Source organism: Artemia franciscana, chromosome 15 (genome assembly GCF_032884065.1).
Source record: "Artemia franciscana chromosome 15, ASM3288406v1, whole genome shotgun sequence".
NCBI classification, from domain to species: Eukaryota; Metazoa; Arthropoda; class Branchiopoda; order Anostraca; family Artemiidae; genus Artemia; species Artemia franciscana.
Window position 1 is genome coordinate 28,319,160 of NC_088877.1, and position 62,004 is coordinate 28,381,163.

Consider the following 62,004-nt stretch of genomic DNA (forward strand, 5'->3'; position numbering starts at 1 on the left):
AAAAATACTTAAGCGTAAAGAGCAAGATATTGAGGAGGAGACGAAACTCTCATATACGTAATGATTTCTGTTCATTTTAATTTTGTTTAGGTTTTGATTTTGGCTCACCGTGCACCAATAACTAAAACGAAATTTGCATATTAATTTTCCTTTTTTTGACTAAATGGCTTTCTAAAAAGTTTTGATCGGAGGATCTTGAGAAAAAAGGGGCGGAGGAGGGGGCCTGGTTGTCCTCCAATTTTTTGGTTACCTAGAAAGGCCACTAGAACTTCTAATTTTATTTACGAACGTTATTATTAGTAATAAATATACATAACTTACAAATTAACTTATATAACGAACTTCTATATTCGTATATTTTTATTACGCATCAGGGGGGAATTGGCCCCTCGTCAATACCACGCTCTTTACACTAAAGTTCGAATTTTGTTCCAATTCCTTAAGAATGATCCTGAATAGCAAAGGCCTTTTAATTAGCATAAATAGCTATTTTGAAATTACTAGAAATACTTTAGCGTAAAGAGCTAGGCATTGAGGAGGGGACGAAAACCCTCATATGCATAATGATTTCTGTTCGTTTTTAGTTTTAATGTTGCTCCTTATTTTCAGTTGAAAAAACTTGTTTTTTTAATTTAATTTTTCATTGCTTTTTTTTAATGATGGAAAATCAAGCGCCTCCTTCATACAAATTTTGTTCCCCCGCAATAAATTGCTCCATGGAAGGATCCTCTCTCGTAATCCCCTCCCCTCAATCCTTCCTCCCACCACCAGAAAAAGTCCCCCTGAAAACGTCAGTATACTTTGCAATAGCCAATAATGTATACATACAATGGGTAAAGTCCATAACTTACGGCCCTTCATCCGGGGACTGTGGGGGATTAAGTCGTCCTCAAAGACATAGTTATTAGATTTTTCGAGTATGCTGAATAAAATGGCTATCTCAAAATTTTGATCCAGTAACTTTGGAAAAAAATGGGCGTGGGAGGGGCCTAGCTGCCCTCCATTTTTTTTGGTCACTTAAAAATGGCACTCGAACTTTTAATTTCCGTTAGAATGAGCCCTATTGTGACATTTTAAGACCACTGGGTCGATACAATCACCCCTGGGAAAAAACAAATAAACATCATATCTGTGATCTTTCTTCTGGCAAAAGATACAAATTTCCACATTTTTGCAGATAGGAGCTTGAAACCTCTACAGTAAGATTCTCTATAGAGATAGAGGGTGTTTTCCCCTGTTTTCAAAAATAAGGCAAATTTTCTCAGGCTCGTAACTTCTTATGAGTTGGTCTAAACTTGATGAAACTTAAATACTTACAATAAACGTACAAATCCGATTCTTTTGATGCATATATTGGTATCAAAAATCCGTTTTTTAGAGTTTCCTTTACTATTAAGCGGGGTCGGTCCTTACTCCAGTTCGTTACTACAAACTGTTTGATAGTACGAGGGCATTAAAATAAAAATAAGCCGAATTTTGTAATTTTTTATGGATTTTCTATTACAATAGATCTTTTAACGTACAATGGATCTGCAACAACTATGATTGCAATGTAGTTTTCCGTATGAAACAGTTCGTGGTGACAAACTGTATGTAAGCAGCGACCTGACTCAATAGCAAACGAAACTCTAAAAAACGGAATTTTGATACCAGTAAATACATCAAAAGATGTATTCATCATCAAAAGATGACATTATCACACATTAAAAGAAGATTCGCCTGCTGATTTCAAATATATAAGTTTAATAAATTTTAGTCTTACCCATCAAAAGTTACGTGCCCGAGAAAATTTGCCTTGTTATTAAAAAAAGGAGCCGAAATCCCCTAAAAGTCATAGTACCTTAATAAAAATCACACCATTAAATTCAGCGTATTAAAAAACCCTACTATGGAGGTTTCAACCTTTTATCTACAAAAATGTGGAAGTTTGTATTTTTTGCTACAAGAAAGATCACGGATGTGTGTTTATTTGTTGTTTTTTTCCAGGAACGATCGTGTCAACCCAGTGGTCTTAGAATATTGCAGGAGGGCTCATTTGAACGGAAATTAAAGTTTTAGGGCCCTTTTTAAGTGACTAAAACATTGAGGGCAACTAGGCCCCCTCCCAAACTCATTTTTTCCCAAAGTCACCCGATCTAAACTTTTAGATAGTCATTTTGTTCAGCATGGGTCGAAAAATATAATAAATATGTCTTTATGGATGACTTAATCCCCCACAGTCCCCGAAAGAAGGGCTGCAAGTTGTCAACTTTGCCCAATGTTCACATATAGCATTGACTGTTGATAAAGAAGGTACATTGCTGTGAAGGGGGTGGAGAATTTCCCAGCATTATTTAAAAACCGACCAGAAATGAAATAAAAACATTTTTTTTTAACTGAAAGCAAGGAGCGACACCAAAACTTAAAACGAATAGAAATTATTAACTATATGAGGTCTCCCCCTATTCAGCACCTTTTTCTTTACACTAAAGTTTTTTTTAGTGCCATAAGAGCTATTTATTCTAATTAAACGGTCTTTGTGATTAAGGCGCCATTCTTAAGGAATTAGAACAAAATGGAACTTTACCCTAAAGAGCGAGATATTGACTAGGGGGCGACCCCCCTAATATACGTAGTAAAAATATACGAATATAGATGTGCGTTACGTAAGTTAATTTGTAATTTACGTATATTTATTACTAATAAAAACGTTCGTAAATCAAAGTGAAATTTCTAGTGCCCTTTTCAAGTAACCAAAAAATTGGAGGGCAACTAGGTCCCCTCCTCCGCACCTTTTTTCTCAGAATCGTCCGATCAAAATTTCTAGAAAGCCATTTAAAAAAAGAAAAAAATTGTTTATTTTTAGTGTTTGTTTTATCAAAGTTTAGCAATAATCAACGTTATAATAAAACAAATTCTCAACGTTCTAAAAAGTCCACAAATTCAACTCCTTCACAGTCATGGAAAACGGTTGTCAATACCTTATCATGATTGTTACATTAGCTGCTACCTAGTAAAAAGCCAACCACAGCCCATAGTAACCAAAAATTAAAAACGTGTTTACAAAAAAAACTGCAGAGTGAAAAAAAGGTGCCACCTGAGACTGATTCAGGCATAGTAACTATTATTTTGGTTCGTCTTAAAAGTAAAGGTTAGAGCGAAAAAAATTTATGGTGATTTCGAAAAAACCCTGAAACCCCTCGAAAATGCCGTCAGAGAAAATGCACAGCGTACCACTGGAATCAGCATAGTCAAAAACATTGTGCTGGGAAATTACAGTCTCCCACCTTGAACAACAAGGAAAATCATTTTTTTTGCATGGGTAGCACTGATCAGTCTCCCGTTTTTTTTTTTTTTCTTCCAGGGCTAGAGGGGTACTAGAACATCATAGATAGATACTTAATGGCGCATTAAAAAGCTATTTCTCATATCTAAGCAGTTTCTATAAATTTAACTATCTGCAAGTGCCATATGGCACTAAAATGGCATTTTTGGTACCATTTCTCAATGGGTGGGACTAGCGGGCTACCAGAACGTCGTAGACAGATTTTTAATGCCTCATATAAAAGTTATTGCTTATATATGCGTTCTTCCGGTAAATTCTACCATCTACAAGTTCTAAATGGCACTAAAAATTGCACTTTTAATGCAATGTCTCAAGTGGAAAAGCTGGGGCTAGTGGCTAAACTTTTGAGAATTATGTTTAGTGGCTCATTTGAAAGCTATTGCTCATATCAATGTTCTTTTTATCAATTCTACCATCTGCAAGGGCGATATAGCCCTAAAAAACACTTTTGGTGCCATTTCTTAAATTTCAATTAAGGCACAGAATAAACCATGAGTTTATCCGACCATTAAAACAGCAATGGCAGAATAAGACATACTCATGCTAAGCTATGAGACAAAGCCACACAGTATGGCCACCAGCTTTTTGCTAAGTTATCAGCCAGCGACCGAAGGAAGTTGCACACAACTGTACAGAAACTAATGAGACAGCAAAAGTCTAATTACGCCACTGGTCCTAATATTAGATTTTTTGTATGACGCTTTCAATCCAATAATCTTGAACAGATGATAAGAAAAATAGAAAGAATATCGTTTATAACGTTAAAAAATAGCTAACAACATTCAATCCAACAAACATTCTTAATAAATAGGTAGACACTCATAAACTTCACCACTACCAGCCCCAAATAACTTAACGCTTAAATAAGAAATCAACACTTCTGTCTCGTTCAAACATCGTGTCACATTATGACGTCACTTTATGGCTAAATATTTAATGGTTTCACTGGTCTTACTTCAGGTTTGATGGATATAAATAGTAGTCTAAATATTATTAACGCTAATAATTTGATTTATCCAGCTAATAAAGTTGGACACCTTGACATACACTCCTGGAACATCTTGTCGACCACAACCAAATCCCCAGCTAACTAAACCACTTAATTCATAATAGCCTTCATTTTCACAAACCAGAGGTCCACCTCCATCACCCTGAAAGGAGAAAAAATTAGCGTTACATTAAATTCATAGATCAAAAGAGGTAAATAGGCTCTGGATCCACATTGGTTAGACATCATAAGGAAATTCAGTTAATTCTTCTGCTTTTCGGTTAAATCGAGCTTTTGGCATATATCTGTTGATCTTTTTATTTTTGAACTTTTTTTGCTTAGTTTTTTATTGACTCTTACTTTGTTACCTTTTTTGTCCAGGTTGGTTTGTCCTTATAATGGGCATTTTCTGTTTCTCATTGTTTTTTTAGCGGAGGAGGGGGGTTCTATTTTTTACTGAAGACAGATTGGAGGAGGACTTCATCGAATTATGTAATACTGTTTGTATTTGGAAGATTTCATTCGTTTTTCTGTTGCTTTTTTTATTTTGATTACCAAAAATATTAGTAAAAAACTGAATATTCATTACAAAAATATAATCTAATTCACGTTTGACATTTGAAATCCGCAATATTCCAAAAAATTTTGACAGCAGCCCACTTTTCGTACGGTTAAATTTTAGCACCTTATTTCACAGCATATATTCCTATGTATAAAAATTGTTTCAAAACAGCCAAAAAGGCAGATCAGGCTCTGTTTATGTACAAAGACAAATTCTGTTTTTTAACAGAAAATACAAGTTGGTTTAAAAAATGCAATGTGATGAGCTTTTTATTTAATTCATGATGTGCAGTCAAATTTTATTTCACTTTCCCAATTCTTTAGTCATTATTTCATAAAAATGGGGCTTCCTCTACTAGGAAAGAGGATTTTTTTAAATAGCAGGTGACTTAATTAAACGACCTATGAGAGACCTTAAAGTCAAAAATGGATTTTCAATATTTCAAATCTAAATCACTTTTGGAATTCAATGAGTTTAAAAAAAAAATCTAACAGAAAATATTCTATTTTAGGAAAAATAGACTAAAACTTTTTTTTGAAAAATAAAAAATGGCCTCAGTACCTTAAACTAGTTTCAAAAATATGAGTCCATAAATTCAAACGATAAACTTTAACCGTAAATTTTTCTTGAAAATCATCATTTAAAGATTTTTTTTAAATAACGGTCGAAAAAATAGGACAAGACTCTATTTTGTAAATCCTCCTAATATTATCGACTTATGGTTAGAACTAGTTCAGATACAATTTCAGAAAAATACGAAATCTTTAATAAGCGAGAGGATTCTTTAAGGCGTTTCTGAAAGAACGAAGGAATTTTTAATCCGAACCTTAAGGTTAAAGAAACGATTTCATTTCTATGAAGGATAAATGATATTCATAGAAGAAGTGGTTTTATTTTAATCAAGATCATCTAAAGCATTGGTTTCCATCTGATTTTAGTCCTGCCTAGGCATTTCTAAAATCCTGACAACTTGGTATCTTTTTTTGGGTCGTCCTCTAGCTATATTTTATTCTAATGAAGATTATTGTCTGAATACAACACCATCCAAACAATGTATAACGTCACTGCAATACTATCATGTATATTTTTTGTTCTTTAAATGCATTTGAGTGTGACATCATTCACATGTTTTTTTTTTCAAAATTAAGGCTCTAAAGCATAGTCTGCTGTGGGTGTACAACAAGCCCATGACCCACTAAAATATTGTCATGCCCCACTGGTGGGGCCTGCACCCCAAGTTTGGAATTACTGATTTGAAGTGTCAAGATTTTCAGACATCTCATGTTGGCTTGTAATGATTCCAACATAAAAAAAGGAAAAAAAGAAAAGAAACATGGCTGATACACAGTGGATAGATTAAACTTCTCAATTGGTTCCTGTCTTAATACAAGAATGTGGCAAGAGATTCTAATGTGTGAAATTTAGTGAAGTCGGGTTAGGAATTGCCCTACAGTTTCCATACTCAAAAGAGTTTTTAAAAAGCAGTTTCTAAAAGCTTTTTTGTTGTTGCAGCTATGTTTTCAATACTTTTTTTCTGTATCACATAAATCATTTTAATTTCCTGAACACTTGAATAGTTTTGAGAACTGCTAGGTTTTTACAAACCTAATTTTGCTATTCCTTCTCTTCTTATATATAAATGAAATCAAATGCATAGCTGTGTGGGCGTGTCTTTGTCCTGTATGCATTACCACACTATTTTCCCGATTGCCAAGAAACTTTAAGAAGTTGTTTTAGGTATAATTTTTCTTCTTTCCCTCCAAGACTCTCTTGGTAGTTTTTGTGCTGACTGAAATTAGAGATCCCTGCACACAAATGCTTCACAGTTGCTTCTATTAATTATTCACATTTTCTGGATATTAGTTATCAAACATCACCCGACGGGTAAGTTCATAATTCCAGCCTAATATTTCAAATATATTTAAATTTAAAAATATGATCATTACTTTGCAAGTGGTGAAAATATTCCAAGGCGGAATTTTCCATGGGGAGAGATTGCGCTGTTGAATTTTCAACGATGGAAATCTTTTGAAGATAAATTTTTGCGGGTTAAGGAGGGGGGTATGTTTTTTGGGATGGTGGGAGAATTTCTACGGTGGAAATGTTTTCTGCAGGTGAGAACTTTTCAGGGGGTACATTGTCAGCTGGGAAAATTTTCCAGGGGAATTTTTAAATACTTGTGAATTTAAAAATACGATCGTTATTAACACAAGGGGTTAGTAACCCGTTAGGGGAGGGCTCCATGGGGGAAATTTACCAGGTGTAATTTTCTACAGGGTTCTACGGGTTCTCTTTTGAGGTCGCAATGACGCGCGACGGGTAGGCTAGTTCTTTGTGTATTTCTAAGCATATATACCATGTAAATGTAATAATGAATGCCCATTATAAATGATATAGAGAATTGAGACATAGAACAGAAGAAAAGTGAAAACATGGAAGTGGAAAAAGATAACTTAAAATTAAAACGAAAGATTAAGGAAATAAGTACCTGACAAGCGTCGTTGCCAGCTTCACCTCCCGCACAGAAGCTAGATGCTGGCAGAATGAATATTTTTTCAGTTACTGCATTTATTTTCCTTACACACTCAGTGTCACTAACCACAGGAAGTTCTGCTTCCCTTACTCTTAGGGGAATGGGTCCACTTTCTCCCATATAGCCGTAGCCAGTGACAGAGCACCTTTTCCCTGCTTCTTGCGATGTACCTCGAGAAGGAAGGCATACCAGACATACGCCTGGCTTTAGTTCAGCCTGTGTATGAAGTTTGAGCAAAGCAATATCGTTGTCAAGGGTTTGGCTGAAAAAATATAACAAAAATTCAAACTTGAAAACTTTAAGAAGAACAAAAAATCTAGAATACGTTGAAATTTAGAGATAGAGTTCGGTCCCTCCCAACTGATTAAAAGTTGAGATTTGTATAACTACTACACCAGCCTAATGGATTTTTAGAAAATGTTAAAATTGAACATAGTAGACTCAAAAATGTGTGAGTTAAGCCACTCTTAGATGGTAAACCAACACAGGGATGGGTTTTGCGTCTGTTAACTTAGACCTGCTCAGCTAAACAGGGACAGAAGACATATTATATTTATTTCAGAAAATCACTATTACAAGCACTTAGGGGCCAAATTCGAGTAATAAATTTTCTCCAACAAAATCTTGAGATCTGTAAATGATCTCTATAAACTTCCTCTGTTTTTCAAATAATCCACCTATTTTCCGTTTTTTACTAACATTCACCCCCTCTCCCCCCTTCCTCCCTAAGAACCAAGTCATTTTTAGTCCAAGCTTTCGTCCCTGTTCTCATCAACCAAATAGCAAAATTTTACCATTTGTCCAATGCTTTATGTTTTTGATATAATTCATCTATTTTGTATCTCTGCCTTTTGGGTAGAAAAAGGGATACCTAGACATTTAGGAATTCAGGGCAATAAACTAGGGAAATTGCAACTAGATTAAGGACAAAATTATACAAATCTGGTTGTATGTCTTCCTTTTTTAGTAAAAAAGGATACCCATACGTGTAGGAGTTCAGAGCCAAAAAAAGAAGGAAAATCAAAACTAACTTAAAGGTAAAAGTATACAAATCTGTTTATTTCAAGAAAGGGTAGGAAACAAGAGGAAATCTTCCCCTTGTTTGCTTAACGATTTGGCATCATATATTAAACAAATAGGGGGTAAGTAGTCTTTGAGAAAGAGGCAATGAAATATGTTTTGTATCTGCTCCAAGGAGAGAAATGCTGCCAGTGGATCAAATGAAATAGAGGAATATTTTACAAAAAAAAAAAACCTTGTTTTCCGCCCTTTAGTCTTGGATGTAACAGTAAACCCCTCTAATTTGTTATGTAAAAGAGGTTGTAAATACATATTTATTGTTGGTTTATGCATATCAAGCCCTATTTCTACATGCGAATAATACTTAATTGACTAATGGCACTATAGCTTCCTTATTTGGGTCAGCATTGCAGACAAAGAAAGTAACCAAACAAAATTTTATTTGTACAACTTCATATTACTATTAAATTAACGATGACTGCAGCACAAAATGACAGAGATATTATTTTCATTGATTCTTTGGTGAAATGTACGCTTTAATTTCGTTTAATTTTCGCCAGTGACTTATTTTTATGCTCTAATTAAATTGCATTACAGCTAATGCGTGTGACAGAAACTGATGACAATGAATTGGTCTTTTAAAAACCTGACTGGTTCTTTTGCGAAGCTTTAATCCAATAAAAAGAACTAAACATTCAATCAGACAGATTTAAGGAAGAAAAAGTTATGAATCATCATGTTTTTTACAGGTAAACTCTCTATTTCACTTCTTTTTCCATTAGTGTTGTGTTTACTTTTATCTTTTTCACTTCTTTCTCTATTTCACAGGCAAACTTTCTCTGTTAATTGACCTGATCAGGAGAAACAGGAGCAGGAGAAACTTCGGTGTTCCTTTGCCCTAAAAAAAAATGTTGTGATAACAAAAATACCTGTTATGATTATGATGAATGTAAGTGGTAGCAACACGCAGAGTTTGGGCTCCTGGACTACCATATTTGGACGTTAAATCATGGTCACCAACTCTTACATAGATGGCATCACCAGATCTCACAATGCTGAAATAAAAAAACGATTAGCTTCAATTTTTTAAAGATTGCGTGTTTTTTTTAAATGGCTATCATGAGACGTTAGCAATGTAAAACTAAAAATAATAGCACAATGAAACAGTTAGAATTTAAAATTTGAGCTTAAAAATCTCTTTTATAAAAACCTTAAGAATTTTTGCTCAAAAATAAAATTGGAATTCTGAACTATGATGATCATCACAATCTAAAAGTGTATAGCTTCGTATCTCAAAGGAATAAGGATAAAATGTAGATACGTTGAAATTAAAGAACAGTTTCTTTTTTCAAATGAAAATTAAGAGCGATTTTAAAAATTGAAGCATATATAAATTATCTTTTTTTTATGAGGAAGCTGCCTCCCTAAGCTTTCCCACATTTTACACTATATCTGATTAGCGATTTCCTTCCAGTATTTTAGACAAAAATAAATAAAGCCAGTTGATAAAAGAAAATGCTTGATTCACCAAGTGCCTTCAAAAACTTTTGAACAATAAACTACACTGTTTAAAGCAAATATAACTAAATCAGCCCTATAATTCTTTAAAGATTGTGATATAACACTTTAATTTGTATGTTGCTCAAGTCATAAACAATGTCATTCACGATGCATCTCTGCAAGCTCAGCCAGAGTCGATCCAGCTCTAACTGGGTGCCTAGAGAAATCTGGGGGTGGTAAATAATAAGGATGTGCAAAATCAAAGGATGGTTGACTCTAGGACCGGGTCGACTAGGTGCGGGCTCGATTGGAATTTTTTTTAGCGGCCCCCCCTCTGTATAGCCTATTAAATTTGTATGTAGAATTCAAATCCAGCAAATAAATAAATAAACATATATATATATATATATATATATATATATATATATATATATATATATATATATATATATATATATATATATATATATATATATATATATATATATATATTCATGCAGGAATGCAATTCGGCCAAGCAGGCAGCAGCCCCCAAGTAAAGCATCTTTATTGGCTATATTTTCTGTTGGATAATGGAGGACTCCACAATGAATACATACAGAGTTGAAGATTCCCAATGACTCGTAAATAACACTTCCATAGCCTACGGCATCTTTGAAGGTTTTATGCCACAATTTGTTGGCATCGAAGACTGTGATGGTACTGTTCATCTAACGTAATATTTTTTCAGTACTTATATACATAATGGTTGACATTCAAGAAGTGAAGTTAGGTTAATACTAATAAAATATACCAAAATATGATCAAAATAAAATACTCTAGAAACAAATTTGGGCTACTGATTTGCAAATTAGGGGGGGGGGGGTCAAAGTATAGTGGGCGTGCATTCAAAATGTATGAGCTACAAATATTCTACCTATTAAAAATTAAGAATTGTTTTCTAACTGCACGCTGTCCAAATACTTCACCTCCACCACCCTTGATGTGTAAATATAGAGCCCAAATTATGTAAGTCCAATGTATAATAGCACCCGTCACTTGTTTTCCGCTTAGCGTAGGCAAATTGTTTCTTGGTACTGATAGATAAAACCGGTTTGTTCTCGAGTGTGTACCATTATGTACACAAGTACCTTTTTTCTTCTGCACTTTCATTTTTGACTCGTTCCTATTCTCGCTATTCTTTAACAGCAGTGTTCTTTGTTCCTCACAGTCATCTTTGACAAGTTATTTTACCTGCTGTCGCTTGTCATTCTCGCTGCTGATTATCTTCTAACTGCATATTTCTTTGTTATTGGCTGTATGTCTTCTGACCACACATTCCTCTGTTAGTCATTCTCATTTTGATTTGTACCAATCCTCATTGTCGCATGTCTTGTCACCGCATTTTTTTTTGTTCTTCACTTTCGTTTTTTAGTCACTGTGGTTCTCGCTGCCACTTATCTTTTAACTGAATATTTCTATGTTCATCAATTTTGTTTTTGACTTTTTCTTATTATCTCTCTTTAATCTTTATTTTCGTTCATCATTGCTTCAGACATTTTTTCAGCGCCTTTAGCCTTAGTTGTTTGGATTCATCATGTCAGTTTTGATGGTCTATATTTTCCATTATCACCCATCGTACATTTACATTTCTCAGGTCGTTTTCTTAATCTTGTCTCATTTGATGGTCTAGTTTGTTTCATTTTCAGCCACCGGTTTTGTCCTCTTTTGTTCTTTTTTTTTGTCGTCTACTCATTTTGTGCTAACGTTAATTTATGTTTGTGTCCCGTAGATATTATAAAACTGCTGAAAATACTTATCGAAATTTACATCACCAAATGTGGCACATGAAGTTACACAGTTATAAATTTTTGTTGCAAATGCTTCTGAAACAGTTTTAAAATCTATTTTACTTGTGTCTTCACTTTCAGTCAACGTGATTGCTAAACTATTTAGTTTATCCTGATTTATTTTTGATATTACACAGTTTTTTTTATCGTTAGTTTTAGCCTTGCAAATGATCTCTCTCAGGAAGCAACGCTTACTGGAATTGTTAAGAACATTTCACAATTTTGAAAATCAATTTTTCATTTTGATGGTGGCGCGGGGTCCTTTCAAACACAGGGCCCAATTGGGTCCAATCGTTCCTATCACCCTTTTTCCAGCCTTGGCTGGCTCCCAGCCCCGCACTGCAATTCCTGGCTGAAGGACCATAACACGAAGAGCAGCACCGCCATTAGAGACTGTAAAGTCCAATGTAAAATTCTCTTTTTTTTCCTTCTTGTCTCTTTGACATCTGCAATCTGAGCAGATGTTCCTGATATCTTGGATATCTTGATGATATCTGGAATCAATGCAATCAAATGCAAGTCTTGCATTTGCCAAAACTGACATCAGAATTTTGTAGAAAATGTAAATCAGAAGTGAGAAAATGTATAGGTTTAATGCTTTGAATAACAAGACTCACTCTTTACTTACCGTTTCTTACCAAGAACGTTTAGACTCTGTGTTTCTTGCTTTTGTTTTTCTTCCGTTTTATAGTTGTTTATTATTATCTTGCATTTGTAACTCCTTCGTATACAAATAAAGGATTGGAAAAAACAGCAAAATAAGATGGAAAATACCACTAATTTTAAACTAGATTTAATTGTTCTAGCTTGTCTGGTATTGAGATTTCATACTAAAGAACAATCTTTTGTATTCTATTAGCTATCATTATTTTGAAATATGAACTTAAACCATTATAAGGCGAAACTAGAAGTTTCTAATAGTAACATCTGAACAGGAATATTATTCAGGCGAACACTCTTTTTCCCGTTGAATAGGGAAATAAAACTGTTGTTTTTCAAAGTTACTCTGGAATTCCAACTACATGGTAGCATATAGTCTGATAGTATAGCCTTTGTTAGTATTCATACAACAGAAAATTACATTTAAATTGTTTCCAAATGATGTTTCCACAAATTTAAACTTGAAATGGATATTGATGCCAATATTGAAAAAGAAAATAATGAGGCTGTTAAAATAACATCATCATAAAATCTATATTTACAGACTGGGACACCGGGACACAAATAACGACCGGGACACAGGGAATATAAATGACGACCGGGACACAGGGAATGTTCGATTAGCAATCACCATCAACAAAGCTCAAGGGCAATCATTAGAATAATGAGGTATAGATCTGAATACGGATTGTTTTTCACATGGACAATTATATGTTGCATGTTCAAGAGTCGGTAAACCAGACAATCTATTTATATGCACAGACAACGGGACAGCGAAGAATGTTGTATATTCGCAAGTTTTACGTAGTTAAAAACATATATATATCTATCTATATTCACAGGTGGGACACAACTACAATGGCGCGTAACGACTTACGCGCGCGGGGGGCGCGAAGCTCCCCCACGAACTAGGTGTTGGGGTGGCGCGAAGCGTCACCCCAACAGCTAGTAACTTCATAAAATCTTTTGAATATCAAAGAATATTTCCTGAATAGAATGTTTACTATTTAATTTACTTAATTATAAAATATGCATATAGATATTCAATTTTTAACAACAATATTAGACGAAAATTCTGCAAAAGAGTTATTCAATAAAAACATTAAGCATTCTATTTAGCTTTTGGAAATTTTTACAAGAAAATTTGATTTTGAGCTCTAAAGCTACAGTCTTCGTCTCAAAAGTGCAAGCCTGTATGAACATCTGTGGCAAAACCTATTTGAAACCACGGTTGTGATATCATCAACCCGATTTGGAAGGCACTTGGGTGACTGTATCGATGAGAGATGACTGGTGACTCTTGAAAGTTACTGAAGCTTATGAAGAGATAAAGGCTATTGTACACTGTCAAATATTTTTCTCCATGAATATGTAGATGTCATTTTGTATTCCAATTATTCACATTTTAGCTACTAGCTTCTAATTTTACACCGAAGCAAAATATTTTCCATTTTCCTTAGGTTTTCAACCTTTATTGGTAAATTTAAGCAAATTAAATTTAATAAATACATTTTTGGAATAAACTAAAATGCTTACTTGGTAACGCAATGTGCTGCTGTCAACACCCACTGTGTACCAACCAATGCACCACCACAAAGATACTGATTTAAAGAGTTGATGAGAGCAACTTGCCAACAGAATTCACCTGGAATTGTATCCCGTCCACCAACTACCCTAGATTCACGTGATGTACCTTTAACTCCACATACATATTTATTGTTGAAAGCTGGTCTTGTTGTTGGTCGAGGTTGACGTGTTGCTGAAAAAAATTGAATCAGATAAATCAGATTTAAAAAATTGTAATATGACTCAGAAGAATTATAATACTCTCAGTAGCTCTCACCCTTTTTGTTTATCAGTCCTGCCCTGTCTCCTCTCATTAAAAGTCCTTAAGTTGGGAAATTCACCCAAATTGAAAATGATGACAAATCCCTTCGGCTTAAAACAGGAGCAATGAGATTTTTAGATGAATTTTTCACGCCATGTTTTTGCTGGAAGCTGAGGAGGAAGGGATATTTTGATTTAGCTTAGAATGGTAAATTTGATTAATAGCTCAACTAAGCTAGGTAAATAGTACGAATTATGATCCTTTTCCAAGTTAATCAAGAGCTTGAATGTATCCTAATTATTTGAGAGTTTGAGTTACCATAAAATCTGACTATGTATTTTCTAGTGGTAATTTTAATCAAAGGACTTCTGGTTTATTTCAAAATTTTATTACTTTTTGAAGGGCCTGTTGAATTTCAAAAGAGCGCAATTTTAAAGAATCTAAATCTTGGCAATTGTTCTTTTTATACGGGCAGCACACCAAGAAGATGTTAAACAACATTAGAAAGGCCCTCAATTGCACAAAATCCATTTAAATAATTCTATTGCTAAAAAATGCACTGCAATACTGTGTATCTTTGACTGTTCAACTCTTCAAGATCAGCCTACAGAACTGTTCAAGGCATGGTCGTAAGAAATTTTTTATACGACAAAGAAATTCTATGAAGGGGAGTCAAATTGTAGTGAATAGAGCGGAATAAAGGAGTGTGTGCAGCTATGTCGGACTCATTGGGCTTAGTACTGCATCAAGTCACCTAGTATCTTAGCAATATTAAGAAGTCAGTTAATCTTATGGTTTAACTGCAGCTTATTTTCATATTGTCACACTCTTTTGAAACATTTAAATGGGCTGGGTACATTTGGATTTGAGAACTTTTAGTACCAGTCATTCTTGATATGCCTTAGGTGATCTTTTTATATAAGCAACATTCATTGCCTCTTTGTCCTATTACAGTCAGTTAATACCCAGAAAACTTCAATTTGTGCTTGATCTACGTAAATTAAGAATTATGTAATATGTTACTCCACCCTAGTCATTCCTTATGATATTAGATTTTAAAAATTTCAATGTTAAAATTGATAAAATCTCAGGCTTTAAAATATTTATATCCTAAGGTTGCATAAGACTTTTGAGCATGTTTATATAGTTGATGATCGAATTTTCTTAGGTAGATACATTGAAATAAAATAATCATAATAAACACATAAAATTTAAGCCTCAAACAATTTAACATATTCGAGTGATTTAGATACTAACCTAAAGTGGTGTTCATATAAATGGGAGGTGCTGGAGTAACTTGTAGAACAGCTGGAATTGATTGCGGTGGTCCAACAACGAATCCATTGCCTGTAGGCAGGGGAGGGGGCGGAGCAATCGATTGAGGCTGTTGAGCTAAAAATTGCTGCTGTGACACAACTTGGACTGGTTGTTTGCCATGCATAAATTGTTGTGGATTGCTTTGAGGTTGTGGATGAAACATTTGAGGTGCAGGTTGATATTGTTGAGGGAATGAAGGAGGGGGATACTGACCAGGTTGAACAGGAATCAAACCTATAATTAGAATTCTTGATTAGGAATTTGCCTAAAAGGTGAAACAGATACATGTACCTATGACTGTTTATTGCCAAGTAAAAATTACTGAATAAATTCGTTTGCCAAATTTTGTCAGCACAGAGACCATTTTTAGAATTCATTTGTGCGGAGGAAAAACAATCAGCAAAGGAAATGGAGAAGTTGATCAATAATCAGAGGATAAGACATTGAAGTAAACATAATCTAACAGGACTATATTAATATTTGAACAACTAGATTAATATTCATAAAAAAAAATAAACCAGGGACGACCAGGACACTCAAAGAGAAATTACAGACCGGGACACCAGAACACAAATGACGACAGGGACAAAAATGACGACCGGGACACAGGGAATATAAATGACGACCGCGACACACGAAGAGAAATTACAGACTGGGACACCGGGACACAAATGACGACCGGGACACAGGGAAACAACAACAACGGGGACGCCGGGGGCACAGGGGGATATAAATATGACGACGGGGACACAGGGAATGTTCGATTAGCAATCACCATCAACAAAGCTCAAGGCCAATCATTAGAATAATGAGGTATAGATCTGAATACAGATTTTTTTTTTTCCCATGGACAATTATATGTTGCATGTTCAAGAGTCGGTAAACCTGACAATCTATTTATATGCAGAGACAATGGGACAGCCAAGAATGTTGTATATTCGCAAGCTTTACGTAGTTAAAAATATTATATATATATATATATATATATATATATATATATATATATATATATATATATATATATATATATATATATATATATATACATATATATATATATATATATATATATATATATATATATATATATATAAATATATATATATATATATGTATCTATATTCACAGGTGGGACACAGGGACACAACTACAATGGCGCGTAACGACTTACGCGCGCGGGGGGGCTTTGGGGGGGGGGCGCCAAGCGCCCCCACCAACTAGGTGTTGGGGTGGCGCAAAGCGCCACCCCAACAGCTAGTATCTTATGATTTGAAGTAAGTAGGTCCTCGTAGGGCAGGTCTTGAAATTTCATGGGCCTTGTAGTTTGTGGATCGAACTCATAGTCTACGAAGAGATATCTTGGACATAGGTTACCGGGCACCTGAAGTTATTTTCTAAATACACATATAGTTATCAGGGTCTTATAACCCATCTTTTAGTCAGATATTTATATCGACTACACTGTTATGATTAGTGAAGACTAAAAAAATCTTAAGACATCTCCTTGTGATTTACTCTGATTTCACTACTGGACGTACACCGTTATTTCTCATTGTTGGCTGCCTTTGATCTCAACGTTAGACAGAAGTCCTAAAGTCTCAACAGGTTTTTCAAATCCTATTTTTGTAATTAGTGTCTTGTGGCTTCAAAAAACTGAAAAGTGAAATTCTTACCTGGTTGTGGAGGCTGCTTCTGAGGGTAGCGAAGCAAAATTGGTGCTGATTTCTCTTCTTCAGACTCTCCATTCTCTTCTTGATCCTCCGTCTTAAAAGATGCAATAACTGAACGAGGAACACAACAAACTTGCCTATTTCGACACTTAAACAAGTCGGAAATCTCAGCTTTTCCAAAGCAAGTCAGTGATAAGACTGGCTGGATACAGCTTCCTGGACAGGGTGGTCTTGAATCTCTCACTTCAGCTGCTTGTGTTGTGGTGGTCGTCCTTTGAGTTGGTCTTTGTGTGGTTGTAGGAGTACCTCGGTTTCTGTTTGAATCATTTTTATCACCAGGTCTCCTCTGGGATGATGATCCTCCGAATCCAAGAGCAGGAACAAGAATGGGAGCTAGTTTGAGCAGATCAGAAAGAGCGCCAAAATTTGCAAGTGGGTTAGAAGGGGGTGGGTTACGCTGGGGTGGTCTAGTTGGTTTTGTAGTTGTGATTTCTCTATCTTCACTACAAAATAAGAAAACCATTAAGAAGACAGCGGCTAAAAAGCTAAGAAAATTATACAAAAACTTAAGATTTGAGTAAGAATTAAAATTAAATAATCCAAATAGACAAATCAAAATGGTGACAGCGATTTGAATTTGAAACTAGCAAACATGTAACATATTGCCTACTAATGTGATGTTGCAATAATTGTGGCGAATTCTCATTTAAAAATTCTCAGGTAAAATTATCTTAGAAAGTATTAGTACTGACAGCTTAAACTCAGAAAATAATTTCCTTATTTATTAAAGTTATCCTAGGGAAAGTTTTTTCCATGGATATAAAAGCAACAGCCCATTTCATCTTAAGCCTTGAACACTTAAATGAACCCCCATTACTTCAAAAGTTGGGATTAACAAAAAATGTATGAAAAAGTATAATATAGATCTAATTTCTATATTCCTAAGAAATATTCTTTGTATACTTTGATAACGATTTTGAGAGCACCGTATTACAAGCATGAAATGCATAATAATTAAAAAGCCAAAGGTTACAGCGATTATAGACATGCATGCATCACCTTTTTTATCTATTATGCTACTTTTAAGTTTTAACCCATCAAGACACTATCTTTGGCTCAATACGAGTTTAAAGAAGAGTTTTGTCTATTAGTGTGCTACTGCTGAAATTAGGGAACAGAAAATCAGGATTGAATATCAATTGGACCATTATTTTTCCCAAGATTAAGAAGCATACCTAGTTTTACCCACACTACGAGACTGTTTTATTCCTCCTGTCAAGCTCCTAGACCTCAACTCGAATCCCTTCCATATACCCAAAATACCAAGATCATCCAGATTTATCACAGCTTCGAGCTCAAAAATTTCCATCAATTAATTCTGCTCGTTATTTGGTTTATTGAGTTCGGTTTTTTGATTGTTTGTTTCGTTATATTTCTGGTTGTCTTGGTTTAATTTAGCTTTTTACTTCTCTTCGAAAAACTTCTTTTGGGGAAAATTCTTTTAATTACTTAAGAAAAGAGGCAATTTATATTTGGGTCACAGTTGCTATAGACGAAATGGAATATTTTTAGAAACTTTCAGAGCCTTTTCTCCTTCATATAACCTGAAAAATAAGGGTTTATGGTCTATCTGAAATAAGGGATATTTAAGTATCCAGGTTAGACATACCAGTGCTGACCCGTTCCCAAGCTGGTAAGAAACCGAGTCGACAAAGTCCAAGAGTAAAAAGCTATTAGATTAAAAAAAAAGGCTCATTTCTGGTTTAAATTCAAAATATCCATCATTTAGTTGGGAATTACCTAGGATTCTTTATCTCCTTTTGCGCTTGAGCATGAAGGACATTCCTAAATCTATTTTACAATGAAATTAGTCAAATTGGCTTCTAAAAAATCACCTATATAATCGGTTATGTCGGTAACACTACTCCGGAGAAACCCCGTTTTTAAGAAACCCATTTATTTTACATGTAAATACAACGCAGTTGTGAAACTACCTAACAAACATCGCTAGCTCAGACAGTAAAGCATGTTATCTATAAGGTTATATTACAGGGTCGTGGATTTGTGCCCCGAATTTAAGTTTTTTTTTCCTTTAAGCTTTGTGAAGATATTCTTTTTTTTAGGAAAAGTTGTATTTGTAAATTAAAAATCGATTTTAGACTGAATGCGAGTACAAATAGAAAAAAAAATCGATAACTAGGGGGAGAGGACCTTTTCGTGAATGTGTACTTCCACATTTGTAGTTGTGAAAAGTCAACCCGGGTTTGTCTTACGACTTACTAGAGACAAAGCCTGTTGGATTCTGTTTTTAAGGTGAGGCCAAACAATTTTTCTCTGATTCTCACAACAGAGTACAAGTTGTTCTTGTTCTTCCCTTTTTCACACTTATCGCCCAGAACGCTCGGTAACAGAAATTTTTCCATTGTGTTTTGGTGTTTCTTCTGACTTTTTGAGAACACCTTTGAGACTCTATTAGAAAATACCAAGTTTTTGCTGCTAGAGCCTCAAAAAATTTGAAAAGGGGACTTGACCAGATTGACTTCTAAAAGACTTGCATATCAAATTTTTTGTCAAGCCTAGTAGTCCTGTAATAGCTGAAAACTGAATTTTAGGTATATTATTAATTAGATATATCTATTCATTTGAGATTTTAGAGGAAGTCGTTTTGAAAAATTACAAATATAAATATTAAGAACAAGTTATGCAATCCAATCATTAGCATAAATCATGTGTCAGAGGAATAACATTTGTACTTACGAAGTTTCAGAGGATTTTTTAGTTTCACAGCACACTTGACCACGGTCGCAGAGGCCAGGCTCATTTAAAATAACACTTGGTTTGGTACAGAATGACGCCATCATCGATATGAGACAAACCCCAGGACATCTCTTTGGTCTATATAGATAGGTAACATAAGATATCAAGGGGTAAATCCAAAATAAAAATATAACACATTACTCATTATGTATACATATATGTATATGATATTAAGTAAAAGATGTGGCCATAATTAATTTTAGAGACGACGGGCATAATAAAATCACGTCATCCCCAGAAGCATATTTATTATACCTTATAACTATGCTGAATCAAATGGCTATGTTAAAATTTTGATAGGACGTCTTTGAAGAAAAAAGGGGGTGGGGTGGGGCTAATTACCCTCCGAGTTTTACAATGACTTAAAAAAAAGCACTAAAATCATTTATATCCGTTTTAATGAGCCCTATACCGATACTAATCTTTTAGGATCATTCGTTCTGTTGGATCCAGCTGGGGGGGGGGGGGAAGCAAATAAACATGCATTCGTGGTTTTTCTTCTGGCAAAAATTACCAAGCTCCAATTTTTTATAGATAGGAGCTTCAAACTTTAGAGTAGGGTTCTCTGGTATGCTAAGCCTGATCGTGTGATTTTCATTTGGGGCGTTTCCCTTCTGTTTCAAAAATCATGTAAATTTTTCTCCGGCTCGTAGCTCTTGATGGGTAACACTAAACTTAATGAATTTTATATATTTGGGATCAGAATGATACGCCATGGATGCATGGGTTCTTTGTATTGGATTGTATGCATAAACGGATTCTATGGATTAACCAATTTTGATGACCAATTGTCATCAAAATTCTGTTTTTAGAGTTTCTTTTACTATTGGGCCGTGTTGCTTCTTCCTAACAGTTTGTTACCACTAACTGTTTAATATTGTCAAAAAAGTTTACCTTTGAAATAAATTTTTTGCACTATTGACGCCATCCATAAAATCCTAAGCGGTAGTTTTATACTAAGTACCTGTATTATAGTGATTCAAGTAATTTTAAAAGTGTTCTGGAATTTTTTTTATCCCAACCCCTCAAACTAAGCTGATTCCATGGATTGGTCTAATTCATTTTCTTCTAACTTAGGTTTACAAATTACAAAATTGATTCGAATTATAAATATATAGGTTTTGTTTTGATAAATTGTGAAAGTATCTGTGCTCTATTATTATTTGCAAATACATCTTCTTAAATACCATTAGACGTTTAATTTGAATTGTAAATGTTTATATATCTCTAAACCTTAGGCTAAGAAAATTTTTTCTTGTATAATAGTAGTAATACTTACTTTGTAGTAGTAGGTCTGGAAGTAGTAGTGGTTGTGGTAGTAGTAGTAGTAGTAGTAGTCGTTGTTGCTGCTTGTTTTGGATTAGACGTAGACGGTGACGATTTCGTTGCCTGGCGTCTGTTTACACAGCAGGTACCACCGTTAGCACAAACGGCACGCGAGTCCACGTAGTCGCAGAGATAGGAAAAAAATCCAGTGACACACGAGCCCTTAAAAAGATAAAGACTATAAATTTTGCACTCTGGCCTTGATCTTAACATACGTCATAAAATTACGGATAGAAGACACTAAACTATCGTCTAGCGAAAACGACCAAACGACATCACTCCCCTAATTTCAGCTGGTATGTCTGATTAGAAGTGAATTCTTTTACAGTCTCTAGGAAGTGTCTCAAAAAAAGGCTACCTATCGTTATTTAAAAAAAATGAAAACAAAAATTACACTTTTTGAATATCTATCTACAAAAGAATACCAAAAAAAATTGCCCTGACACAGTTAGCAAATTTTTTGAGTGTTTTAAGCACAATTTTCCCAGGGAAAGAAACGAATTTTTCAACCCTACTCCGAAACAGCCCAAGCAAATCCAATGTTCACCAACAACATTAACAACTTCAAGAGCAAAGCTCAGCTCCTTTTACAATTTAGCTTAAATACGTTAAATAAAAAAAAAATATCAAATGTGAGTAGAGACTGACAATTAAACTTTAAACAAACAGAAACTATTGCATACACAAGGTGGACTTCCACTCTGATCGGTTCCCTCTTCTTACGCCAAAGTAAAACTTGTATTGCAAAAAAAATAATTTGCAGTGTAGAGTTTATTGTTTAACACAAATGTACACAGATAGACACACTCATAATCAAGGCATTGTAATAGAAAAATTCTTAAAAAAATTGATTAAATTGAGCATTGATTCCGGAGGCACAGAAAAACAAAATAAAAATTTTGCTTAAATAGCAGAGGATTGAGGCTGTTGGCAACCTTCTCCAAATAAATAATATTTTTTGCTCCTTAAAAAAAATATCGAATAATTTTAGAAGAAACAATTTCAAAAAAGCTTGGGTTGTTTTCATTAAATAGAGGGAGGCTGTGTTCTTCATCGAATCTATGCATTTGCCGTGCGTCTTAGAAGCTTATGATTCCCACGTCACATCTGAATTACAGATTTCAGGTGAGGTGAAAAACACCTGGTTATGCTGCAAGCAAAACCAAGTAAGTACACCGCACTTCAGTTTTGTTCCTACAAGAGAGGACCTGTTACTTAGCGTCTATATTGAACATTTAGTCAAAGAAGAAACTCATATTCTTCAAAGTGAAAGGAGATCAGGTGATGAATCCTACCCTCCATATCTACCTGTATAGCCACACGTGTTAAGCTAAAAAGTCAGCGTAAGAAAATACTTTTTAACCAGTTCGTGGTAACGACGCAGCTCAATAGTAACCAAAACTCTAAAACACGAAATTTCGATATCAATAAATATATCAAAAGGATCGACTTATTATGCTATTTCCAAAATACAAAAGATTCATTACGTTTAGTCTTATACATCAAAGGCTAACATTAAAACATAAAAAGAACAGAGATTATTGCGTATATAAAAGGGGCTTCCCCCTCCTAAACACCTTGCTCTTTGTGCTAAAGTTTGAACGTTGTCCCAGCCCTTCAATGAAGACTCCTGATACATAAGGTCGTTTAATTGGAACAATAAGAAGCTTTTTAAAGTAACAAAACTTTAGCGTGAAGAGCGAGGTGTTGAAGAGGGGGCAACCCTATTCATATACATAATAATTTCTGTACGTTTTAATTTTTAGTGTTGCTCCGTACTATGATTTCAAAAAACTTGTCTTTTTTTAATTTAATTAGACAAAAAGACTAATTGCTTCTTAAGAAAAATACGATTCTTTTGTTTTTGTAGTAAAGGCTTGACAACTTCGCTATTTAGTTTTTTTGCCATTTTGAATTTCATGGTTTCATTTCCATCAAGATTGTACCCGTTTTTGATGTTATATTCTATGTCAAAAAACCATATAAAACCTCTTTTGCTCATAGCTTTCAATGGATAAATTGAAATTAAAACATTTTTATGTTTGAAATATAGAAATTTGACAAATATAAGTAAGGATTCAGTAGCAGAAACTTGACATGTGCCCAGTGCATAATTTTCCAAAGTAAATCCACTACAATATTTTTTTTTGCTTCGCTCAATCTCTGTCTCTCAAATCTTTAATATCCCTCAAGCTTAATTAATGATTAAATGATCAAAAGTTGATTTGGATGGCACATATAATGGAAAGCAGAGTTGGTACCTTGCACGTTCTATCATCTGGATTCTTCGTGGTTCGAGGAACGGCAGTAACAGTAGAGGTTACCCTGAGATCTACAGAAGTAGGCGTGGTTGTTGCATCATCTAGACGTGTACCTGAACCATTCAATATTACTAGCTCTTTGGGTGGTTCTTTTTCGCCAAATAAATCCTTGGCAACACAACATCTGAAAAAAGGAAACACTCAAAAAACGCCTATAGAAAAATGTACTATGTTCGAGCTTGACAATTCAAAATTTATCGACTCTGTGTGTTCTATATGATTGTGTGTTTATTGTGTTTACCATTGCTGAAACTCTTGGCTTGCAGTTTGCATAGAAAAGACGACCAAGCAACTTTTCTTTTAAAGTGGTAGCGGCCCCAAAATTAGGAAGCTACCCTTTAGGAGAAATATCTCACGTTGTGTCATGACATTTATCTAAAAGTTCCCATCTTAACTCTTACTGAGAAGCTTCTAATACATTGCCACCATTTTTACGAAGAAAATACATACACATGAGGACACAGCTACCTCGGATTAGCTGAAAGAGAAAACACATTGCTAAGAATAATTGAAAAGTAAATTTTTGCACTTTGAATTTCTTGCTCCCAGGGTCTATTCCATCAATTTTTTTCTTTTGTCTCCGTCAAGCGAAAATTGAGCACAGGAATAAAAGATAGTGATTAAACGGGACAAAGATCAAGCAACATTCAAAAGCATAGGTTATTGAGGGAAGTGTTGGTAGAGTATCTGTTAGACGGAAGAACATCTTTTGGAATGGAAGAGATTAAGGCAAGTTTAGATTCGTTTGGAATGTCGAATGAATGGAGTAGAGGGTATGGTAGAGGTAGGCGAGCGGGAGAGGTGTCAAAACAGATATATTCTATTTTAGTTGATCAAGAAATTTAGAATTGGGGAGCCGAATCAGAGCGTCTGATTCTTGCTTCGGATTCTGGGGTAAAAGAGGCATGGGGAGAGGACATATTTTAGAGCTGGCCTGTCTAGGGAGGATATTAAGAGGTTAATTTCTCGTAGAGGTAATTTTATTCAATTGGGGAAAGAAGAAGATATTGAAAGGGTTAGAATGAAGAATAGTCCTTACAGTTTCTTGATGTTTAAAGAGTGGGATGAAATCTTATTACATTGTCTGGGGAAGTGTGAAGGGTCTTGAGAAAGAAAATTTTTGGAGTTTATGAGGGAGATGACCCTTGGATGGAAAAATTGTGGGGAAATGGGTGTTTTATCATTATTAATAATCTGGCGTGGTTTATTCGTGTGGGTATAACCCATCGTGAGGGTTTTGTGTGATGACTTTGTTTGTTTGTATTAATGTTTTTGAATTGTTTTCTGTGCTTTAATTGTTTTGATAAAAGTTTTGAATTGAATTTTTCGATCGTATTCGTATGATGTTCTCTTTTTTTGTGGCAATTGCCCTACGGAGTTATTCTTTGTCTCAAATATACTACTATACTACTATTGGGCACTTTGTTGCGTGTGATACATTCCAATCTGGCGCTCGGCCCCAATTTAGAAAAAGCAGATCAATAGGAGAAAATTATTTCGAGTATATTTTTGACAAGCAAGGATATCCCTCTGTTATTTTCTATTTTATTCTAATTTTTCAAATGAAAGACTCAGTAAATCTCCCAAAGTGGCTATTATCACGGAAACAACCCTTGAACTTCAGTATATTTGCATAGCTTTCACAAAGTAATACTGTATATTTATCCAAAAGAGGTTATTTAACATAGTATTTTCGGACTTGGCTTAGTCCTTACTTCTCTAGTTTTACATTTGAAACTTAAATGTGTTAATTGCATTAAACAACTCATACGTGTAGACTGGTACAACATTTAGGAACGTTTTTTTTCCCTTAAATAAGAGATCTTTTCTAAGAAGTCAAAATCACAAAAGGAACATTTTACACAGGAAGTATAAGCAGAAAGTATATCCTTCGGATCACGTTTTGGTAAGTGTCCCGGTGCTTTGTTGATGGTGATTGCTAATCGAACATTCCTTGTGTCCCGGTCACTTTCTCTTTGAGTGTCGTCATTTATATTCCCTATGTGCCGGTGTCCCGGTCGTCATTTGTGTCCCGATGTCCCGGTCTGTAATTTCGTCAGTCGAAAACATGACGACAGTCAACACACAAACATGACGTCACCCGACAGACCCACACACACACAGACAACTTATTTTTATATATATAGATATATATATATATATATATATATACTAGCTGTTGGGGTGGCGCTTCGCGCCACCCCAACACCTAGTTGGTGGGGGCGCTTCGCGCCCCCCCCCCAAGCCCCCCCGCGCGCGTAAGTCGTTACGCGCCATATTAGTTACGCGCCATTGTAGTTGTGTCCCTATGTCCCACCTGTGAATATAGATAGATATATATATATATATGTATATATATATATATATGTATATATATATATATATATATATATATATATATATGTTTTTAACTACGTAAAACTTGCGAATATACAACATTCTTTGCTGTCCCATTGTCTGTGCATATAAATAGATTGTCAGGTTTACCGACTCTTGAACATGCAACATATAATGGTCCATGGGAAAACAATCCGTATTCAGATCTATACCTCATGATTCTAATGATTGCTCTTGAGCTTTGTTGATGGTGATTGCTAATCGACCATTCCCTGAGTCGCCATCGTCATTTATATATCCCCCTGTGCACCCCGGCGCCCCCTTTGTAGTTATGTCCCTGTGTCCCGGTCGTCATTTATATTCCCTGTGTCCCGGTCGTCATTTGTGTCCCGGTGTTCCAGTCTGTGATTTCTCTTTGAGTGTCCCGGGCGTCATTTATATTCCTTGTGTCCCGGTCGTCATTTATATCCCCCTGTGCCCTTCGGCGTCCCCATTGTAGTTGTGTCCCTGTGTCCCGGTCGTCATTTATATTCCCTGTGTCCCGGTCGTCATTTGTATCCCGGTGTCCCGGTCTGTATATACATTCGTTTTTTAGTTTTGTTTTTCTCCTTTATTTTTTTCCTTTTTTCTTTTTTTTCCTTTTTAGTTTATTTAGATTTTTAGATTTTTTAGTTTTTTTATTAGTTTTTAGTTTTTTTGTAGTTTTTACCATTTTTTTAGTTTTTTTAGTTTTTTTTTTTTACTTATGTCCTGGTCGTCATTTATACTCCCTGTGTCCCGGTCGTCATTTGTGTCTCGGTGCTTTGTTGATTGCTAATTTATATTATATTTATATTTATATTTTTTATATTTATTAATATTTTTTTAGTTTTCTTTTTCTCTTATTTTTCAGTTTTTTCCTTTTTTTTAGTTTTTTCTTTTTTAGTTTTTAGTTTTTTTTTGTTTTTTACCTTTTTTTAGTTTTTTTAGTTTTTTTAGTTTTTTAGCTTTTTTAGTTTTTTTATTAGTTTTTAGTTTTATTTTAGTTTTTGCCTTTTTTTAGTTTTTTCAGTTTTTTTTAGTTTTTAGTTTTTTACCTTTTTTTAGTTTTTTTTTAGTTTTTTAGCTTTTTTAGTTTTTTTTCTTTTTAGTTTTTTTTGTAGTTTTTACCTTTTTTAGTTTTTTTTTTCTTCTTTTGTATTAGTGTGAAATAATTCAGACGTCATATGCGGACAAACACGACGTCACTCGACAGACAGACAGACAGACATAACCCACAAACAACTTATTTTTATATATATTTATTCATATTTTTTTAGTTTTCTTTTTCTCTTTTATTTTTCAGTTTTTTCCTTTTTTTTAGTTTTTTTCTTTTTTAGTTTTTAGTTTTTTTTAGTTTTTTACCTTTTTTTAGTTTTTTTTAGTTTTTTTAGTTTTTTTATTAGTTTTTATTTTTTTTTGTAGTTTTTGCCTTTTTTAATTTTTTTCAGTTTTTTTTTTAGTTATTAGATTTTTACCTTTTTTAGTTTTTTTTAGTTTTTTAGCTTTTTTAGTTTTTTTTTTCTTTTTAGTTTTTTTTGTAGTTTTTACCTTTTTTAGTTTTTTTCTTCTTTTGTATTAGTGTGAAATAATTCAGACGTCATATGCGGACAAACATGACGTCACCTGATCCACACACAGATCCACACACAGACAACTTATTTTTATATATATAGATATATATATATATATATATATATATATATATATATATATATATATAATTCTTATATATATATATATATATATATATATATATATATATATATATATATATATATATATATATATATATATATATATAATTCTTACCTCAAGTCGGGTTTACAGAGGCCTTCAATGTTCAAAACTGCTTCGCAATAAGAAGAAATCCTGGATGCAACACATACCCCTGGACAGAACTTAGCTCCTCCTGAAATTAAAAAAAGAAAACTATTGCTGATATAGCAAAGCGCAGGTACCAATCTCCTGATTAAAGGCCTTTGGCCAGGAGAGAAATGTGTGGTTGGAGGCAAGTCATACGACTGATGTTTTCCGGTGGGAAAACATCAACTGATGTTTTCCCACCGGATTTCTCAAGGTACCTATTTAGAGCTGGGTCGACTATGGCTGAGCTTACAGAGCCACACCACTAACCCCGTTCCAAACCAAACAACCAACGACTCCGAGACTCAAACCCCTGACTTCAGGCTTTCAAAAGACCAGGAACGACCAAGACACCAAAGAACGTTATCATTTAACTTTTTTTGGGTGGATAAGCCATGAAACAGAATATAATAGGCTAATGACGCAAAAAATAGGGAATTACAGGGAAGATATACCTCACTGGATCATAAATTCCCTACAAGTTTTATGCTGTTTGAGGTTATAAGAAAATGCCGAATTTATTATGCTCGGGAACAAACAAAACTTACAAAAAATTAAACATTTCCTACAATGTTGCTACCTGGACCCGTCTTTGTCTATTTATGTCCGAGATCAATTCCTAAGATTTTTCTTGTGGCTTTTTCAAAACTATGCAATGTTTAGTGTAGTTTCAAATTTTTGTCAGTGTTGCCAAGTTGAAACGTGAGAATAAGCAATCAAAAGTAAGGTTAGTTAAATTTGACAATGCTTTTCGTTCGTTAAAATTTAAATACTAACAATCTAATTGTTCTCAGGCAGCTAAATCTTCTTCAGCAATTTGGTACCATAAGCATTCAGCTAATTTTTGGGTGTTTTTTCAGCCACACTTACTTTTTCAATCTCCTTAAATATCATAGGTTGAAAACAATTGAAAGTTAGTCTTTTCCTGAAGACTTGAGCTTTCTTTCAATCATTTCATTGAAGAAATTCTAGGGCTTAAGTAGTATATTCAAACCCAGATTAAACAACCGTACTAAGCCGATAGAAAGCACCCTGACCCTTCCTTTATTAAACAATATAAATAATTGGCTTCAATTGGGCCCGAACCGCTAGTCAAATAGTTCATGGTAACGAACTGTCAAACAGTTCGTGGTAACGAACTGTAGTAAGGAGCGACCCGGCTCAATAGCAAACGAAACTCTAAAAAACGGAATTTTGATGCCAAAAGATACATCAAAAGAATCGAATTTTTATGCTGATCCTAAATATATAAGTTTCATCAAATTTAGTCTTTTTCATCAAAAGTTACGAGCCTGAGAAAATTTGCCTTATTTTCGAAAATAGGGGGAAACAACCCCTAAAACTCATAGAAGCTTAACGTGTGAGTTTGACTCTTTGCCACAATTCTACTTTTTAAAACAATTAAAAGCTTTAGCGTAAAGAGCGAGGGATTGCGGAGGGGACAATCCATTTCATATACGGAGTAATTTCTGTTCGTTTTAAGTTTTAGTGTCGCTCCTTACTTTCAGTTAAAAAAAAAACAGTTTTTTTAATTTAATTACCTGAATGAACGCCTCTCAACTGTGTATTTCGCATAGCTTTATAGTTAGAAAACAGGTATGGAAATTATTAATTATTTATGTGTTTAATTTGGTTTTCTTCTTTTGTTTAATTAGCTTCTTTTACAAAGTTTAGTTCGATAATTTTCTAGGTTAACAGGCAATGTAAACACGAAGAAAGGCAAGAATAATAAAAACAAGGAGCTGAAATTTTTCGGAAAGGAAGGAACAAGAGAATTATTGTGTTAACTAGTGCGTGAAAAGTTTCCCGTGTTGATTTTCCACATATACATGTCAAAAACGACCAAGAAAAAAGAGAGATCCGCTGCTGCAATTCAAAAGGCTTAATGTGAGAATTTTGTCAACCGAGTACTTTCATTCCGTCCCCTGAGGCTCTGAAACTCAGAACGCTAGAAAAGGGTCGTCACAGCTCTTAACAACTAGATTTTTGTAATCAACTGATTTTTTTAGATATCATAAATTTAAGAGATTAGTTATTATTTATTATTGAATTAAGAGATTTACTATATTTTTCGTGCTTACAGTAGAATATCAAACAATGTACATAAATAGTTACTATAATTATTTGATAATAATTATATTCAGTAGCGTAGCGAAGGGTTAGTTACATGTGGCACATAGACCCAGGGCCATGTGGCATATTGACCCAGGGCCGCATCCAGGGTTTTATTCGGGGAGGGGGGAGGGGTAGGGGTAAAAAAATCATATACACTTTTGTTATGTTTTGATGAGCCGGACATGGTTCAAGGGGAGGGGGACAAACACCCTACCCCCATTGATACGGCATTGTATAGACGCCTATAAATCTGGTAAATCGTACCATAGTATATTTGAACTTGGCAATTCACTTTTTTCTCAGTTCTACGTCATCAGCTCCAAGACCAGTTGGAAACCATCCAAACAAGGATACTGGACATATCATTGATATCCTGCTCATTAAACAACCCAGGGAAGTACACATGGGGGGGGGGGTTAAGCCCCCTAAGATTGCGAGATTTCGCCCATATTTCCAATGATTCACATGTTTGGGAGCTTTTGAAGAATTTGCAAACCCCTCCCCCAAAAAGGAATGTGTGTTTTCCAAATTAAGTTCATTCGTGTGTACCATCCAGAGCTACTATAATAATATACCTTGTTAGCTGATAACTTCTTGACATTAGTTTTTGACATCAATTACTTAAGTGGTCCAATTTCTTTCGTTGTTAGAATAAACTTGGTATTAGTTGGGATGAAGCCAAGAATCTGTTCAATAGTTTAACATTAAGTTACTATACAAAGAGATAGCCCCACCCCATCCTTAAAAAAATTGTATAATTTGCGCACTTTCAGATTATTTAATTTCTAAAATTGGCAAAATTTAAACTTATAAGGGTTAAGTTGGTGCTGAAACTACTTAAAAACCGACTTACTTTAGTTTAAAAACAACTCGCACCCTGTTTTTCTTTTGATTTAGCAACAAAATTACACCTTAGCTTCCACAATCTTGCTTACGCTTTGGCTCTTAATCAAAAGCGAGGTCACGTAGAAATAAATTTAGCAAACTTCCAGAAGCTTCAAATTTTTGAATGAAAGATTAAAAATAGTGTTCTATTAAAAAAAAAATCTATTTAAAAAGTTCTATTTAAAACAGGAAACAATAGCTACCTGAAGAGAATTGTTGCGGATCAGTGGAAGAATCTTCTTTGCTAGTTGCAACGCTAGCAACGCTTGAAAGAGCAGCTGCAATTTCAGATTTGCTCAATGGCTCAGCAACACCAGTAACAACCTAAAAATTGATTTCCAATTCTTAATATAATGCAAATCATTTTCATTTGGATGAGGGACAAGCTAAAAGAAAAAATTTAACGCTAATCCCGAACCTGGCATGGTCGTGATTTGGATCTTGGCACTAATATGTAATTAAATAAAAAAAAACTAGTTTTTTCAACTGAAAGTAAGGAGCGACATTAAAACTTAAAATGAACAGAAATTGCTCCGTATATGAAATGAGTTGTCGCCTCCTCAACGCCTCGCTCTTTACGCTAAAGCTTCTAATTGTTTTAAAAAGTAGAATTGTGGCAAACAGTGAAACTTTAGCGTAAAGAGCGAGGGATTGCGGAGGGGACACCCCATTTCACATACGAAGTAATTTCTGTTCGTTTTAAGTTTTAGTGTCGCTCCTTTCTTTCAGTTGAAAAAACTAGTTTTTTTTTATATTTAATTTATGAACGTTTTTGAATTAATTTATGTTTGATTTTGGCTCCCCACACATAAACTATTAAAATGAAATTTGCAGATTAATTTTTTTTTTGGCTAAATGGCTTTCTCTTAGTTTTTATCAGACGATTTTGAGAAATAAGGGGTGGGGAAGGAGGCCTAGCTGCCCTCCAATTTTTCGGTTGCTTAAAAAGGCAACTAGAACTTTTAATTTTTAACGAACGTTTTTATTAGTAAAAAATTTATGTAACTTAAGAATTAACTTACGAAACAAACTTTTATATTCTTATATCTTTATTATGTATATGAGGGGGTTTGTCCCCTCGTTAATACCTCGCTCTTTACACTAAATATTAAGTTTTGTCCTAATTCTTTAAGAATGACCCCTGATTAGAAAGGCCATAGGATAAATAGTTGATACTTTAGCATAAAGAGCGAGGTATTTATCACCTCATAAATCCCTCGCTCTTTATGCTAAAGTATTTTTAGAACCCTCATATTCGTAATAATCTCTGTTCGTTTAAGTTTTAATGCTACTTCTTACTTTTAACTGAAAAAACTTTTTCAAATTTTTATTTTTTCATTGTTTTTTTTTATTGTAATACTTGAAAATCCCGCACCCTTTTCATTGAATTCCTCTTCCCCCATAACGTATTCCTCCAAGGAAAGATCCTCCCACATAGCCCCCTCCCCTCAACCCCACCCCCAAACCAAAAAAATCCCCCTGAAAACGTCTGTACACTTCCCAATAACCATTACTGTATGTAAACACTGGTCAAAGTTTGTAGCTTGCAGCCCCTCCCCCAGGGACTGTGGGGGAGTAAGTCATCCCCAAAGACATAGTTATTATGGTTTTCGACTATGCGGAACAAAATGGCTATCTCAAAATTTTGATCCGTTGACTTTGGGAAAAAATGAGCGTGGGAGGGGGCCTAGATGCGCTCCATTTTTTTTGGTCAATTAAAAAGGGCACTAGAACTTTTCATTTTCGTTAGAATGAGCCCTCTGCGACATTCTAGGACCACTTGGTCGATACGATGACCCCTGGGAAAAAAAACAACAAATAAACACGCACCCGTGATCTGTCTTGTGGCAAAAAAATGCGAAATTCCACATTTTTGTAGATATGAGCTTGAAAATATTTCTATAGGGTTCTCTGATACGCTGAATGCGATGATGTGATTTTCGTTAAGATTCTATGACTTTTAGGGGGTGTTTCCCCCTATTTTCAAAAACAAGGCAAATTTTCTCAGGCTCGTAACTTTTGATGACAAAGACTAAATTTCATGAAACTTATATATTTAAAATCAGCATTAAAATTCGATTCTTTTAATGTATCTTTTAGAATAAAAATTCCACTTTTTAAAGTTTCGTTTACTATTGAGCCGGGTCGCTCCTTACTACAGTTCGTTACCACGAACTGTTTGACTTAGACTGAAGTTGGGTATAACTGGTTTCGAAACTTAGACTCTACTTACGACCAAACAAAAAGTCGGTTCAGACAGGAGTCTAATTTTGTTTAGACAGTCGGATTTCATGCTATCGAGTGACAATTTCTATTTCTGCATGCAAATATTCGCCTCACTTCAAGCTTACGCACTGGTAAAACTGGTAATTTATTGTAGTATTTTAGTAAATTTGTACATAAGAAATGTAGCATCAATTCAAAAAAATTTAGAGGAGGGGGCAAATGCGTCATTTTTTTCGATAGTAATACCAAAAAAGGCATTTTCAATGAGCATACACCCAATAAAGGTATTTTTTAAAATATAGGGGGAGGAGGGACAATTGCCACCCGCCAATTGACACTATTGTGCAGGATGATTAAACAATGATGAAGAAAATTTAAGCCTTGATAAGCTTCAGACGTGCCGCATTCCCTCCTTATTTTTTGTCAAACTATTCCAATACCATTCCCAATGCTATTACCGTACTATTCTAAACTATTCCAACTTCTAATAGGAGCAGCAGGTGTGAAAGAAAACTTGACAAGACGAATGATTTCAATCCAGACAGACTACATGATTACATCAACAGTGATTGTATTTTAGTGAACATTAAATTCAACTACAATTTTACTTTCAATTTCAACCTGGCCTAATTTTAAAGGAGTGTCGTAATCTTTTTCTGAAACTATGTAAATTTTGTGCTCATCGTTTAAAGTACTGGCAAGTTCTATGATTACAAAAGTCACCATTACCGAGTCAATGTTTAGCTTACTGAGACAATTCTTTTATGCAGCAGAACAATGCAAGGCCAATACTGGTCGTAAGTTATGGTCGCAGGGCTGTAAGTTATGCAAGTTGCCCATTGTTAGCATTTAATGTTTTAATGGAAGGGGTGGTCATATAAACTTTGGAGGGAGCTCATTTGATTGGAAGCCAAAAGTTATAGCGTCCTTTTTAAGAGTTAAGCGTAATTGGACGGAGTATTACGAAGTGATCTTACGAAGGAATTGTTTTATAAAGTGTTATTATAAATTGTTTTATATATATATATATATATATATATATATATATATATATATATATATATATATATATATATATATATATATATATATATATATATATAAACTGTAAAAGATTATTTTCAAAATTAGGCTCAGGAAAAACATGTATGAAAAATTATAAATAAATGTAACAGCAGGTCATAGTAAGACTGGATACTGGAAGCCAAACAATGTATGTAACTTCAACTAGTTCTCCTCCAATTATATTTTCGTTTTATATAATAATTTAGAGTTTTTCGAACTTTTTGACTGGAGACCCATCCCATAAGTAGGAATTTTTTTCAAGCGGATTCTAACATTGCAGGGAAAGGCAAAATTTAAAAAAAGAATAAAACGACCAAATTACGTGATATGGAATGATCCATATTTATCAAATATGGGGTCCAAATTTTGAAGGGGGGGCAATTTATTCAGAAAACCAAATACAGAGTAAATTTACAAAGGTATTACAAAAGTATGGAAAATCGTACATACATGGTTGCGTCATTATATAGCCATTCATGGGAAAAAGAAGTAATAAAAACCCCCAAATAGAAATATTTTCTACCACATATATAATACTTAAAGCATTAGAAACTCTTAATATAATATATCCGCATAAAAAAATATTTCTCTAGTCTACTTTGAGGATCAAGCACCGTAAATTCTGCACCCCAACCCTCTACCTTGTTGGTGTCCTTCTGGCTTTTACCTGTAATAAGCCAAAAATTGGCTTCAGGGATTCAGTAAAACTCCGTCTTAGTTGCTTCAATAATTGGTTTAAATTGAGTAATAACAAAAGGAATATACATTTTAGGCCAATGATATGAGTAAAGTGAATAACGCTGATAACACTAAAGTAGAAAATCGTTCTATTCATTTGTCTTAGCATAGAAGGCATAACTGCTTACAAGTTTTGAAGGGCTATTTGGTCAGAAAAAGAAAGACGCGGTCTTTTCTAGTCGTCTTAAATCTATATTAAATAAGAAAAAACAAGCTTTTTTTAACTGAAAGTAAGGAGCGACATTAAAACTTAAGACGAACAGAAATTACTCCGTATATGAAAGGGGCTGTTCCCCCCTCAACGCCCCGCTCTTTACGCTAAAGTTTTACTCTTTCGCTCAACTCTACTTTTTAAAACAGTAAAAAACTTTAGCTTAAAGAGCGGGGGGTTGAGGAGGAAACTTTTGATGGGTAAGACTAAACTTTATGAAACTTATATATTTAAAATCAGCATTAAAATACGATTCTTTTGATGTAACTATTGGTATCAAAATTCCGTTTTTTAGAGTTTCGGTTACTGTTGAGCCGGGTCGCTCCTTACTACAGTTCGTTACCACGATCTGTTTGATAAGACAAGGCAAAATCCGTTGTGCTTTAGGTTCATAAGGTAAAAGATTAGGACAGAGTTGAAAGAAACTTAGCACGTAAATTCATAAAAATTTTTAGTAAAAAAGCAAATTAATTGGTATTAGGCAGTTTACTTGCTACAAATTATAGGCAATACAAGCTATAGCTTGTCATTTCTGATGCAAAGGATATTATTGTCCTTCATATTGCTGGTGTTTTATTAATGGACTGTTTTTGAAACGGTACACAATAGCATAAAAGAGTGTATGTATTTAAGATGTTCATTATTTTTGAAGCATTAGTGGAAAATCCTATTTATTCAGTGACCAATGGCATGTACATAATTTCTTTTGGGTAGGTGGTCAACTCAGTTTAAGGGGGGGGGCTTACTATAGTATGTACTTTATTATACCCATAGTATGATATCATTGTGAGCATTTTACCTGTTTTGATCAGGGGGATGTACTAAATCCCCCTCTTCTGACTACGCCACACCAATAAATAACACTCTAATGCACTATATAAATAACAACAGAAAGTTATACCTTTTCAGTCGTTTTTGTGGTTGATGGGACTTTTGTGGCAGTTGTTGGTCTGGTTGTGATAGTACTTGCTTTAGTTTTCGTTGTTGTCGTTGGTTGCTTTGTTGTTGTCGTGGCTTTAGTTGTGGCTTTAGCTGTAGTTTTAACGACTAGAAAAAAAAATGTGAAGAAGCAACCGGACAGAAAGGCGTGAAGCAAAAATTTTCAACCTTGATCTTTTCGAAAACAAAAGAAATTTCTCTTTTCATTTAATATTAATCACACACAGATATTCTACGACGGTTCAATCGGCGTTATTTTAAAATAGGCTCGTATTTAGAGGAAAGCGGAAAATGAAGAAATGTTTTTTCGTCTGCTATTATCAATGACCCGTTGAATGCACAAGAACGATATGTTTGGGCATCCAAAATAAAGCAAAAAGTTAGTCTTCACACCGCATTTTCCTAGCCTTTTCTCTTAGTGGTAAAATACGGTAATATATTTGAAAACTTACATGTTAGGGGCAAAAAGCTTTATTATCCAAAAACATTTTTAAATTAGCGAATGGTTAGTCACTGTCATCAATAATTGATGACAGGTATGATCCAGGCACTTCACAGGTGGATGACGTTTGCCACTTGGATATTTAAATTGTTAATGATTCTCTCCAAATATCATTCAAAATTCTTCGGGCTTTCCTACTGATGTTTCCTTTGAGCCTATTAATAGTGTCTGGGATATCCTCATACATTCTCCTTTAATTAGCCCCAGAGAGGATAATCTTCCCGACTCTGATCAGGGGAGTAGGAAGGCCATAAACTGTCAATCATCCCTACGGTTAATCGGATATCTAGAAAGTATTGCCTGTTCTCAATACGCCCGCATATCGTCTGGCCAAACTTGTAGTAGTCGGCCTTGTTGGCCTGAGTTTGTGCTTGAACATTCTGCACTTCATAGTGAAAAATATTCAAACTGATGTGGATAATTTGACGAACAGGTCTGTTGTAATAACTCCCTTGATCTGACAGCAGTCTGACACACCTTCTGATACCATTATTCTAACTGGCTTGATCTCTTAAACACGTGTCGGCGTTCTTGATGTGAATTTTAGGTCACAGATCTTGTTATTGCTGACTACGCTTCAAGCGTTTCTAAGCTTTTTGTCCAAAGGTGGGATCATACGGCGATGGAGAATTTTCTTCCCAGGATATTCACATCAAAACTACCTCTGAACAAGAGTAAGTGATGTCGTTGCAAAACATAGGTGAACAATTTTTTCCTCTCTTACGCCGAAAAATGAACGTAGGTGCTTGGATGTAACACTAATTTTTGAAAATAGTCACTTCAGTCTTTGGAATTGCCCCAGCCAAGATTGAGTCAAAGTTTAGATCACGAAAAAATTAGAATAATTATTGAAAGCTTAGGTAAAAATAGAATTGGGACAATCAAACGAACATAGCTGGCAGATTCGTCAAAACAGACAAAAAGAAAATCGCTAGATTTTTTGAAAAATTTAAGGTATTTCGGGAATTAGACTATTAGCCATGATAGCTTTGAGGGAACAAAACTGTACCCACTTCCATCCATTTTACAAATATAAGAGTATTAACAAATTGTCATAAGAAATTAACCTCAGAATTCAATTTTTCTTTAAGAAAGAATTTTCAGCATTAAAATCTTTTGGATGCTAGTATCCTTGGTCACATAAATTACTGCCAAAATTCATGTAACATATGGGAATAGCAAATTCAAAGAAAACTATTGAAAATAAAACATGAATTCACAAAATGCTGCCAAACAGTAATATATTAGATTCAGAGTTGTATATAAAATTATAATTTTCAGCAATCAACCCGATACTTACGCTTCCACAGATCTTACTACTGGCTGCAGTCTTAGACTAGGATACGGTCCAGGAGTTAAATTAGAACTTTTTTTTACTTTGCTTTTTCTGCAAAATCTGTTTACACATAAATAAAACTTACACTACTTCCAGAACTTAACAGAATTTAAGAGAGAATAATGGGTATGACTTAAACAAAATAGCGAAAAAAAAACAACAACAAACTTTAAATAGAAAAAAATTCAAAGTTTCAACTCCATGTCCAAGAGCCTTTATCAACGGAAAATTAAATTAAATTAAACGTAACATATAAAGAAAAAGAAAAAATAAAAGCAAAAAACACAAAAAAAGCTACAAACAAATAGATAAAACTCATATCTTAATTACTTTGGAGGTTTGTGAGCCTTATTTATTTGTTGCTTTTTTTTTGTGTGGGTGCTTTTTGTCTTTTTCTTCATTTTTTGCGTTTAATTTAATTTAAATTTTTTTTCCGTTGATAAAGGCTCTCGGATGTGAAATGAAAACATTCAGATTTTTAATATTTAAAGTTTTTTATTTCATTGTTTTGTTTCAATTATGTCCGTTTTTCTCTCTTAAATTCTCTAAATGGAAAGGCAGTGTGGTCTAGGAAATTATTTAATATCTTACTTGTATTTAAGCATCACTGAAGACTTTCATTCACACGAATAAATGTTTTTAACGATACCAATTGTCAAATGAGTTCCAAAAATCAAGCACTCTAGACCTAGAGGTGGCAAAATGTACGATACCAGGAACTTTATTATCCTGCCCTGTTTTTTTTATCAATGCTACTTAGCCCCATCCAGAATTGATCTATACCTTATAAGTATTTCAAATCATTCCCTAAATTAAAAAGACATATCATCTGGATATGCTTCCTTGCGAAACACGGGATTGAACCACGGTACCCTTGAACAGGAAGCGCAGCTTTACCCACAGTGCTATCGCAAGGTACATATAAAAATATTCAAGTATACTGATGCATTTTCAAAATTGACGCTTCAAGATCCCCAGAATAAAAAATTGGAAGGTGTTTTAGGCTAGACTTCTGCAAAATTATCTAGAATGGTGTATGTATGTATTTAAGTATGCCACCAAAATTGTTTCTAATTATAAATTGGAGGCGAGATAATGACACACTGTTAAAGGGGTGCAGAACTTGAAAAAGGGCAGGAGCTCTTAGTTTAAGAGATTGCATAAAAAAGCATCAGCACTTAAATCAACAGATTTAAATATTAAAATTATTTGTCAATTTTTTCAACTCTTTGTAAGCAATGCATCCAATTGGGAGGTAGGGGAGGGGAAATTGGCCCCCTAGATTTTAAAACTTTCATTGAAAAATATTTTCCATCCTAGCAATTTCTCAGAAATGGCAACAGCTAGAGTTTTTAGCAGAAAAACCCTAGCATTTTCGGGAATTAGCACCCGTGTCTGCAAGAAGGCAGAAGCTTTAAAGAGAGTGGTACCACGGTGGAGGATTCCGCAACACCTCAGCCTTATGTTGACGTTCAGCAACTAGATTTTAGTAGTTGTTGACTAAAATTTTACCTTTTCGTGTTGTAGTTGTTGGTTTAGTTGTTGTAGAAGGTGGCTTAGGTTTAGTAGTTGTGGTTATGGCTGCAATAGTTGTGGTTGGCTTCTCTGTTGATTTTATAGTAGTCGTCGTCACTGCAGACTTAGTCGTTGTTGTTGAGGCAGGTGCGCTTTTGGCTGTAGAACTTGGAGATTCTGCATTTTGTTTTTCAGCTTCCTTTGCTACGATGGGACTCTGCAATATAAATATTTTTTCACTTACTTATAATATTTTTCAGTTACTGAAATTTATTATAAATAAAAAAAGAAAAAAGATTCCCTGAACCTTTGATGGTCTAAAAGGCGTCGAATTGACTTTTCAGTTGATGTGTCTTTTTTACAGGAGTAACAAGCCCGTCACTCAACCTTGCGGGAGCTGAAATCGGACCCTGAGCCTTCTAAAAATCGGGCTTTCTAAACTTTCTAAACAGCTTTCTAAAAAGCTTTCTAAACCCTGAGCTGAAATCTAACTCTGAGCTGAAATCGAGCCCCATATTTCCAATCTGAGCATCAATCCACTGTGCTACCACAGCGTTACAGCAAATACTTTTTAAGTAAAAGAAAATTTGTATTAATAAAGTAGTTCCCTATAATTTTTTAAAGGCAAAGAAATAAAGCAATAAGTAATATGAGCCCTAGAGAGGTCTCCTGAAGTAAATAAAATAAGAAAGAAATGGAATCATTAAAAGATTGTTCTTTTTTATCTGAAAAGGATTGAAAAGGATAAAAAGATTACGAAGAAACCAACCTGAAAATAGCAATATAGATTGAATGTCCTAATGTTTGAAGATTGCAATTTTCGTCAAAATATAACGTTACTTTGTAAAACTATAGAAAAACTAGAGTTTGCGGCTTATGAAGCTAAGATCTATAAGGAAAAACAATAGTTGTGATAGAAGTAGAGATTAATGTATTGGAAAAGCAGAAAAATATTAGGAAAACGATGTTAAAAAGAAGAAAAATGAGTATAAAAAATAAAACAAAAGGATTAAGGTCTGAAAATTTATTTACCAAGATATTCGTCTATGATAGATATTAGTTAGACTTTACTTTTCTGTGGAACCTTTTGACAGTATATTAAAACAGTGAAACTATTGGAAATTTCTTTATTTGCTCAAAACAAGATTTTGTCAAAATTATTCGATATTTGAAAAGGATTTTCAAATTCATAAATGATAAAAACAATACGATTTTCAAAAAGGAAGTTAAATCGTCTAGTTAAAACAAAAAAAGTTAAGAAGAAAAAACACAAAAAAATAATAAATATATATGAATCGACAATGGCAAATAAAAATAGAACCATATTTTAAATTTTGCGATATTTAGGAATTATTGTTTCAGCCAGGGACGTTAAAATTTACTTGGTAACAATATAACCACTGTATTACTAATTTTAGTGTAAAAAAATAGATGACTATTGTAAATAGGTTAAAGTTTGTTTTGTTATTTACCTTAAGGACGGCTCAGACGGCGTTTGTAAAGTTCGTAAAGTCGTTTGCAAAGTGTGTTTCCGTAAAGTTTTTACCGCTCATATGAGCCTTGTTTTTTACGTGCGTTTTGAGCAGCAAACTATTCAAATTTCTGAATCATTTCATATTTCACATTTCATCAGGATGAAAGTTAAAATGTCATTTGATGCCTTTTTCATGCTCTTTCATAATTCAATAATTGCTTCAGGGGCTATTTGTATCTTCAGCCTTCAAAGGGGCCCCAAAGGTATTTCATATGAATTATGCAAGAGCATAAAAAAAACATCAAATGACATTTGGACCCACTGCAAATTTGCCATAAACTTTATCCTCCCCCCCCCCTTTAATATGTAAATTTATACCCTGGAGTGGAATATAGACTATATTGAACTGTCAACAGCAAAGTTTCAAACCAAAAAAATCATTGCTATTTTTAGTTAATAGCAATAAAAAATTCACACCAAATTGAAATGGTAGGAAAACAGTTTATATTTGAGTGGCCTAATAAAAAAGGTCTGAATTGTTCTTGGACTAGAGAAATCAGCATATCTTCAGTTTCCGGATTCCACATTTCCAAATCTGTTTAAAAGTTCTGCTCTGGAACTTTTTCCCTATTGGTCAACTTTATGACATTTACGAAAAAAGTTAACTAAAGTTTCACTTTAATGCTTGCTCGCGTAAAGGTTTACGGAAGGTTATCGAAGCAACTTTACGAACTTTGCGAACAACTTTACGAACGCCGTCCTTTAGGATTTTTGCGCTGGTAATAAAGTATTTGTTGAAGTATTAAAATTTTCGAGTATACTGAGGTTTGTCTGGAAAATAGAAATTGAGTGCTTACGATTAAACAAATTTCCACGTAACACGTAAAATTTAGATGCAACGTAAAAAACCAACAGTCTTGCTGCAAGTACAAGTAGCAAGTACTGAATTTTTCATTAGAAATAGGTATAATTTTTGGCATCTAAAATGCGCAGAAAACATAAGAAATGTAAAAAAAATCTAAATGGGAAAAACAAAATACTAATAACGACTAAAGTTGGAGGACTAAAAGACTAAGATTGAAACGACCTCAGCCATTCCTAATCTACCAACCATTTCCTCGCCCACCCTTAGAGGACAAGAAAAAACACAAAAATCCCTTGCTATTTTTATCCGACCTAGTAAACTTTTCCACCCCTGAAAGAATTTGTGAGAGTTTCCTTTCAGGTTCTGCAACGTCTTACTAACCGCCAACTCGTTTATTTTAGAGACGTTTTATTTATTAAATTTTAAATAAAAAAGTTTTTTCAACTGAAAGTAAGGAGTGACATCAAAACTTAAAACGCACAGAAATTACTTCGTATATGAAAGAGGCTGCTTCCTCATCAACGCCCCGCTCTTTACGCTAAAGTTTGACTCTTTCTCTCAATTCTTCTTTTTAAAACAGTAAAAAACTTTAGCGTAAAGAGCGGGGCGTTGATGAGGAAGCAGCCTCTTTCATATACGAAGTAATTTCTGTGCGTTTTAAGTTTTGATGTCACTCCTTACTTTCAGTTGAAAAAACTTGTTTTTTTTATTTAATTTCTGAACGTTTTTGAATCAATGCATGTTTTGATTTTGGCTCTCCGCAGAGGAATAATCAAAACAAAATTTGCATATTTTTTTTTGGCTCAATGGCTTTCTCATAATTTTGATCGAATGATTTTGAGAAAAACAGAGCGGGGGACGAAGCCTAGTTGTCCCCCGATTTTTTGGTTAATTAAAAAGGCAACTAGAACTTTTAATTTTTTACGAATCTTTTTATTGGTAAAAGATTTACGTAACTTATAAATTAGCTTACGTAAAGAACTTTTGTATTCTCATGTTTTTAGTACATATATGAGGGGATTCGCCCCGTCGTCAGTACCTCGCTCTTTACACTAAAGCTTAAATTTTGTCCCAATTCATTAAGAATGACCCCCTGAATCACAAAAGCCGTAGAATAAGTAGTTGAAATTACCGAAAATACTTTAGCGTAAAGAGCGAGGTATTAGAAGGAGGTGAGCCCCTCATATGGGTAATAATTTCTGTTTGTTTTAAGTTTTATTGCTGTTCCTTACTTCCAGCTGAAAAAGCTTTTTCACTTTTATTTTTTAATTGTTTTTTTTTTTAAATAATGCTAGTAAATCCTGCTCTCCCTTCATGGAAATTTTCTTCTCCCATTACAAATTCTCGAAGGAAAGTTCCCCCAGCATATCCCCCTCTTCTTAACCCCTCCCCAAAACCAAAAAATCCTCCTGAAAACGCCTGTACACTTCCCAATAACCATTACTACATGTAAGCACAGGTCAAAGTTTGTAACTTGTTGCCCCTCCCACGGGGACTGTGGGGGAGTAATTCGTCCCCAAAGACATAGTTATAAGGTTTTTCGACTACGCTGAATAAAAATTTTGATCCGTTGACTTTGGTAAAATAATTTGCGTGGGAGGGGGCCTAGGTGCCCTCCAAGTTTTTTGGTCACTTAAAAATGGCACTAGAACTTTTCATTTCCTTTAGAATGAGCCCTCTTGCGACATTCTAGGACAACTGGGTCGATACGATCACCCCTGGAAAAAACAAAACAAAAAAAAAACAAAAAAACAAATAAACACGCATCCGTGATCTGCCTTCTGGCAAAAAATGCAAAATTCCACATTTTTGTAGATAGGAGCTTGAAACTTCTACAGTAGGGTTCTCTGATACGCTGAATCTGATGGTGTGATTTTCGTTAAGATTCTATGACTTTTAGGGGGCGTTTCCCCCTATTTTCTAAAATAACGCAAATTTTCTCAGGCTCGTAACTTTTGATGGGTAAGATTAAACTTGATGAAACTTATATATTTAAAACCAGCATTAAAATGCGATTCTTTTGATGTAGCTATTGGTATCAAAATTCTATTTTTTAGAGTTTTGGTTACTATTGAGCCGGGTCGCTCCTTACTACAGTTCGTTACCACGAACTGTTTGAAAAGCAGCTATTATAATATAACCTTCATTAACTTTCAACAATTCAATAACATTTTGCTTACCTCCGTAGTAGACCCAACTGGAAGTACCGTAGTCTGCTGCTTTTTCGGTGGTGATCTTCTTGGTGGTTCTGGCTTTTCTACACAGCATCGTAAAGAAGATTGAGGGCAGGTTACATTGTCAAGAACGTCATCGCATAACAGAGCAGCTAATGCATGAACGCACCTTCCAGGGCAGTTTTTACTAACAACAGTTGTAGTAACAGCATCAAAAAGGCCTTTAAAAATATTTAAATTAAAGTACTGATTGATCAAGTGACAGAATAGTTCAAACTTATGCGCTATCTAATGAATGAAAATAAATACCTAACAGATAAAAGTCATTCACAAGGAAAGGACGATGTTATCAGCCTCTGAAAATAATTTTTATTTTGGAATTACAATTGCTAAAATCTAAAGATCGTCTGTAGAATTCACGGGTATATCTGACCAACCCCTTTAAAGTCATTTTTCGTTTTCCCATAGATCAGAGTAGAAAAGCCCCAGGACAGAGCTATCTCGGCGAGGAATCAAATTTGATGAATTCGACACGCAACTACCTTAATGCCTCAATATGCTCTATCTTGCAAAAAAATAACAAAACTAGAGTGTAACCCGAATCTGACACTCAGTTGTACTGAGGGCCAGTAAAGATTCAAACCGTTCACGCTCATCTCGAACAGTTAATCGTGAGAATGGAGCGGTTAGTTATGGTATGAAATTTAAGAAAAAAAGCTTTGATAACAGAATATAAAAAATCCACTTTGAACAATCACTCCAAATATGCAAAATTCATTAAGATTGTATTCACCCATCAAAAGTCATTGGCATAAGAAAAGTTTCATACATCAAAAAAACTGTTTTGAAAACCATAACACCTGTGTTAAGTTATAGACTACAAAATCAGGTTTCGGTATTTCCGACGTCCCTCCTCCCAAAAAAAATTGGTACTTGTCTATTATATAAAACACACTCGAGAAGTGAAGTTTGGTGGAAACAAAATACGATGAAAATGGAATACTTTATTAGCAAAATTGTGATGGTCATTTGCGAATTATTAAATTGGGAGCTTCGGCGTCGGCTGACCGTCTCAAAGACAAGGAAAAGTTCATTATTAACGCGATTTTTGACCTAGTTCATTTTAGTTCCTTATTAACACGATTGACGAGGACGCCAGTAACTTTGATTTGACAAGTGATAGAATATAGTGTCTAACCATGGATGTTTAAATTAAGATTTGGGATTTGCCAAGGACCGAAGAACAGGCAATTATATTTTGTGTTCAACACTGCGTCAATGAACACACCATGACTTTGTACTCTTACGAGAAGCAAAATTTTTGGAATTGTAATACTGCGTTCGTGGAACATATTTCTAAGTTGAAGTTTTCACAATTTTTCTAATAAAGTATTCTATTTTCTTCATATTTTGTTTTTTTCATTAGCATTAATCAAACTTCACTTTTCGAGGGTGTTTTATATAATAGACAAGTACCAAAGCTTTTTTCGAAGGCTTCAAAGGCTGCAATTTTTCCAAATGTTGCTGATATGCGCAAAATTTCAACCTTAGCATTACGTGCAGGACATTGAGGTATGGGGGGAAACAATTTTTACACATAAAAGTGTAAGCTACATTAAACCTTAAAACAAACGTGAATTTTCACAAATGTGAGTGGACTGCCATATCACACCTCCCCAAAGTTTTACACTACAGTTACAATATGCCTGTATTAAAGATATTGTCCATACAATTAATAAGGCATGTGCAAAGAGCATGAGATTATTCATACAAAGAATACCACTCTGTAGGATGACTACAAAAAACGTTCTCCCTGAGTATGCAGAAGTTTGAAGAAAAAAATTGTATGAGTTATTTTTCATTATTTAAGGCCATTTATTCCTGGTAGGCTGTTGAGCCCCATCCCCACAAAACAGAATTCTTACTATATTTTGAGCACATCATCATCAGGTCACCTGGCTATTTTGACACAGTAACATAAAGTAGCTTGGGGAAACACGGGGAGACAAAGTTTTCAGTTTCCTTCAAGGGGTAAAATGGATTTCAGGACAATTAAACCATGAACAGGTTCCAAAATTTTATTGGGAAAATGTCTGAATAATAATCCAAGATGAAGAAGAAGAAGACCACAACAATTAAGTTGGAGATAGGTGCAGATGCAGGGGGTAGTTTAGGGACACATACCCCCCATCAAAAAAAAAATGTAAAAAATTGCACTAATTACGAGGTCGAAGGGACAGAAAATGTCGATGAGGGAGCCAAATTTTATCGTTGCCCTCGCCTAAACATTAATTCTGAATCCACCTCTGGTTGGTGTGGGCGGGTTTGAGATCACAGACACCAATAAAATTCTATTTGAGAAACTAACACTCGTGCGAGAAAACCTTGAAGGTTTGGGGGAAAATTCCTTAATGTTTTCTACTAGCAGAAAATATTAGGATCTGACTTATTTGATAATGATTATAGAGCCTGGTTTTTATAGGTTAGATTTTTTAGCCCCCCCCCCCCACCGAAAAACCAGATTTCTATGTTTTTTGACATTTTTTTCATTTTTCTAATCGCTTGTTTTGATGTTATGATTAAATTCCCCCTCCCTCCCCATGGCTAATTCTAGTCTTTTTTACCTGGATGTCCTATAAGGTCCTATAAGGAAGATAGCATATCATCCTTCCATGCTTCTCGACATAACTGAAAAGCTTTGGAGCGCAAAAATTATCCAGGAGACTGAGAAATATGAAAATTTTACTGTTAGCAACGGCCACTTTTGCATAAACTAAGACCAATTGTGTTTTGGGCCTTCGAATGACAGTAAAACTATTAGTGCTAATATTTTAAAGATATGGAGGTACGAATTATCGTCACAACTAAACGCGCTAAAGGCCTACACGAAAGTAGTATTTTATTTTAGAGAGGGAGGAGGGGTTGAGACAAAAAAAGCAGGCAGATTATGGAGGAAACATAAGAAATAATGGGGAAGATCATACAAATCTAGATATTTTACGGTTCGGGAAAAGGATCCACAGCCCCCTTAGCTACGTACCAGGACAAAAGAACGTATATCTAAATGTCCAATTATGTATATACGTATAGCCAATTATGGTCATTATTAAGTCTCGATTTCACAAAAGATGCACGACAACATCTCTAGATTAACAAACGCCACCTATTCCGTGCAAAAAATTGAGGTTGAAATCCATTTTTGGAATTCCATCCACTGTCTATATTGTTCATTGTGATAGATAGTTTTTAGTGAAGCACATTATGATCACATACATGTGAGCCTGAAGCTATCATCTTAAATGGGTCAGATGGGTGAATGACAGAGAGAAGTCCTTGACCAATCCTTGAAGCGTAATGTATGCACTATTTATCAACCGGTTTCAACACGTCATAATCACTTTTTCATTCCAAAACTTTTTGTCGCCATTTAAATGACTAGTAACTATCTGTGACCGACTTTCGTACGCAATTACCACAGATGGCTTATAGACTATTTTTTTTTTCCTCTGGTAAAAACTATGAATTTTGTCATATAGCTTATTATAAACTTTCTTTTATGGAAAAAGATAATATTTTCTGAAAAAATGTCTTTTTGTAAACTGATTAAGTTATCTATAAAATATGAAAACTATGGTACATCGCTTTAATTTAAGAGCTTTTCCAGGACTAGAACACTGGAAATGGCTTTAGATTGATTAAATCTTAACAGTAAACCTTTTTCCCGTTTCGAAAGCATCACTTCGAAGAAGTGTCCCATTTCTGAAGAATATTTTATGGATTTTTGTAAGCTGGTAAGTTATGCCTAAAATATTAACACTATGGTATATCGCTTTAATTTAGGAACTTTTCCAGGACTACAACCCTGGACATGGCTTTGAATTGAAATCTCAACAGAAAACCTATTTTCCTTACGGAAAACATCACTTCGTAGGCTTTCCATTTCTGCAGAATATTTTATCGATTTCCCCTAGAAGTTGGGGCAATGGCTAATCTGACTTGTCCATGAAGATGGCTAATGCGTGAGCCATCTATAGTTTCTTTAAGCGGAACCATGGCATATATATATATATATATATATATATATATATATATATATATATATATATATATATATATATATATATATGCAGTTATTAGACGGTGCAAAAGGACTAGCGGTACATTGGGTAGTTAATTTACCTGAAGCGAAGCATGTTACAAAAGACCTTCGATTCCACGAATTCGGAGGTACTTGATTCTACATCTCTTGCAACTTCATACCCATATTAGTCAACTAAAATAGTTTATCTATTTTTCAATCTTCATAGCAATTTATATCGTACTTGCTCCAGTACCAAATTAAGCACAACGTACAAAAAAGAAATGTAGAAAAAAAAGAGAGAGAAAGACAAAACCAAACGAAAATGATTTTCAGTCAGCCAAAAAATTTTCTTCGCTTTGTCTTAGCAATTTCTTGATATTTTTCATACTCCATGACCAGCCAGTAATATCTACGAAAGCATTTACAGATTAAGCACATTTACAAAACAGTAAGTAAAAGGCAGTATAGTAAGACAGTTTTGTTTCCAATTGTTGTTTTTTTTTTCCTGATCCTCTGTTGTTTTCCAAAATGAGCAGTGTCGAGCTCTTGAAAATCTTTCAAGAAAAGTGCCAGGGCTGGTAATAAAACTTTTCAGAGCGTAAAAAACTGCAGGCGGAAGAAGCAGCAAAAAGAGGAGATTCTGGAGCCATGCACAGAAAAACCAGTTATGTCGTAAGGAAGCGACTTACAAGTAGAGACGATCTTTTCAGAGCATCTATTGGGGATGGTTGTAACAGAAAAGATTACATTCAATGAAGTATGGAAAATCATGTCGAGAAATCACTGAGCAGGCCACCCCTAGAAGAGCCCTTTGACATTCCAGAAAACCCTATCTTCCCCTTAAATATCAGCTCAGATTCACCTTCATTAAATAAGATGCAAAAAGCAGGGAAGAAACTGATGAAAGATCTTAACAGAAAATCACCGGGACTGGACCGCATATCTTCACTGATGATTAAGGCATTAACATTCTTTATTATCTTCCTTTGGCTTTGCTCTTCACTCAGATTTGGGCACCGGCCAAAAGTAAAATCGGATTAAACACAGTACACTCATCAGGATTTTCAAAAAAGGAGACGCTACTGTACCAAGCAAGTAGCGGGGTCTAAGTCTACATGAATACCAGGGATGATGCTCTTGAAGATCCGCAGACGTCTCCGGCAACGCCTAGGGGAAGAATAATATTGCTTCTGGCCAAACCGCTAATGTGCAGACTTTGTATACACGCTTAGACTTCTAACTGAAGAAAGAAGAGAGTGGTGTTAGAAGATCATTGTGGACTTAGAGAAGGCCTTCGACTCCGAAGATCGCAAAAGTTCATGGAGGATTCTCATCCGTTATAGAGTCCCTGATAGAATAGTGACGGTTAGTATCACCATGAATAGGGTTGGTGAATGTTACCTGAAGATACCAGAGGACCAAAACCCGCCTGGTCTACGTGGCTGTTTAGTAGTGCCTTTAAATCAAAGTTTTTTTTTTTAATTTCCCAGTCTAAAAAGTACATTTCAGGTCAGCGGCCAGGACAGATTTTCTGGAAAGAGAGGGTTAGAGCTAGAGTCTTTACGGTCTCTTTTTTCCATTATTTATTATTGCGCAATGCTTGCCTAGAACCACTAAACTGTTTCAACAGAGGCTAGATTTGAGCGTAAACATTGGAAAATCCAGCATGGGATGCATAGCCCTCTCCTCTTAGTATGGCAGAGTAAAAATACAATGGAGTAATCCATATCCTCTCTCCTCTTAGGATGACAGAATAAAAATACAAATGGATTATAACTTCTAATGTTCTACAAAATCTATTAGGCTTATAGCCTACTTACCCAACAATGGGAGTTCATTTTCCTCGGTATTTTGTATATTTGTGGTTTAAAAATACCCCTTAAGCATCTCTTTACGCAAAATTTCTACAGTTTCTATTGATACACGTGTTAAGCAAAGGTAAAATATTTTCGTCAATGATATAAGAGTAGGCCTCTTCATGACAAGCTTCTATCTGAAGTAATGCAGTACCATACACGGTACGCTACTTTGAAGATGTTACCAGGCTGAAAATCTCCCCTGTATTGACGTTCAGCACCAGGGATTGAAACTGGAGGGAGGGGGTATGCAGCCTAAAAAAAATTTCCAGTGGTGTAAAATTTCGAAAGGTTTTTCGGGCGAGTCATATTTTATACGAATGTTACTGCAAATTTTTGGACTTCCAAGAAGATCAAGTGCCAACTTGGAACCCTCTAGCCCACTCTCGGACCTAAAATTTAACATACGATGAAATACCAAAGACCACTAAATATTTAACAGAACGATAAATATTCAGTGGCTGACCATTTTTGAGGGAACATGCTCAACAAATAAAAATAGGACCATTAAATTCCTTATTGGTAAATATATACTATATCCAATAGATGGCATAGGGACAAGCTGAACTCACATCCAAATCCCTTTTCTTAAACTTTTTCCAAATATGCTAATCACTTTACTCATAAATGCACCCCCCCCCCCCCTGTTCATGGTCCCATATATAGTCTTAATAATGTATTTCTCCATTACACCAATGTGATATAGTGCATAATATTCTAAATGTTATTTGAAATAATCCTAAGAAGTGGACAGTAATGGAAGGAAACATGATAATCTGATTACCAAACACGCCCTTCATATTATATTTGTGATCACCAGCCACGCCAGGGACGGGGCGCATTTGTAAGATAATTGATTATTATATAAGTGAAAGAATCGAGTATTGTGTTCACCTTGTCCCCATATCCAATTATAAAATCTCGTGTATATTTACCTCCTTATTTTGTGCTATTTTCAAAATACTATTGTCACTTTTCTAAAAATGCGCCCCTCCCATAATAATCCCTGGTATAGCCATATGATAATATAGTATTTATAATCACAATTATATTGTTCCTCACTAGGGCGAAACTAAACTTCATAGAACTAAGAGCGGAGAAAACCCGTTTAAAACAAGAGCTAAGAGCTCATATGGCACTTGTGAAAAGGCAAGAAAAGCAAAGAGCCAAGAGCTCAGATGGCATGAGCTCTAATAAAATTCTAAGAATCAACAGATTGATTTAAAAGGAAAATCGGAGGCTTAATGCCAGTCGGGATTTAAAATAAGAGCTCTGAGTCACGATGTCCTTCTAAATATCAAAATTCATTAAGATCCGATCACCCACTCGTAAATTATAAATACCTCATTTTTTCTAATTTTTTCCTCTCCCTTTAGCCCTCCAGTTGGTCGAATCTGGGAAAACGACTTTATCAAGTCAATCTGTGCAGCTCCCTGACACGCCAACCAATTTTCATCGTCCTAGCACGTCCAGAAGCACCAAACTCGCCAAATCACTGAACCCCTCCCCCCCAACTCTCCCAAAGAGAGCGAATCCAGTACAGTTACGTCAATGTATCTACGGTTACGTATCTACGACATTTGCTTATTCTATCCACCAAGCTTCATCCCGATTCCTCCACTCTAAGCGATTTCCAAGATTTTCGATTTCCCCCTCCAACTCCCCCTAATGTCAACAGATCTGGTCGGGATTTGAAATAAGAACTCTGAGACATGAATTCCTTCTAAATATCAAATTTCATTAAGATCTGGTGACCCGTTCTGAAGTTAAAAATACCTCAATTTTTTCTAGATTTTTCAAATTAACACCCCCTAGCTCCTCCAAAGAGAACGGATCTATTCCAATTTTGTCAATAACGTACCTAGAACTTGCGCTTATTCTTCCCATCAAGTTTCAATCCGATCTCTCCACTCTAAGCGTTTTCCAAGATTTATGTTTCCCTCCTCCAACCCCCTATGTCCCCGGATCCAATTCGAATCGAAAATGGAGCGTCTGAGACATAATATCCTTCTATATATCAAGTTTCATTAAGATCCGATCACCTATTCGTAAGATAAAAATACCCCAATTTTCACGTTTTCCAAGAATTCCGGATTCCCCCTCCAACTCCCCCCAATGTCACAGGATCTGGTTGGAATTTCAAATACGAGCTTTAAAGCGCAAGATCCTTCTAAATATCAAATTTCATTAAGATCTGGTCACCCGTTCGCAAGTTACCAATACTTCATTTTTCCGAATTCCCCCCCCCCCCCCAACTCCACCAAAAAGAGCGGATTCGGTCCGGTTATGTCAGTCACGTATCATAGACTTGTTTTTATTCTTCCCATCCAGTTTCATCCTGATCTCTCCGCTTTAAGTATTTTCTAAGATTTCCAGCCCCCCCCCCACCCAAATGCCCCCCCAATGACGCTGGATCCGGTTGAGATTTAAAATAAGAGATTTGAGTTATGAGGTCCTTCCTAAATATGAAGTTTCATGAAGATCCGATCATTCCTTGGCAAGTTATAAATACGTCATTTTTTATAATTTTTCATAACTAACCCCCCCCCCCCCCCTCCAATAGAGCGGATCCATTCCAATTATGTCAATAACGTATCTACGAAATCTGCTTATTTTTTCACCAAGTTTCATTCCGATCCCTCCACTCTAAGCGTTTTCCATGATTTTAGATTCCCCCAAAACTCCCCCCAATATCACCAGATCCGGCCGGTATTTAAAATAAGAGCTTTGAGACACGATATCTTTCTAAATATCAAATTTCATTGAGATCCGATCACCCGTTCGTAAGTTAAAAATACCTCATTTTTCTAATTTTTCAGAATTAACCGGCCCCACTCCCCCCAGATGGTCAAATCGGGAAAACGACTATTTCTAATTTAGTCTGGTCCGGTCCCTGATAAGCCTGCCAAATTTCATTGTCCTAGCTTACCTGGAAGTGCCTAAAGTAGCAAAACCAAGACCGACAGACAGACAGACCGACAGAATTTGCCATTGCTGTATGTCACTTGGTTAACACCAAGTGCCATAAAAAAAGGAATATAAAGGGAGAAGAGGAAGATAGACTGCATTGCCGAAAAATAGATCATGATATTTGGAAAGAGCACAAAATAAGGAATCAAATGGAATTACTCTTATTTGTTTAGCATGTTTCTTCAGAAGCAGCCAACCACTAAATATAAACTGCAAAATACTGTTTTTCTGGTATTCTCAATGAAATAAATAAAAAACGACGAATTTTTTCCCCTTCTTAGATTTTTGAAAAATGCATTTGCCCCTAGCCCCCCTTCAGATTTCCTAATATTGATGGCACTACTTATGGGGCAGGAACGGGTAAATGTTTACTTTCGTTTCAAGTGCTCTAAACTGGAAACTATGCTGCGAGGCAGCATGGTTTCCAGTTTAGAGCACTTCGAAATGCTGATTCTAGAAGCGCATCCATGTCTGGTTAGCCCTCCTCTTCCATAAGGCAAACTAAAAATGCGTTAAGTGGGCTTGCTTACTGGTAACATTACCTATAGAGCGAAGAGTATTAGTCTATGAGCCCCGCGGGCAGAGGAGCGAAGTCAGTATTCTATATTTATTTTAATAAACCTCGTTTAAGGTTCTTTTTTTTTATTTTATCACTCTTTGTTGAGTAAATGTAGAATACAGACCTCGCCCTACTGCCCGCAGGGCTTCTGGACTAATATTCTTCGCTCTATAGGTAATTGTACCTGTAAGCAAGCCCAGTTTATACATTTTTAGTTAGCCCATGGAGGAGGAGGGTCAACCAGAAATAGGTGCGCTTCTCTAATAATGACAAGAAAACAATATGTGATCGTCAGAATCTTGCTATATGCAGTAACACGCACTTTAGAGCCCTTGGAACGAAAGTGAACATTTACCCAGGAACGAAATACGGTAAAGCTCTAGTTTAGCTACTTCTTGCTATCTTGGAAAGGGGTTATGTTAGGAACATGAAACTTTCAGGGATGGGTCTACAGAATAAAATATGTCCTGGGAGTATATTTTAAAGTACATACCTCCACTCCTTCTCCCTCTAGAGGACCCTGACCTTTGATGAACTTTAAAAATCTTGTGTTATAAAAGTGAAAACTTGCAAAATAGATCTTCTGCTTAAATGAAATACAACCGAACGGCTTTCCTTAATCCCAATTTGTAAGGTCTCAATTTCAAAGATCTGCAAATACATTTCCTAAATTTAGAAGAAAAAAAACATTTTTGCTGCTTAAAATTCCACTCAAGTAACAGAAATTACATTTACAGAACTAAAACCAATGACAAAGAAACTGGTAAATAAAAATTTAGGTAAAATATTGTTTTACTAAAATTTAATAGGCATAGTATAGGTATAGGGGTAAACTACTTTAAAATACCTTCCCGGGACATACTTTAGCCTGTAGACCCATCCCTGAAAATTTCCTTTTTATAACCTAAACCCTTTCCGAGATAGCAAGAAGTCAATTAACTAGAATTTTACCGGTATAGGACCTGTACAGTAGGCAAGCTTTCTCAGACTTGGAATTTGCAATAGGGTTAACATAGAAGCATGGCAATACCTTGCCAAAGTATGTCTTTGGCTTTAGATTCATTACTGAAAGTTTCATTTTCCTATCCTAACCCCTTTCCAAGACAGCAAAAGTAACTAAACTAGAATTTTACCCGAAATTCAAAAGCAAATATGTCATTGAATTTCCCAAATCATAAGGCAACTAATCTACTGTATAAAATAAAGCAACAGAGATCTTACCTGATAGTAGGCTTGAAGCTAAACTTCCTGTCGATTGAGCAGGCTTATTTTGTCTCTCAGTTTCAGTAACATTCCCATCATCAGCGTATATTAATCCAGCACAAATAATTATCACAATAGCCTGTAACTTCATTTTGGTCTAATCACTTCAAATGAGCTAATACCGCTCAGAAACCCATACCCTTATCGTTGTACAATACTTCGTAAGACTGATACCCAGATTTAGGTTGATCAGGTGTAATCCAACGGTAAATTGTGACGTCGGTAAAGCCTTTAAGGTACGCTTTTTATACAGGCGAACCTGAAATTTGATTTCTGAGTCTGAGTATTTATACGGATTTTTTTTTTTTTAGAAGACTAATATAGTCACTTCCGATGACTTACTTAAGCAAAATTCGCTTTAGTAATTCACTTTTCATTAGGGTTCGAGGTCAAACTTGAATAATTCTGACAAATTGCAAGAAAACAAGCTACGAGATAAACAAGGGTTTATAACCGCTGGAATAAACATCCTTCAACATTATAATGCTGGTTCTTTGAGTAAATAAATAGTTACTACCGCTCTACAGACCCATGCACAAGGAAGAAAATACTTCCGGCTCATACCCCCTTTTTCTCCAAAAGTCTTTTGCATTTTTAAGCAATTTATGTTTAGGTCCGAATTGTTCTGATAATTTCCAAAAAAGTTACTTATTTATAATACCAAACACACTTTTGAAGTTAGGTTAATCACAATAATATATATAGAAATATGATGAGAATTTAATACCGTTAAAACAATGATGTTTGGTATAGTATGTAAGTACCCAAAAAATACTAAAACACCATTACAAACGCAAAAAAAAAAACCAGCTAAATATTCGGCCAAGGAAGCTTTGCTTGTTATGGGCCATTTAGAATGTGGGTTTTAAAATTCCTCAAGTTAATTGAATTTTTCATTTTTAGAGTTTTGGTTTCATTGATAAGGGCCACTCTTACAATGTTTTAGTATCCCAGTCTGTAATTTCTCTTTGAGTGTCCCGGTCGTTATTTTTATTCCCTCTGTCCCGGTCGTCATTTGTGTCCCGGTCTGTAATTTCTCTTTGAGTGTTTTTTCTTTTTAGTATTTTTTAGTTTTTTACATTTTTTCTTTTCTCAGTTTTCTTTTTCTTCTTTATTTTTCAGCTTCACTATGAAATACATATCGCCGAACCTTTGTTTTTTTAACTAAAATCTGGTAGGCATTGATGACCTTATCCAAGTCAAAATCCCAAACCCAATCATCATCGCTATCATTTTCAGTTTTGATATGTTTTGACTCTCGCTGTCCAGGTGGATCTTCATCTAACTGCGCGGTTTTGCGTTCTTTAGCCTCAAGCCTGTTTCCTTGCTGTTCTTTTGATTCCTCGGCACGCTTTCTTTTCTGACTTTGTCTATCAGCAGCAAGTTTTTTGGCATAGACTCTTCGAGCATCTTCATCGACTTTTGCCATTGCAAGTTCATCAGTCATTTTAAACTTAAACATTAATAGATTTCTACGTGAACATATATGTCTTAAATATCTTTAATGACGTCACCGTCATAGCAAAAATGACGACAACTAACTTCATGACGTCAGTCGACACAGAAACATGACGTCACCTGACAGACGCACAGACAGACAACTTATTTTTGTATATATACTAGCTGTTGGGGTGGCGCTTCGCGCCACCCCAACGCCTAGTTGGTGGGGCGCTTCGCGCCCCCCCCAAGCCCCCCCGCGCGCGTAAGTCGTTACGCGCCATATTAGTTACGCGCCATTGTAGTTGTGTCCCTGTGCCCCACCTGTGAATAGAGATAGATATAAATATATGTTTTTAACTACGTAAAACATGCGAATATACAACATTCTTCACTGTCCCATTGTCTGTGCATATAAATAGATTGTCAGGTTTACTGACTCTTGAACATGCAACATATAATTGTCCATGGGAAAAACAATCCGTATTCAGATCTATACCTCATTATTCTAATGATGTGTCCCTGTGTCCCGGTCGTCATTTATATTCCCTGTGTCCCGGTCGTCATTTGTGTCCCGGTGTCCCAGTTTGTAATTTCTCTTTGAGTGTCCCGGTCGTCATTTATATTCCCTGTGTCCCGGTCGTCATTTGTGTCCCGGTCTGTAATTTCTATTCGAACAATCCCTGTGTCCCGGTCGTCATTTATATATCCCGCCTGTGCCCCCGGGACTATGTGCATGTAAATAAATTGTCAGGTTTACCGACTCTTGAACATGCAACATATAATTGTCCATGGGAAAAACAACCCTTATTCAGATCTATACCGTATTTTTCTAATAATTTCCCTTGAGCTTTGTTGATGGTGATTGCTAATCGAATATTCCCTGTGTCCCCGTCGTCATTTATATATCCCCCCTGTCCCCTCCCCGGCGTCCCCTTTGTAGTTGAGTTCCTGTGTCCCGGTTGTCATTTATATACCCTGTGTCCCAGTCGTCATTTGTGTCCCGGTGTCCCGGTCTGTAATTTCTCTTTGAGTGTCCCGGTCGTCATTTATATTCCCTGTGTCCCGATCGTCATTTGTGTCCCGGTCTGTAATTTCTCTTTGAGTGTCCCGGGCGTCATGTTATATTCTTTGTGTCCCGGTGTCCCGGTCTGTAACATCATAAAGTTTTCAATGGCTCTGGTGGTGCAGCCAGTTGAGGAAGTTTAACTTGGAGCACAATTGTTGTTTTGAGCCAAAAATGGCGCAAAAGGCTACTTTACTGTTTTTCCGTTTAAACAAGACCTATCGCTATATTCTAGGACCATCGGTTCAATAGGATTACCCCTTGAAATAACGTCACATGAAATACATCTCTGATCATCCTTCTAGAAAAAACCAAGGTCATTCTCTTTTTGAATAAGGGTCCTGAAATTTTTCAGTCTCCTATATAAATTTTAAATGTTTGCAATCACCATAAAAAAATAATTTTTTGTATTTAAATATAGATATTAAGACTTTCCTTTTTAGAATTTTGTTTACTACTGGCAGGTGTTGCTTCTTACTTACAGTTCGTTACCAGAAATTGTTTGCGTTTTTTGGCATACACGATGGTTCGGCAAAGGAGTGGCATCCAAACACAAGAAGTATCTGTTACGTGTTGTCCTAAATAAAAAATCTGGGTAAGTATGTAACCTAATCAAAGTAAACTTCATTTAACCAATTTACCCAGTCAAGTCAAGATTGTTTATGAAGAGAATGATTGATGTTGGTATTGCAAATATCTTAAATTAGAGCATCTACCGCGTCAATCTCAATAAAACATTAAAAGGGAAATTGAGCGGTTCTATATATTATTTTTACAAGAGATAGAGAGAGAAAAAGAGACAGAGAGGTTGATCATTTGAACAAGAAAGTCCATACGTTGAAGAAAATTTATGATTTTAGGGGAGAGAGGATCACAAATCCCTCTCCTCGCCTTTGCGTTTCTGATAAGAAGGAGAAGTCCGTGAGTCCGTGATTTTTTTTTTATACCTGTTGTTCAACAGGCTCAATGGCTTACTTTAGCATCAAAGCTGTTTAGAACCGTATTTTATTTCTGAATATCTTGCTATATTTCTGTCGGCCCTTTAACCCGTTTCTAACCAAAGATATTATTATTTCAATTGTTTTTCATTCCGTTTCTTATATTAACTCTATAAGTATCTATATGGGGAAATATTTTTTGTATCTCAAAATATATGGACGTTAAATTGTTGGGTATATAAGTCAAAACTTTACATTTGACGTCAATAATTCTCGGTGCTTATTTTGACAAAAACTTACGGTTTCATCATGTGTTCTGTTGTCCGCCTATAAAATTTCAATAAATTTTGATTCTATTTGATGGAAAAGAAATTGAATCTTATTTTCCAGTGCTGGGAATTGAAGTTCGTTATTAAGTATTACATGCTTGATAACTTGATTCATTTCTGAGGAGGCGGGGGAGGGGAATTAAAAAAAATGTGTAAACAGTATGTTTCTCCATGTTGTTTTGGGGATGTACCAACTACTGAAGAATATAACAGCGGGGGGGGGGGGGCAATATTTGTAAAGTTAACTTAATTTTGGCATATTTGTCACGACTTCAGAAGGATTTCTGCACATCCGTCTCTTTTAGAATAGTTCATGGGGATATTCTTATTTCCTTCAGTTTCTTTATTTTTATAACATTCTTGTAAGAAGTTAATGTTTGGAATCTCTTTGGATTTAGGACTCTGAACCTGTATCTTTGGACTTAGCCAAGGGGTACAACAGGATACCAAATTGACTGCCTCTTAGCTAGAAAACAGCATGAATGTGGGATGTACGAACGTTTCGTAGTGCAGCCACATATTATGAGTGCAAACTAGTAATGGAAATTATCAAATTAATGTTAAGAATTATCGTGAAGCATAAAAGAATTACCAAGGCACTTGGTGTTTAATGATTTCAGACAGAAATATATGACCAGGGTTACCAACTGCCCAAGTCTAAAAACAATTCAAATCAAGGTCAAAACAGTGATTTTTGCTCAAAAACTAAAAAAGTTTGCGCACGCACGGTTTGTGTGCAGGCTGGTAACCCTGTTCCTTGGATTAATTGCACTTCTGACGAAGTTGCCAATTACTGACGTTTAAAGCGAATGAGAATTGACACCCAAAAGAGGGGTTTTCAGTCTTTCGTATCCCTCCAGAGGTAAAAAGGAGTGTGTTTCCCACGAAAAGTGTGCAAGTTGGCCACCCTGCCTGTGACGCGTGAATCAAGAGCTGCTGAAGAGAATATTGCATGTGGAGATTTAACCTGAGTAATAATTATGCCACTTCGAGTGCAACAACTAGCTGAAAACGAAAAAAGATTCCAAAGAGTCTTCAGATAAAGCAGCTAAGATCTTAGCAAGAGTGACAATTGGACAGCATTTTCAATCGCGAAAAGAATCATAAAGCCTTAACATCAGCGTAATCTTTAGAAAAGATCCTCCCTCAGATATACTAGAAAGCTGAGAGTAAATCCATTGGCACGAAGAAATGAGTCATTAGTAAGTTGCTTAAGAAAGACAGAATTGTCGAAGGCAATAACTAGCGGGACTTCACTCCTCTGTCTGCCAAATGCTTCTGACTGAACCATATCCAGTTGAAAATTCATGCGATATTAAGAGATGAGCAGCAGGGTTCTTTGCTCGGTAGATTTTGTACTGATTTGATTTTGGGTTGGAGAGTACTTGGTGGAAGAATCGAATACGAATAAATTTACGGAATCTACAAAAAGTTTTCAGTATTTGAGGAAATAAAAGATATTCTTCAAAAATCTTCAAAATTTGAGTGAAAAGAGCCTTTTCAAAATTTTGTTTTGCTTTTTAGACGAAAGCGCTGATCAAAAAAAGCTAAAAAATTTTCACTAGTGCGCTGTATGGGTTGAGCTTGGAGACAATACTCAATGATATAATGTTAAGCTTAGCGCCTTGCATAGGAGGTTATTTTCTACATTCTGTAAGAACTATTTTTTACTGTAGGCTTATCCTTTGATTTCACATGTTTATTGGTGAAATCCAGTTAAAATTAAAAACTCTTAGTGACAACAGTTATTCTGATGATTTTGCTTTCTGTCACAGGCAGCGTAATAGCACTGCCTAAGATTTATGTGAAGTGACTTCAGCGTTTTTTTTTCTTTTCCCCAGGTCACTTCATGTAAAAGCAGAGGTCATAGGAACTTTCAAGGGGACACATTCTATTGAAATGGAAAGTTTTAGCGCCCTTTTTAAGAGGGAAAAGTGATTGGAGGTGACAAACCCCCTGCCATAGCCTTCTTAGCTCCTCAGACTCCAAAGACAATCGGACAAATTTTTAAGGGAGCCACTTTGTTCGCAATTATTGACAGGTCCAATAGCCATACCTCCAGGGATTACATGACCCCTACAGCCGATCGGGCAAGGGGTATAAACTTTGCAAATTAAACACTGCTTATCTACAGGTTCTATAATAGGAAATAGGGGTATATTTGATCCTGGCATTCTAAAAAAGACTATGGATATTAAGATGACATTTCCAGGACACGTCGGTGGCATATTGAATTAAATAAAAAGCAACAACGTGCATCCAGGTTGCCCCTAAGTGCAACCTCTTGCTGTTTTTGTTGTTGCTGTTGATCTTCTTACAAATAAAAACAACACTGTTAGAAACACGTATCATCTTTGATGGAATTAACTGAAAAAAAAAGTTTTCTGTGGGAAGCAAAGAGTGAAGTTGAAACTTAAAACAAACAAACATTATTTATTCACAGCCTCTCTAATATGTACTGAGTGCAAATAAATCGACTGGTGATATTTTCTTATTTTTGTAGGATTATAGAAACTAGCACTTTACTGAAAACATAAAACAATATAGGAGTTTTGGTATAGTAAAAGTAAACCGACTAAGGACACTTTTTACAAAATATAAATTAAGCATTTCAGGATTGCTGCTTAATCTTTTACGGTTTAATTTGATATCACTTCTTCACAATGAGCTTAGTCCAATGATTGACTCTCATTTTGGCACTTAAAAGGACATTTCATGATTATTTTGTAGACAAGTCTGAAATGAAGCCATCTTGATAGTTTTAGGACTGTAGACTAGCTTTAGAATTTCTTGAAATTCTCAGTTGCATAGAAAGAAATAACCAGATTTTCGGAGTTCAATAATAGTGTATTTGTTCTTCATTTCGAGTAATACTACAGTGTGTTTTTATAATTCAAAATTGTACATTACTCAGTATCGGTTTTACAGCTGGTGAGACCACGATTTACCTGATAAATCAATAAATTATTTTTGTATATTGTTCGATGAAGTTGCACTTATTAAAATAGCATTTATTTTTATGTTTAAATTTTAAAGATGATTTTAATTAAGTACTGAAAATTGCTGATATCACAGCTAGTCGAAGATGTAGAGCTGGTCGAGAAAAATTAAATCAACTTCTTTATACTTAACAGCCAGTTTGAGTTTCTACAAACAATAATGATGAACAATGGTATTTTTACTAATCCGATTCTAAATCTACCAATTTTTTTTCTAGCAAAAAAACCAACAACATGATGCCGCTCAGCAGTAACAGCAGTTGCCATTGAATATTTATGCTTATACATGAGCTAAAATCCACATCTCAAGTATTTAATCTGTGCCTAAGCCAAATTTTCGTAACGGGCTTCTCAGTGGGTCAAATTGAAGCCTGTGGGTTTACCGTTTGATGGCGCTCTGTACAGCTACGCTGACCCAGATTTGAAATTTGGCGCGTAATTAAGAATCGTTTATTTTGTTTTGTTAATTACCGTATTACCATGGCAAAAAATAAACACTGTAATGATATTTTGCACACTGAAGATTTGGCTAAAGTTAGATCTT

At 35.1% G+C, this 62,004-nt stretch overlaps 1 protein-coding gene across 2 annotated transcripts; it reads right to left on the minus strand.

The window, feature by feature from the left end:
* Positions 1 to 4,063: 4,063 nt before the first annotated feature.
* LOC136036285 (protein masquerade-like) lies at positions 4,064 to 54,871 on the minus strand. 2 transcript variants are annotated; one of them, XM_065718431.1, is made up of 15 exons: positions 54,650 to 54,871; positions 43,969 to 44,183; positions 39,447 to 39,666; positions 36,059 to 36,204; positions 31,121 to 31,241; positions 27,864 to 27,963; positions 23,637 to 23,820; positions 21,329 to 21,537; positions 19,990 to 20,127; positions 17,236 to 17,735; positions 15,503 to 15,796; positions 13,954 to 14,176; positions 9,358 to 9,483; positions 7,364 to 7,670; positions 4,064 to 4,476 (listed from the first exon to the last, which is right to left on the minus strand). In XM_065718431.1, the coding sequence occupies exons 1-15, from the start codon at positions 54,780 to 54,782 to the stop codon at positions 4,309 to 4,311; spliced, it is 3,084 nt and encodes a 1,027-aa protein (XP_065574503.1). In that variant the 5' UTR covers positions 54,783 to 54,871; the 3' UTR covers positions 4,064 to 4,308. The 2 variants fall into 2 exon arrangements, with proteins under 2 accessions (XP_065574503.1, XP_065574504.1); XM_065718432.1 differs by lacking the exon at positions 19,990 to 20,127.
* Between the last annotated feature and the right edge of the window lie 7,133 nt (positions 54,872 to 62,004).

Bases quoted from the DNA above. Each gene is read 5' to 3' on its own strand.
- LOC136036285 (XM_065718431.1), bottom strand. From the start codon at position 54,782: ATGAAGTTACAGGCTATTGTGATAATTATTTGTGCTGGATTAATATAC. The intron at 39,667-43,968 runs GTAAGCAAAATG...TTTATATTGCAG, and splicing joins CAGTTGGGTCTACTACGGAG to AGTCCCATCGTAGCAAAGGA. The intron at 23,821-27,863 runs GTAAGAATTATA...TCCTTTTTTCAG, and splicing joins CTCTGTAAACCCGACTTGAG to ATGTTGTGTTGCCAAGGATT.